The 72,089-nt window shown below is 39.3% G+C and overlaps 1 protein-coding gene, 2 long non-coding RNA genes and 1 pseudogene across 4 annotated transcripts in view; 1 reads left to right on the top strand and 3 right to left on the bottom strand.

Annotated features, from left to right (window-relative positions):
- Positions 1–29,934, top strand: part of LOC116543614 — a 40,380-nt gene extending 10,446 nt beyond the window's left edge. Inside the window, exons 2-4 of the long non-coding RNA XR_004265634.1 lie at positions 2,178–2,356; positions 19,699–19,893; positions 29,359–29,934. This is a non-coding gene — a long non-coding RNA (uncharacterized LOC116543614). The remainder of the gene's footprint in view (positions 1–2,177; positions 2,357–19,698; positions 19,894–29,358) is intronic.
- Positions 29,935–31,748: 1,814 nt separating this feature from the next.
- On the bottom strand, positions 31,749–69,310 carry LOC116543604 (ras-related protein Rab-40A-like). 2 transcript variants are annotated; one of them, XM_032269274.1, is made up of 6 exons: positions 69,210–69,310; positions 60,149–60,240; positions 59,620–59,722; positions 50,029–50,179; positions 44,669–44,757; positions 31,749–32,825 (listed from the first exon to the last, which is right to left on the bottom strand). In XM_032269274.1, the coding sequence occupies exons 4-6, from the start codon at positions 50,105–50,107 to the stop codon at positions 31,920–31,922; spliced, it is 1,074 nt and encodes a 357-aa protein (XP_032125165.1). In that variant the 5' UTR covers positions 50,108–50,179; positions 59,620–59,722; positions 60,149–60,240; positions 69,210–69,310; the 3' UTR covers positions 31,749–31,919. The 2 variants fall into 2 exon arrangements, 1 of the variants encoding a protein (XP_032125165.1); XR_004265631.1 differs by lacking the exons at positions 31,749–32,825; positions 44,669–44,757; positions 50,029–50,179 and adding an exon at positions 38,946–38,982.
- Positions 51,808–52,370, bottom strand: LOC116543607 (annotated as a pseudogene).
- A 4-nt stretch (positions 69,311–69,314) lies between the features above and the next one.
- LOC116543616 lies at positions 69,315–71,693 on the bottom strand. Its single transcript, XR_004265637.1, has 3 exons — positions 71,642–71,693; positions 69,742–69,844; positions 69,315–69,352 (listed from the first exon to the last, which is right to left on the bottom strand). It is a non-coding gene; the product is annotated as an uncharacterized LOC116543616 (long non-coding RNA).
- Positions 71,694–72,089: the final 396 nt, after the last annotated feature.

Below are 72,089 nucleotides of genomic sequence, written 5' to 3'. Positions count from 1 at the left end.
ACAGCTACAGTTTTATATACATTCATGGGTATAGAAAACATGGCATCAGGGCTTTTGTATGAAAAAGTTTGGTCATTACTGAGGTATAACAGAAGCCCAGGCTTTCTTGCAATATAATTATAGACAATAAAATTTACACATTTAAGGATACAACTTGATGATTTTCAGTAAACAAAAGTTATGCAACCATCACCATCGCTGAGTTTTAGATGTTTCCATCACTCTAAAATGTCCCATCATACTTGAACGCAATTAATCCCTGCTTTCACCCCCAGTCCCAGGAACCACAGATATGCTTTGTGTTTCTGTTGATTTACCTATTCTTGACATCTCATAAAAATAGAATCATGCATCTGGCTTCTTTCCCTTCACATAATGTTTTTAAGGCTTATCTATTTTGTAGCATGTATCAATACTTTATTCCTTTGCATTGATATACCAAATTTTGTTTATCCACTCATCAACTGGTAAACACTTAAGTTGTTTCAGTTTTTGGCCATTATGAATTATGACACCACATATATTTGTGTGCAAGTTTTTATGTAGACATAGGTTTCCATTTCTCTTGAGTATGTACCTGGGAGTAAAGTTGCTGGGTTATATGGTAGTTCTCTGCTTGACAATATGAGGAACTCTCAGAATATTTTATTGACCCTGACAGTCTTGAGGAGTACAGCCTTAATCTGTTTTGTTTTTCTCATGGTTAGACCAGCAGTATGGAATTTGAGAAAGAACACCACGGAGTTGATGTGCCCTTCTTATCACACCATATTTGGGTTTACATGATGGCAACATGACCTTACTGGTGATGTTAACCTTGATCACATAGTTAAAGTGTTTGCCAAGTTTTCCACTGTATGATAACTTTTTCAATTCACGTACTCTGTTCCTGAGAAGTGAGTCACTAAGTGTGACCTGCATTCAGGGGTTGGAGCAGAATTAAGCTTCACCTCTTGGAGAGTTAGTAGCTACAAATACTATTTGGAATCATTCCATAAAGACAGTTTGTCTTCTTGCATGCTTTTCTTTATTAATTCGCCAAACGTTTACTTGTATCAGTATGGATTTGTGCATACTTATTTAAAACTTGAAATATTTTACTTAATGGGCATATCCCAAAAGAATTCCAGCATCATTATTTCAGTGGTACAGTAAAAGAATTTTGACTTAACTATCAGGAAACTGCAAAAGCATTCCCTATCACCCCAATTATATTTCACTACCACTGTATTTTCTAATGGTGGTATATTTGACAGTGATTTTAGACAATATATTTAACCATGGCAAAGTTTGAAACAGCATTGTAATTTCACATTATTCCATTGCCTACTTGGTACCCCTTGAGAAAGAAATAACAAAAATATAAGGCAATATTATTGAAGTAGCCATAAAAATTATTGCTGACATAAAGTAAATCTATTTATGAACTCCCTGTCAATGAAGCAAAAGTATAAGATATGTCAGGTAAAATGTGTGCTTCATTTGAAAACATATTGTCTACAATTCAGCCTTCTGGTTATCTGACTGTGCTGTTCTACAATTCTACCTTTTAGGAAACTGACAGCATTGCATACAATCTTGTCTATAGACACAAGAAATGAATTCTGTCTTGGGGGAGGGAAACCTTTTCCTCCTGGGAAAATACCTATTTATCTCCATTTGAACATTTATTTCAACACTCTTGATCTATAAATGTGAAAAAGAGGTGGCTGTAGACTTGGCAGAGTTCATTTCAGTGGATGAGTGAGGGAACTAAGCCCCATTAGATGAAAAATGAAGACTGAGTTGTAGGGAAGTGCAGAGGAATGCAAGTTGAGTATTGAGAATAATTCATAGAATACTGATTGTAAATGGGAGAATATATGTAAAGAGGACATTAAAGATGTAGAAATGGGTCCATGGCACTGAATTATGTTTTACAGGCATCAGTGATAAGAGTCTCTATAATTAATCTGTTAGTGGGAAGGAGCCATCTCTTCGATCTGCCATCTGAATTTACCACACCCTCCTTTCCACAGTTCACTTATTTCTATTCTGGGGAAGCTTAAAACTTAATGAAAGGGATTGTGTAGAGTTTGGCCTTAATGCCTATTAACTGTTAACTAAGGAATGACTGAATGGGTGAATACACAATGTGCCAAACATGTGCTGATAATTCACAAATTTTTATCTCCCAGCACAGTGTTTTTATGCAGATGACTGAACCCATAGAGTTAGGTGGCTGAGAGGATGCAGCCTCCCAGATCTCTACAACTGATGTCAGCAAGATGGGAGCACCCAGCTTCAGTGTTCAGAAGTAGATTTATGCAGACTTCCACATCTTACATGCAGGAGGGATCCTCCCTGACCTGAGCAGGTAAGGTTACAGACAGGCTGGTTTTCCAACATGGGGACAGGATTATAGCCTGCTCAGAAGTAAGTTGTGGTCCAGCTCTTGTGTCATTCAAAAAGACTCCAGAACATTTATATCCAGCTCCACTCTAAACCTGAACTCAACCAATATCCCAGAGAGACATTCTTAATCTTCTAGGCAAATGTACTGTCATTAGCAACCACCAGAGACCACACAAACACATACAAATACACACACACATACACACACACACACACATACATACATACACACACACACACACACACACACACGCCTGCGTGTGTGCGCCCTAGAGCCTTAATGCCAGCAGTAGCCCCAGGAGAACCTGCAGGCTCTACTTGTTGCTTATTGTGTGTGTTAGGCTGCATATGTAACTGGACCCTTTTTGCATTTAAAAAAATGGTGATAATGATGATTAACAGAGTATTTGTTTAATAGGGAATTATTTAAAAATTACCTTAGGATCCAGTTAAGTGTGATGACAATGAGACAATTTCCAGCTGTCGTGTTATCAAAGTATTTAAAAAAACCATTGAGGATTTCAGTGAGGTGTACATGTGGGGACATCTACTCTGCCTCATATTGGCAGAGAGGATTTCACTTAGTACAACCTCTTTCCAGACTGATTTGGCAGTATCTTTTAAATAGTCTATGCATCCCCAATCTGTATGTATCTGGAGCCTGTCCCTTCAAGTATTCATCCTTGGTGTGACACCCGCCCCTCTATTAGAGAGTGCATATTCCTCATGATGTAGGTTGTCTTGGGAACTCTTCCTTTTTCTTTTTTTTTAGACAGAGTTTCACTTTTGTTACCCAGGCTGGAGTGCAATGGCACAATCTTGGCTCACTGCAACCTCTGCCTTCTGGGTTCAAGCGATTCTCCTGCCTCAGCCTCCCAAGTATCTGGGATTACAGGTATGCACTACCACACCCAGCTAATTTTGTATTTTTAGTAGAGATGGGGTTTCTCCATGTTGATCAGGCTGGTCTGGAACTCCTGACCTCAGGTGATCTGCCTGCCTCTGCCTCCCAAAGAGCTAGTATTACAAGATATGAGCCACCATACCTGGCCCGGGAACTCTACTTTCTAAAGCACTGACCTAGAAACATTCCTTTGTCTTTACAGAGCAGGAAATTGATGTACAACAAGATTCTCTGATCAGAAAGAGAGGCAGAACTAGCAGCCTGGCTTCAGAGGTGAAGATACAGATTTCAGTAGTGACCCAGATCAGCAGGAAAGCAAGATTTACTTGGTTATGGTGTGATATGCAGCTCAGCGTCAGACAGTGTGCATGGGGACTTATAGGGTGCTGGTCTTTACCTTTCTACTTATTGCGGAATACTCCCCAGCCAGACTACTTAACCTACAAACATCATTGCTTATCCAGCTATAAAATCACATGGAGGTCATTACCTCTACCTCCTGGTAATGCTGTGGAAATACATGAAATAAAAATACACCAGCATTCAGGAATGGTGAGTCCCAATGACTCTCTTAGGTCAGGCATCCTGCCCTTCTATGGGATTTTTAAGTTCCCATCACCCATATGGCTCTGCAGCTTGCCTTTTTTCAGCAAAACAGTATCTATCCAAGATTTTGTTTTCATTAGCGAATGTGTTTTCAAACGTTTCTTGGGCATGTATATTGCTCTTTACATGAATTCTCTGTTTATATCTGTATTAGCTATCTTGCATAACAAATTACCTCCAAATTTTGCTGCTTAAAGCAATAAACGTATTAATACACATCATTTCTATGGGTCAGGAATTATGGCACAGTTTAGGTTCTGGCTCTGAGTCTCTCACAAGGCTGCAATCAAGGTTTAGGTAGGGACTATAGCCATCTCAAGGCTCAACAAAGGGAAGTTCCAATTCCAAACTCATTTATATGGCTGTTGGCAGGCCTCAGGGCCTCAATGGTTCTTGGGTAGGGACATCAGTTGTCACATGGATAGCTCACAACATGGCAGCTGGCTGTCCTTAGAGCATCGATAATAATGTGCCTAGCAAGCACAACACAGCTTTTTTGTCACTTGATCTCAGAAGTAACATCCCATCCTTTCTCACGTATTTTAATTTTTAGTAGCAAGTCACTAACTCTAGCCCACACAATGGGACAGATTACACAGGGAGTGAATACACAAGAAAAATGAGGATCATTGGGGATGATCTTAGAGGGTGCCTACCACCACATCATCAGACCCTCTCTCCATATTGGCTACTGGGAATGCTTCATATATCATGAGAATTAGCTCCATATAATTTGTACATATTTACCCTAGCCTACTCAGATAAGCTTTAATGATTTATTTTATCATACACAGTGTTTAAAAATTTTCAATATTATAATTTAATATACAGATCAGTATATAAATAAAATAAGCAAAGACCAGAGCAGCATTGATTGTTATTGTCTAGGGAGGTTAGACCATTGAGATTCTTGGAGGCTTCAGAACACTTGAAAAGCTTTAGTAAAATTCTAGACTCCACTCCTGAGGAGACAATAATCAAAGTAGTTTCTCTGGTTTACACAACCTTTCTTAATTTCCTATAACCTGATCTAAACTATGTATTTAATAATAGGTTACTTGAATAAATGTTAAGATTAAAGGAGATACAACTTAGAGTACATCGCCTTTATAATTAGTTTTGTTAACATTAGTTTCTTACCCTCCAGATCATTGTTCCAGAGGAAACACCTGTTATTCTGAATAAGCCTGTCTGCCACCTTAAAAGCCAGTCAATTCACATACCAAGGTCTCTTGGCCCCAGGCAGAGGATTTCAATTCCACCATCATCATCCTCATCATCATCACCAAGAGGGGTTGTTGAGTGAACAGGCATGGAGATTATACGATGACCAGTCCCTAACCCTTGGTGGGGCATCACATACAGAAGAGGTTGCTGGGTGCTATGCTTTGAATGTCCCCTCCAATTGAAATGTAACAGCCGTTGTAACAGTAGGAGGTGCCTTTAAGCAGTGATTAGCTCATGAGGGCTCCACCTTTATGAGTGAATTAATGCTGTTATTGTGGGAGTGGGTGAGTTATCATGAGAGTGGGCTCCTGATGAAAATAATGAGTTCAACCCTATTTCCTCTTTCTGTCTCATGTGCTTACTTGCTCTTCTACCAAGCTATGGTGCAGCATGAAGGCCCTTGCCAGATGCTGAAGCCATGCTTTTGGACCCAGAACTGTGAGAAATAAATTTTATTTCTTTATAAATTACCCAATCTGTTAGAGCAAAAATGGACTAACACAGAAAATTGGTTCAGATACATGGACTGTAGCTATAATAAATACCTGAAAATGTGGAAGTGGCTTTGGAACTGAGTAATGATGGGTAGAGGCTGGAAGAATTTAAGACAGCAGGCTAGAAAAAGCCTAGACTGCCATAAATGGAGCTAAATGGCAATTCCAGTGAGGTATTAGAAGAGGAGAGCTGTAGGAAAAGTCTGAATCTTCTTAGATACTAAAGCCTTAAAGTAGTTCAAGGGGTTGTGACCACAACGTTGGTAGAAATATGGACAGTAAAGGCCATTCTGATAAAATCTCAGACAGAAATGAGGAACAGGCTGGGAATGGTGGCTCACGCTTGTAATCCCAACACTTTGGGAGGCTGAGGCAGGTGGGTGACCTGAGGTCAGGAGTTCGAGACCAGCCTGGCCAACATGGTGAAATCCTGTCTCTACTAAAAATACACACAAAAAAATTAGCCAGGCATGGTGGCGGGTGCTTGTAATCCCAGCTACTTGGGAGGCTGAGGCAGGAGAATCGCTTGAACCCCAGAGGTAGAGGTTGCAGTCAGCTGAGATCATGCCGTTGCTCTCCATCCTGGGCAACAAGAGTGAAACTCCGTTAAAAAAAAAAAAAAAAAAGAAAGAAATGAGGAACAATGTAGGAAACTGGTGTAAAGGCCATCCTTGTTATAAAGTAGCAAAGACCTTGGCTGAATTTTGTCCATGTTCTTGGGCTTTATGAAATCCAGCACTTAAGAGTGATGAAGTAGGGTATCTGATGGAAGAACTCTCTAAGCAGCAAAGCATTCAGGCTGCTGCATGGCTACTTTTAACCACACACAGTGAGATGTGAGAAGAAATAAGTGACTTAAAGTATGAATTTATAATTAAAAGAGAAGCAGAACAAAAAAAAAGTTGGAAAAATTTACAGCCTGACCATGTAGAATACAAAGTATGTTCAGGAGAGAATACTAGGGTGTGGCCAAGCAACTATTTGCTAAAGAGGTTACCATAGATGGAAGGGAGCCAGATGCTATTTATCAAGATAATGAGAAAAAGGCCCCAAAAGTATTTCAGAGATCTTTGAGGCTGCCCCTCCCATCACAGACGCAAAGCTATAGGGGGACAAGCCCAGGATGCCCTCCATGGGCTTGCTGCAAAGAGAGACTTGGGTCTCTGCTTCCCACATTTCAGTACAGTGCTCCTCAGCCACCCCAGTTGCTGTGGCTCAAGTGGCCCCAAGTGTAGCTCAATCTACAGCTTCAGAAGATACAAGCTGTAAACCCTAGTTGTATCCATATGGTGCCTGAAGGCACACAGAGCTCAAGCGCTGTGAGGGCGTGGCTTCCTCCTCCTAGCTTTGAAAAGATGTCTCAGAGTCTGGAGATCCAGGCAGAGACTTGCACAGGGATGGAGCTACCACAAAGAGCCCCTACTAGGGCAATGCCTAGTGAGCTGTGGGAGCATGGCCATCTCAGAGACCCCAGATCTGTAGTTACCAGCATGCAACTCCAGCCTCAGAAAGCTGCAGGCATGAAACTCCAATTTGTGAGAGCTGCTTAGTAGACTGAGTTTAGCAAATCCATAGAAGTAAGAGTGCCTGAGGCTTTGAGGGCCCAGTTCCCATGCCAGCGAGCCCTGTATTCAGGACAGGGAGTCAAAAGAGAATGATTCTCTAGCTTTAAGACTTAATGGGCCTTCCACAGTGGCTCACGTTTGTAATCCCAGCACTTTGGGGGGCCAAGGCGCGTGGACCACTTGAGCTCAGGAGTTCAAGACCAGCCTGGGCAATATGGTGAAACCCTGTCTCTACAAAACATACAAAAATTAGCTAGGCATGGTGATGCATGTCTGTAGTCTCAGTTACTTGGGAGGCTGAGGCAGGAGGATCACTTGAGCCCTAGAGGCAGAGGTTATAGTGAGCCAAGATCATGCTATTGCATTCCAGCCTAAGTGACAGAGGGAAACTCTGTCTTAAAAAAAAAAAATACTATGTAATGTTGGCCCTGTTGGGTTTTGGACTTGCTTGAGGCCTGTTACTCCTTTCTTTTTGCCTGTGTCTCCCTTTTGGAATGGAAATGTTTACCGTACGCCTGTGTCACCATTGTATTTTGGGAGTAGACAGCTTGTTTTGATTCACAAGCTCACAGCAGGAAGGAATTTGCCCTAGGATGAATTGGGTTTTGAGTCTCACCCATAACTGATTTAGACGAGACTCTGGACTTTGGACTTTTGAGTTGATGCTAGAATGAATTAAGACGTTGGGGGCTACTGAGCTGGAATGAATGTATTTTGTATATCAGGAGGAAATAGCCATCAGTAGCTAGAACCTACCATATTAGGCAGCAGCAGCTGAACATATTTTTTTCTTTGCTTTGTTCACTTAACAGTATATATTTTGGAGATCACTACATAATAGAGTGGGAGTTCTCATTGCTTGTTATATCTGCATTGTACTCTAGGAGGTAGATGTATCTTAGGTTATTCAATCAGTCCCTTATTGGACATCTGTCACTTTTTGGGTCTTCTGCTGTTATAATTTGTTCTGCCAAGAATGAACCTTGTGCTTCTGCCTTTTTGTCTTTTTGAATTGAATCTTCGGGATACATTCTTAGAAGACAGTTTGTTGGTTCCAAGAGAAAATACCTATACCCTATTAAATAGAAGATTTTAAACAGAGACCATCTGGAAATATAGCAGCAAGAAGTGTTTGTTGGTCCTATCTCATCATTTATTTTATTTCACGTACTTCCTGCTCTCGTATTTTCTTTCTAGTGTGACATGGGTAAAGTAATTTCTTAATGAGCCCCAGGAACAAAAAATACTACATAAGAGCAAATAATAAAATCACTCATATAGACAGAAGATGGAAATGTCAAACCTGTATCCCTGTTGCCAGACTTACCAACTGACCATAGGACATTCAGTGAGTCCTTTCCCTTTGTTGGTCTCATTCCTAACACAGAAAGACACATAGAAACAGTGGATAAGGAACCCTATGATCACCTGAAACTTCATGTTTACTAACTTTAAACTAGTTGCCCTCCAGAGCAAAGGATTATAGCTTGTGATGCTGTGTTTTTCCCATACATGGCACACTCCTACTGACACACCCAGTGTTGTCCACAATTCTCAGCTGTATAGCTATAAATAACTCCACCCCTTTCTCTCCCACTCAGAAAATTATTTCATAATTCAAGAGAGTGAGAGAATTTTTATAGGTACAACACTGATTCAGCTATAACATAAACAATTCTCAAGCTTCAGTAAAGTATTATAAGTAAAAAGTTACTTACAATACACAGTCTTGTGACACATTAGCTTGTCATGGCACCATGAATAAGAGTCTCTCATGTAGAACAGCACCCACTGAAAGAATGTCTTGACAACAGCTCTCACTGGAAGCCAGAAATACTGTACATCCAACCATCTTGAGGTATTGTTACTATTAGAAATAAAAATAATAGATGGCATTAATTAAATGCTTACTCTGTGTCAGGCCCTGTGTTACATTACATGTTTTATCTTAATTATTACTTTCTCTGTATGTGTCCAGTATTTTACTCTTTTTTGTAGAAAGAAAACTGAGTCTTAGAGCATTTAAGTAATTGCTTAAGATGTAGTAAGTGACAAAACCAAACACAGATACAGGGCTGTCTAATGTCAAAGGATGTTCTCTTAACTAATGCTTTCCTTTACCAGAGGAAATTTCTCCAAATATTTGAGAATATTTACCTACAAAATCTTCTATATGCAAAGTAATCTCCATCTCTTTCCAGGCTCCAAACTGCCCTTCCTAGTGGCACTGCTATATTGTGTATCTGTCTAGAGAAAGACTTTTCATGTAAAACCTGTACGTGTATAAGTGTGTTTATGTACTTATGAAATATTAATAATAATATTTTTAAAAAGAAACAGTGGACTAGGGTGTGGGCTTTGGGATTACAAAAACCTGGATTTGACTCTGGGAAACACTAACTGCTGTTTGTGTGATTTAGAGCAAGTAATTTATCTGCTATATGTCCTATCATTGTTATCCTATATTATTGTTTATTATTATTACTATTTGTACCACGCACCCAAAGGCTGGATGATAGGAGTGGAGATTACACTGCCTGGTATTACAATGTCCTCAAACCTATAATTTTATAACTATTGGATAGAATGCAAATTAAAGGAAGCATATAGAAAGCTCTTGAGTAAACCCAGGCATATAACATTATTTAATATGCTGCAGGTATGGCATTTCCATTCTAATGTATTGTTCAAGAATTGGGGCTGGGTCAACTGAAAAGAGTAAAATGTTAGATCTTATACCTTGTTATTTAATATGAACATTTCACCAATGTGTTAGTATTTAAGATAAAAACAAAAAATAAGAAATAAACAGAAGACACTAAACTACACATATGGTTGTAGTAGTTACATGAATTGTATATATAATGTACAGTACATGTGTATATATGCGTGAAAAAATAACCGCTGGAATGACATAGCACAATATTAATTTCAATCATGGTAAAGTTACTGGGTATTGATATTTTTAATCTCTCTACTTGGCTCAATAGTAAACATTTGCTAAGATGAGTATGGATTATATTTATGACCAAAAACTATAATCCCTTAAACTTCTGCTACTTATGAAATATTTTAGATGAAATATATAGAGATCTATAAAATTAGTCCAAGTCAGGAAAAAAGTTTACTCCTCCCTGATTGTGTCCCTTTCTTTCTTCCCTAGAGATAATCACTATCTACAGTGAGATAATTATAATTCCTCCATACTACTTTATTCTTTTACTCCATATGAGAACTCCCTAAAAAAATGTAGTATTGTTTTGCATGTTTTCACTGCCTACATACACACACACACATACATACACACACACACACACACACACACACACACACACCTGATCCTTACATTCAAGGGAGCATTGTGAGGTGTTTCTGGGGAGAGCTTCCTCAAGATCCAAGCACAGTTTGGTGCATCATCTACAATGTCAATGTTTGCTTTTTCCCATCCCAACACTTTGATCTGTAACAAGGATGTTATTTATTAGCCCATTCATTTCTACTTTTACCCTTAATTATTTTTTCCCATCTGCATTCTTTTATTTACTTTGTGAGTTTTTAAATCAGGATTTTAAAATTTAATATTTAGTTTTCTTTTTTATTCATGTAGATATTTAATGCTTTATAATATCTTCTGACAGCTACTCTACCTAGATTTTGGTATGTTGCTTTCATCATTATTCTCATCAAATTCTGCAATTTTAATCTATTCTCATTGGGCCCAAGATTTGGTTAACAGCCTCAGATAGAGTCAATTTTCATGAATGTTCCATGCTCATTTGAAAAGTATGTGTATTGCCTAATATCATGTTTCACAGTTCACTGTGTCGATCTATAAGATCTACTCTTGGGACTTGGTTGTTTAGGTCTTCTCTATAATTACTGTTTTTTTCTCCACTTAAACATTTTTGAATTCATGGAAGTATTGTGTGATTTGGTATATAAGTATTAATACCTCCCATTTTCCTTGTGAATTGTAGCATTATCAACTGTGCCTTTTTATCTCTTTAAATCCATTTTGGTCTCAATTCTACTCTCTCAAATATCAAGATTATAACTCCTGTTTTCTTGTTATGGGCAATTGCTTGGTATATACTTACTTATTTTTAAATTGCTAACCTACCTGAATTCATTTGTTTAAGGTATATCTCCTGAAAAAGCTTAATTTTGGATTTTGCTTCAATAGGAAATTTGCAAATACTTTTCCTTTAATAGGTGAGTTAAGTCCATTTACTGTTATTGTTGTTGTTCCTGGAATCAGGCCAGGTCCTGCTGCATTTTCTCGAGGCCCAATAACAAGAAGCGGACAAACTAGGAAAGAAGGGAATTTATTACTATAACTGGATACAGGGAGAAGGCTGGAGATAATTCCACCAGCCCAACTCAAAGTGTTACAATTTTCTTAGTGCTTATTAGAGTTGGGGTTATGTGCCTTTGTGCAGTACAGCATTCACCTAAGTCTATTGGTAACCATTTTGTTTCAATTAGAAGGCCAGAGGCAAAAAAAAATGCTTGCTAAGTCCAATTAAAAGGGCCCCTTCAAGGACTGTCTACTATGGTAATGGAGTGATTGTTTCTATCTTACCTCCTTTACAGCTTGGTCTGGAGAGCTGCCTTAGACTCTCCAATGAATCTATTCAAACAGCTGCCTCTGTTACCTTGACTTGTCTCTGATTTTGCAACCCGAGATGGGTCCTATTGTAAAATTGTTTCTATTATTTTGTCTTGCTCCAGCAAGGGAGAAGCCCATGCAAGGCTCTGCTGACCTTATGTTTCATTTCTAGCTTTGATGTCCCTAGGTTTTATTTGTTCAATGTTAAGGCAGCACCATGGAAATTTGTCTGTGTAACTGGGGTGCTATGCAGGCCTATCTGTGTGACTGTCATGCAGACCTGCCTGTGTGATTGTCAGGGAGAATTGGCCTGCCACAATATGATCAAAGTTTTGGTCATTTAAGTTCAGTTCTGTAGTATTGTTTATAAATACAAGGAAATTATATAGTCTTTCACTAGGTCATGTGTTTTATTTCCTCTTCCTATTTATTATTTAGCATGGTTATTGTTTTGTTCCAGTGGTTACTTTTATATTAAATCCTTAACTACACTACATCCTTGATATGCAATGAAGTATTACTAATGAATAGAGAAATGGTTAAATGATATAAACAGATAATTCACATTAAAAAAATTATGTATACCCATTAAACTTTTAAAAATATGCCAAATTACAATAACTAAAGGACTGAAAACTAATATTCTAGGTTACCATGCTGAGTGATAAAGGAAAATTGTTGAAAAATACATATAATCTGAAAACTTTGGGAAAGAATAGATATAAACAAATGTTCTGTGTAATACCCCATTGCTGTCTCTTGATAAATGAATATGACCCTCTAGCAGTGAGTTACTGTTAATGACCCTGACCTTGCTAACCTATAAAATGGGCCTAATGACATTTACTTCAGAGAGCCATGAGGAGAAATGAGCAAACCTAAATAAAGCACATGGTACCTAATACTTCAACAAATATATGCATTATCTCCCTTATGTTCTTCCTCTCACAAGAGGTAACTTAAACATCAACATTTCAAAGAGATCAGTGGATTCGAACCATCAGAAAAATAAATGCATACATATTTATATGACATACAAGCTTTGGTGCTATTTCTTTCTAGAATGAGAGACTCAGGATGGTGAAAATAAGGAAGCAAATTATAGCCTCATTACTTTTTATTTGTTGGGTTCTTCTCTACTTTTTAAAATTCTATTTGGATGCTGAAATAGCAGCTTCCCTTTGAGGCCCAGAAAGGAGACAGCACAGAATGACAGAACGTGAAGATAGGTCTGCTGTACAATGAACTGAAATCAGGAGACCTTAGCTCCTAATACCAGATCTGTCCTTGTGTACAGGACCATGGGGAGTCACTTCCTCTGTGTTGGTCTCTGTCCTTACACAGAAAAATATTGTATACCTAATGGTTAAGGACATGGGCTTTGGCATCAGTATGGTGACGAGAAAACTGCGGCACATTTAATTACTGGTTTCATGATGTTCGGGAAATGCTGAGTCTCCCGTTAAATGAAACTCATACATGAAGTATGACTGCATAGAGAATAAAACAGGAGGAACTGCACAAAAAATGATACATTCTTCAAAATTATTGAGTGGTGGGGTTGGTACTTAATTCTTTATCTCTTGACTTAACTATGTTTTCCACAATTTCTAAATTAGTATGGTTCTTTTTAAAACTCAGAAGGTTCATTGAAGCAGTTGTTATGAAATATTTCAGAAATGCAAAAATTATAGAATGTAAGAGACTTCCCTGTACTCATGTTGACATATGTAATATTACATATGCAGTTGAAACTCACTTTGAAGACTTCTCTGATTGCAAGCCTCCTTCTTTCTCAGAAGTAACCACTATGCAGAATTTGGGTTTTGAATTTTAACGACATTGCCCTATAGTTTTACTACATATGCATATATCTATAAGTGAGAATGATATTGTTTTGTAGCATGTTTTTTTCTATAGATGCCTGGCTACCTCACGAAAAAAAAGGAAGAAATGTGAGGAGAACAAACACACAATTACATCTCAACACTGGGACCTGCCATATATGCCTCCTTGTCATGTGTACTCTTGCATACTTACTAAAACAGACACACCCATTTTCTCAGTTTATATGCTTATAGGGAGCACAAACAACCTGCAGATACTATTTTCAAATGCTTTTTCCCAGCGTGTTCAAAGTCTTAGAGTTTCTCTGGAGCTAACTGGCCTAAAACAATGTCTCAGTAAGGCCGGGCGCGGTGGCTCACGCCTATAATCCCAGCACTTTGGGAGGCCGAGGCGGGTGGATCACGAGGTCAAGAGCTCGAGACCGTCCTGGTCAACATGGTGAAACCCCGTCTCTACCAATAATACAAAAATTAGCTGGGCATGGTGGTGCATGCCTGTAGTCCCAGCTACTCGGGAGGCTGAGGCAGGAGAATTGCTTGAACCCAGGAGGCGGAGGTTGCAGTGAGCCGAGATCGCGCCATTGCACTCCAGCCTGGGTAACAAGAGCGAAACTCCATCTCAAAAAAAAAAAAAAAAAAAAAAAAAACAAAAAAAAAAACAATGTCTCAGTGTATTCTGATATTAAACAACTTCCCATTTGTCTAGGCCAAATTATCTGTCATTCATTCTCACTGTAACCCTTCAAGGCCTAATCCAGAACCTAATCTGGGCTACGCTGGTAAAAGAAGATAGCCCTACCCAATAGTATGATAGTCTACCACCCAAATCCCTTATTGGCTTAGGGATGAGTCCCATTTAGAACTTGATCTGATTTTGTGTTACAATGGTTGGGCCTGTGTATATTTTCCCTCCTTTTCTTCTAATTTTTTTTTCTTTTTTTTTTTCCCCATCAAGTTACCTGTTTTCTTCTCTAATTCTTCTAATATTTTTAATTGGACAGGGAAGTTACTTCAAAAGTGTTTTAATTCACATTTGCTGATTGCTCCTGCAGCTCTTTGCTGAGTGAGACTGAGACTCAACTTTTACCCCAAACCCAGCTGTCAGGATCCTTACTCTCTGAAAGCTGTGGTGCTGAACCCTGGGTGGTTTCATGCAGTCCCTTCCTCTTTCCTGCCCCTGTGTGACAGTCACTGCTTGGCTAACTAGGTGGGTAAATAGAGGAGCCTACTATCAATTCAAGGGGCTTTCTTTGGGAGAGTGCAGAGAGAAGCATGCTGTGAAACCACTTTCATCTTGTGACCTTCACTGAAATCCTGGGCAGTGCAGATGTTATCTGACTGCTAAATATAAGCCTCATTTGAGAGACATATTCACCCTTCTCCTAGGCATCTGTAATTTTCCTGAAGCTGCCCAACTGGGGCTATCATGTGGATAGATTCATAGATTAGTTCTGGGACCACCTACTACTTAATTCTCTTGGCTTAGAGGTATTCCCTGTTCCAATGCTGAGCCATCTTGTGGGGTAGGGCTAGTGATATTTATTTTTTTTCTGATTATTATTTTCACTTCCAAAACCAAAACACTTTTGTCGTAGATAAAAATGGAAAATTGAGGAAAGCAAAAAAAAAAAAATGTTAAAAACTGTTAAAAGTCTACTATTTATGGAGAAGCACTGTTAGCAGTTGAATATATATACAGTCATGTGTCACTTAATGATGGGGATACATTTTGAGAAATGTGTTGTTAAATTGTTTCCATGTGCTAATATCATACAGTATAGTTACACAATCCTAGATGGCATAGCCTACTATATACCTACGCTAGATGGTACAGCTTCTTGCTCCTAGGCTACAAACCTGTACAGCATGTTACTGTACTGAATACTGTAGACAGTTATAGCAAAATGGTCAGTATTCGTGTATCTAAACATATCTAAGCAATAAAAATGAACAGTAAAATTATGATAGATACAAAATGAGGCTGGGTGCAGTGGCTCACACCTGTAATCCCAGCACTTTTGGAGGCCGAGGTGGGCAGATCACATGAGGCCAGGAGTTTGAGACCAGCCTGGCCAACATGGTGAAATGCTGTCTCTACTAAAAATACAAAAACTAGCTGGGCATGGTGGCGGGAGCCTGTAATCCCAGCTACTTGGGAGTCTGAGGCACGAGAATCACTTGAGCCTGGGAGGCAGAAGTTGCAATGAGCCGAGATCTTGCCATTGCACTCCAGCGTGGGCAACAGAGTGAGACCCTGTCTCAAAAAAAGAAAAGAAAAAAAGAAAGAAAAGGAAAGATACAACATGACATACCTATATAGGGCACTTACCTTGAATGGAACTTGCTTTGGGTGAGTGAGTAGCAAATGAAAGGGAAAGTCTAGGACATTACTGTATGCTCCTATAGACTCTATAAACACTGCATACTTAGGCTATAATAAATTCAATAATAAATTAGTTTACTGCAACCCTTTTACTTTATAATTTTTTATTTTTATTTTTTTACCTTTTCGACTCTGATAATAACAATTTGCTTAAAATACAAACACATTTTAGAGCTATAAAAAATATTTTCTTTCTTCTTTTTTTTGAGACAGTGCCTTGCTCTGTCACCCAGGCTGGAGTGCAGTGGCCTGATCTTGGCTCACAGCAGCCTCCACCCCCCAGGCTCAAGCTATCCTCCTGCCTCAGCCTCATGAGTATCTGGGACTCCAGGTGTGCACCACCACACTCAACTAGGTTTTTTTTTTTTTTTTAGACTAGGTCTCATTATATTGCCCAAGCTGGTCTCAAATTCCTGGGCTCAATGGATCCTCCCACCTCAGCCTCTCAAATTTCTGGGATTACAGGCATGAGCCACCATGCCTGGCTGTTTTCTTTCTTTATGTCTTTATTCTATATGCTTTTTGCTGTTAATTTTTTTTTTTTTTTTTTTTTTTTACTTTTTAAACTTTTTTTTAGAAACTAAGACACAAACACACACATGAGCCTAGGCCTACACAGAGTCAGGATCATCAATATCACCATCTTCGGCCCCCACATCTTGTCTCACTGAAAGGTCTTTGAGGGCAAAGTAACACATATGGGGCTCTCATCTCCTATGATAGCAATGCCTTCTTCTGGAATACCTCCTGAAAGACCTGCCTGAGGCTGTTTACCTTTTTTTTAATATGTAGAAAAGTATGTTCTAAAGTAGTGATAAAATATAGTATAATAAACACATAAACCAGCAACATAGTCATTTATTATCATCAATTATTATGTACTGTACACAGTTGTATGTGCTATACTTTTATACAACTGGTAGCACAGTAGATTTGTTTACATAGGTATCACCACAAACACATGAGGAATGCGCTGAGCTATGACAGCTACAACATCCATGTCACTAGGCAACAACATTTTTTCAGCTCCATTATAATCTTGTTGGACTGCTGTTGAATATGTGGGCCTTCATCAACTGAAATGTTTTGTGGTGCGTGACTATATATTGTTTTCATCAATTCTATTATGCAAATATAACCATGCATATTTAGGAATGCTGTGAAATGATATCCTACTTAGAGCTGTGCAAATTGCTTTCTTTTTAACAGACATCATAATATGAATGGCAATCTATGCCAATCAATAAAAATTCACATAATAATAAAAATGGCAATATATTAACACTGATTTTTTAAAAGGTTAATATTTATTACTGGCATCCTCAGTTCCTGACACTGTTCTAAGAGCTAAATCTATACCTATTTAATCCTCAGCATCATCTATAAAAAGGAGCTATTGTCTGTCTTTAAACATAAGGGAACTGAGGCACATTGAAGGCAGGGCTAGCAAGTGTCAAGACTTAGATCTGAACATAGGCTGTGTGGCTCTCAAGCCCCTACATCTAACCAATATGAGCAGCTGCCTTTCATCCAATAAGACTAGAGTGCAGCAGCACAATAAAACAAATTAACGTTTCCCATTTTTTCTGTTATGTAGGCAGACTTTTTATTTTATTTATTATTTGAGATGGAGTTTTGCTCTTGTTGCCCATGCTGGAGTGCAATGGTGCAATCTCGGCTCACTGCAACCTCCACCTCCTGGGTTCAAGCGATTCTCCTTCCTCAGCCTCCTGAGTAGCTGAAATTGCAGGTGCCTGCCACCATACCCAGATAATTTTTCGTATTTTTATTAGAGACGGGGTTTCACCATGTTGGTCAGGCTGGTCTTAAACTCCTGACCTCAGGTAATCCACCTGCCTTGGCTTCCGAAACTGCTGGGACTACAGGCATGACCTGAGGTCAGGAGTTCAAGATCAGCCTGGCCAACATGATGAAACCTGTCTCTACTAAAAATACAAAAAATTAGCTAGGTATGGTGGTGTGCACCTCTAATCTCAGTTACTCGGGAGGCTGAGGCAGGAGATTTGCTTGAACCCAGGACGGGGAGATTGCAGTGAGCCAATATCATGCCATTGCACTCCAGCCTGGGCAACAAGAGCGAAACTTCATCTCAAAAAAAAAAAAAAGGAAAAATTATCATACTCCAAATCCTAGCACCCAAAGATAAGTCCTTGTAATGATTTCACCTACATTATATTCTTCCAGAAGTTTTCTTTTGCAGGTACATATACATGTAAGTATGCATGCATTTATGTATTTACATACAAAAGATAATTCATCTTACATTTAGTTTTGTAACTTTCCTGTCTCACTGTAATGGGTTGAATTGTGCCTCCTCAAAAATATGTCCTAATTCTAACACCCACAATACCTTGTTTGGAAATAGAATCTGTGCAAATATAATCAAGCTAAAGATCTAAAGATGTGATCATCCAGTTCCCAGTATGATCATAAAAGAAAGGAGAGGAAAATTTGACACAGACAGGGAGAAAGGTCATGTGAAGATGGAGGAAGAGATTAGAATTACAAAGCAGGATCTCACCAGAAGATGAAAGAGGACAGGAAGGAATTTCCCCTGAGTCTTCAGAGAGAGTTGGCCCCGTCTAGACCTTGGTTTTGTACTTTTGGCTTTGGTTTTGTGCTTTTGAACTCTGAAATAATAAATTTATGTAATTTGTTATGGCAGCCCTAGGAAATTTATACACTCACTAACAACATACCACAAATGGCATTCCTTGTGAATAAACTTTAGACTACGTGCTATTTTTTATGACTACAGTTATACTAATGCCAATAAAACATATAAAGAGAAATGACTAAAATTTCATATATACGATATGCATTTATGTATCGGGTCATTAAATTTTCACAGCACCTTTACAAGGTAGAAACTGTGGCTAATGAAAAACTGATGACGGAGAGAATAAGGACTCTGCCTGAGACTGTACAGTTAGGGAGTGAGACAGCTTATATTTGTGTCCAGAGCCTGCGAAACTGTGAAAGTTCTGTTGGGTGGAAGAAGCAGTCTGTGCAAGCATGCGTGTTTTAGGAGATAACTTTTAAAAAGCAATACTCATTATGATAATATATTTACACACACACACACACACACACACACACACACTGGACCTAGTGACCAAAAGGTGGATTTTAACCTTGGTGAGATCATGTTTGTTGCAATCCTGGAAATAGACATCACTGTGCAATGGTATAAGGAGTCCATGGGAAATGAAGAATGTTAACAAGGAATGCAGAAAATCCTTTTGGTACTTTGAATTTGAAAGGAAAGAGAGAGACCTAGAAATACAGATATATTTGTAGAGAGAAGGATTCTGTGGCTGAATAGGAATGAAGGGTTTAATGAAAGATTTTTTAAAATCTTCAATTCCATGAAACTCGAGCAAGTTTTCAAATTAATGTAAAGAAGCTGTCGTATCTTAGGTTTAACCCTTGAAGTTGCCTATATATTTATTTCCCTTCTTACATTCTTATTTCCACTTTGAAGAACATGTGACCCTTCTTACATTCTTATTTCCACTTTGGAGAACATGTGACCCTTCCAATGAACTAATAGGGGTTTTGAGCTTAATATATATTTACTTGTTAGTAAATGAAAGAGTGGACATTGAATGAAAGAAATGCTAGTCCTCTTGGATTTTTTTTCTTCAGGGAGGCAGCAGGTGGCTGAAATCCTGGTGTGATGTGGCTGGATTATGCATGATCTGAGGACTACTGCACAGGTAACTGCAGGATGAGTTCAGAATTTTTCTATAAATATATTAAAATACAAAGTAATCCAGGAGCAGCCACTAGGCAAACACCAAACCTTGCATTCCTGACCAGATCTATCACAGAGCTCATCAGGTAAGTTCAAAGACACACCTGTCTTCCCAGCACTGGGAACTGGATTGGGGTCTGCTCAGAGGCATGATGCTGACCAGGTTTTATGAGATTAGGAAACACCCAAGAATGTAGAGAACATACTTTCTCTAAAACTTTGAATTCAAAACATATCAGAGAGAGATTTGCTTTCCTTATATGGATGTCTGTGTTCTCATTAGGAGAGAAACAGTGAAAAATGACTTTGCATGATGCCTGCCTTTGCCCTGAGGCTCAGCCAGCCTCCACTTCTGTGTCTCAATATTTAAAGGGCAATTGAGATCTTACTCCATGCTATGTATTCTCCACAGGTTTTCTCATTAACCCCTCAGGACAGCTCCATAAGGATGGTATGGTCAGTCCCATTTCACAGATGACTAAGCTCAGGCTCGCAGAGCCTAAGTCACTTCTTCAGATAAGTGGTAGTTTTGGAATGAGGTTCCATCCCTCACTCTCCCTAGAGAACTCTGAGCAGCTTCCCTTTTAGAAGATGGGCTTCCAAGGTTTAAGAAATGGTCAGATCCCACTCCCCTGCTATTGTGGCCCCAGAGTTCCTCACTCCACAACCCCCCTGGGTGATGAGGAAGACAGATGAGATAAAATCCTGAGCTTTGTGTCAAGAGACATGGGTGTAGGGCCACATGAGTTGGCTAATCCCTGAAGTGGTGAGTGGGCTCAGGCAGAAGCTTAGGTGTTGGCCTTGGGACAGGTGAGCTGGAGAGAAGGAAAGTAACATGCAACGAACTACTGTAAGCCAATGCAATTTACATCTCATCTCCTTTAATCCTAACAACCATTCAAGATACCCATCGTTCTGACCATTATTCAGATCAGTGTGCTGTCTTTAGGGGAGTTTATGTAAGTCAGGGAAACAACCTGGTTGTCTTGTGATCATCAGCTAACTCTGGAATACTCCAAAGTTGTATCATTTTCTCTTGATATCTCCAGGGTTCTGAATGTTCGAATCTCCCTGCAGGCTGAGAGCACCTGCTCCTCATGGTGGTGTTCAACACTTTTTCTTTTTAAATTCTGACCTGTATATTTTTGTCACATTATTGAAATTTAAAACACTTTCTCAATAAAAATAAGGCTAAACATTTTTTAACACAAGGGAGAAAACATTTGCAAACTACATCTCAGATACTGGGTTAGTATCCATGATTTGTGAACCACATTCTGTAACAACATGACTGGCAACTAATTTCAACAGAACAGTCTCATTAAAATATACACGAACAATAAACATGTTAAAATATGGCAAAACTGAAAGTACTAATAAGATGCAAATATAAATCTTCAAAAAATATTATGTGGAAGAAACAAGTTGCAAAGAAAAATTAGTACTGTGATTCCACTTTTGGAACAGATTGTGTGTGGGTGAACATGTTTGTGTGCACCTCACCTACAGAGACACATCTGGAGAGTATGCACCATTCTGTTGATAACAGACCATTTTGGGTCAGAGGATAGGCTTTGGGCCGGTGAGAGATGAAGATTCATTTCAATTTAGAAATATACTTTTATATATTGTTTGAAATTTTGTATTTAGAGAAAAAAGCATTGCAATAAATACTTTTGAGTAGATTGGCAAAAGTAATTGTAATGTATTTCATTAACTTGAAAGTACATTCGTTGTATTCAAGTTTATATTGAGACAAAGTAGATAAAAATGGAACTGATAATGTGTGTGTGTGTGTGTGTGTGTGTGTGTGTGTGTGTGTGTGTGTATCTTCTCTTGCCCTATCACCTAAATAAACATAGATGTAGCTTTATCTTCAATTGAGACAGGGGATGGAACCAATATCAGTTTTAGATATCCCAGAAAATGGTGGATACAGAGAGGTAGCTACCATGAGCTGAATAATTCTGAAAAAATTCCAGCTGATACCTTCTTGGAGCCACGTTCTCAAACTTCGTCCCTCTTTGCCCTCTTACCCAGGCCCCTGGCTGACAGAGATTCAATACTGGCTCTGGCCACCAGATGGCATCCATCTCTCTCTTTTTTTTTTTTTTTTTTTTTTTTTTTTTAATAAAAAGGAGTACATTTTGTGAAGAGTAACGAAGGACTTAAAATGTTTTGTTTACCATAATCACAATTCTTTGTGCAAAAATTCATATATATGTATATATAGGCAGTTGTATTATGGTGACCCAAAAATCTACATCGCATTCACTGATTTATCTTTTCCCTCCTCGGGGTAGGTAGAGGTGTCCACACTTTAGAGGGGTCCCTCCCTCCCAGAGAGCAGGGAGTTCGCTCTCCATTACCCCGCTCCTGTACAGGCTTCCCAGACCCTCTCCTACCCACTCTCAGTCATCCACTCTCTGGGACACTGTGGACAAAGCTGCCCAGACTCAGTTCCACCTTTCTCATCATCTCTCAGTCACCTTACGCCTGCCCCTGTGCTGTCCTGTGCCGGCCAGTGACTAGCAATGTGTGCTAGAGCTGCTTGGTGTTTCATCGTATAGATGCCCCAGAGTATATGTATTTAGTCTTCTTTTGCATCTTTCAGTTTTTTTCAGACAGAATAATTCTGTACATAGGTTCGCAAGCTGTGTTTTAAGGGAGGTATCGTATTTCTTTTTGCTCAATGTATATATTGCTTTGCAGTCTGATATTGATGATACGTTGGTGCCCCCTCGCGACAGAAGCCTAAACTGCAGCTTGAACATCCGGGAGCAGGAAAGTGGGAGGAAGGGGCTGTGGCCCAAGCCCACCCCACAGAGCTTTCTATGAGTCTGCGTGGAAAGAGAGATATATGTAGTGTTCAGGGATACTGATGGCCAAACACAAAGGCTAGCCTTTTACTATGCTAAAGAGAGAGGTGTACTTGAGAGGAATAAAAAAATGATTTTTATTTTTATGCTTTCAGACCTATGGATATGTAGCAATAGACCTAATACTAGCAAAAATAGATACAGAACTATTATGACTTTTGTGGGGTTTTTCTCTTGTTGCCCAGGCTGGAGTGTGTGGTGCAATCACAGGTCACTGCAACCTCTGCCTCCCGGGCTCCAGCGATCCTCCAGCCACAGCCTCCCAAGTAGCTGGAAATACAGGTGTTAGCTACCACCCCTGACGAATTTGTATATTTTTTTGTAGAGATGGGATTTCACCATGTTACCCAAGCTGGTCTCAAACTCCTGAGCTCAAGGGACCCGCCTACCTCGGTCTTCCAAAGTCTGGGATTACAAACATAAGCCACTGCACCCGGCCATACTACTTATGACTTTTGTAACTGTGTTTGTCCTTACTACAACCATCTTTCAAATTCAATTTCAACTTTTTGTATGGAGTTGGTGTTTCATCATATTATGCTCTAAACTTTATTTTCCCATTACTCTAGTGGTGAAAATTTAATTCCTTTTAATATAGTTTCTATTACAGACAATAGTATACTTAACACCCAGCTTTTATATATGCAAATATCTTATAAAGCATTTCTTTATAAGTTCCTGAAGAGTCCTTTCACAGCCCCGGAAATTAGAACATTTTATGTTAACATGATGGTTCAAAATACTACTACTAATTTCTATTCCTAATGTAACCATAGAACTAGTTCAATATGCTTCGACTTTGTAACAAAATGATGAGATGTTTTTTAGTTGCAATGGATCCCTAGGTTGCAAGTCATGTAACCTGAGCATGCCCAAATGAACCAAGTATGCCTGACTGATGAACCTGGAGCTGGCCAGAACAGAAAATGTCAACCACATGTGGAACCTAAGTAGTCAGACTAAGGAATGAAGACCAAAATAAGAAGTGAGAGGTGCCCTGTCTTTTTTCTAGTACAAACTAAAAAGCCAAGGACTCAGCACTTCTTTGCATGACCCAATCAGATCATGCCTCATTGCATTTCCCTATCTCCCTCATTGTTACTCTCTGCCTCCAGACCCCAGCTTGAGGAAACAGATTTGAGTGTTGCTGGTCCTATCTCCTGCTGGTTGACCTTGCAATAAAGCTTTTTCTTTCCTCAAAAGCTAGTGCCATAGTATTGGCTTCCGTGTGCATTGGTGAGCAAGCCCATTGTTCAGTAACACTAACATCACAGTATGATAGTGCCTGTTTCTACACACATTGGAAAAATGGGCATGGTAGCTAATCTGATAGGCAAAAAATTCTCTCTCGTCATTGTCTTCATTATAACTCATTTTATTGCCTACCTAGAATTTCTTCCTGTGGGTTTAACATAATTTTCAGAACTCCATGTTATTCAGAGTGTTCTGATATTCCCTATTGTCAACATTGTGTTGATGGCGTCTTTTCAAAGTCTGTCCCCTGCTGAAGGGCACAGTTCCTGTGGCTGTTTGCACTGGTGAGCTGAATATGTCCTCTTGGAACCCACCAAACTGTCATAGAAGAATACTAGTATTGTGATAAAAAAAAGAACCTGGTCTACGTACAAATGTGTGTGCGTGTGATTGTGTGTGTGATTGCGTGTGTGCTGACAACCACATTTTCCTCTGCTTCCTTCTTTTCCTTCATGGCTTTGCGTCTCATTTGGTCTCCCTTCCTAAATTCAGGTTGAGAACAAAAGTTCTCTGAAAAGGAATTTAGAGGAAAGAGACTTTATTCCAGTGAATAGTTTGCAAATCAGGGAGACGTAGCCTTCAGTATAAAATGAGGGTGTGTTCCAGAGGACAAAGGGAAGGTTTGTCTTTTATGAATAAAGTTCCCACCCAGGTTTCCACTCAGGTCAACTTATGCAAATGAAGGATTCCAACTTGCTTAGTTCCGAATGGTTGACATAGGTGAAAGCTTATTGTTTGGTTCAAGCAGCATAAACAGGAATAGGCAGCTATGAAAATCCCAAAGTTAGGCAGACTTGCAGGTTTTCTGGGTACTCCAAGTCATGTATGACCTCTAGTCAGCAAATAGCCACTTGGCTCTAATTTGAATTTAGGCCCAGTTAAACACCCAGGATTCATCCTGAGGGACTGGTTCTTTCAGGGTTCACAAAGCTCAGAAGTAAAGGAAGGGAATTATCAGAATGGCAGTTCTTATTACCATATCCTTATCCACATCCTTCTCTACATTCTGAAGATAAACTTGTGCAAGGGAAATTGCTGGTGCAAACGGTGTGTGCCTATGTAGCTTTTTGATAAATATTGCCACTCCGACAACCCATAAAGGTAGGCTATGTAGACTCCGTAAGTGAAGTCATGCAAGAAAACACACAGGGGACCAAAGAAAGTAGTAGTACTTAATGCCCTATACTTTGTTGTGGACCCCCTCTCCAGCCGCTGCCACAGTTAGAACATGTGGAAATGATCAGATAAAAATCAAATTTTACACAAAAGTAAAACCCAAAGTAACATATGGGCTGGTGTTAGGAGGGGAAAATGCTTGGAGGAACACATGACAAAGAGTCAGCAGGACTGCGATACAGCTAGCTACCATTTTACATATATTCATGTTTATATAAAACATGTACATAACGGCCTGTGTATGATAAAGTTTGGTCACTACTATGGTACAACAGAAGAACAGGGCAATATCATTTTTTTAACAGCTTTTTTGTAGTATATGGGAAATAAAATGCACACATTTGAAGATAGAATTTTTTGATTTTTAGTAAATGTATAGAGTTGGGCAATGATCTTCATAATTGAGGGTTTTAAAATTTTTTTATTTTTAATTTTCGTGGGTACATAATAGGCATATGTATTTTGGGGGATACATGAGATATTTTGATACAGGTAGGCAATGTGTAATAATCACTGTTGGGAGCATTTGAGAGCAGGCCCTAAGCTCTGGCATAAACAGGCCTTAAAGAAACTGGCCATAAACAGAATATCTATAGCACTGTGACATCCTCCTGACCTAACCAGCAAGGGCGGAAGAACCATAAACAATAGCATGAGTGACACTTGCCTTAACAACATGTTCCAGCTGCAGTAGATAAGCCTGCCAGAGCCTGTTCTTGCCACTAGTAAAGAATGCTTTGATCCCTGCGAAGAATGCTTTTGGTTAAATGATGATTATTACTTGCTTGCTGTCAATAAACATGTGGATCAGTCTGTTTGAGGCTCTCAGCTGGGAATGCTGAGGCCCCCTGTCTGTCCCATACCTTTTTGCTCTCTATCTCTGTCTGTTTCTTAATTCCTTCAGCACTTCCTGGTTTGGAGTCTCCACAACCAAGCTGGTCTCAGCAAATCACATCATTAAAAATTAGGTATCCATCCCCTCAAGCATTTATCCTTTGTGTTACAAACAATTCAATTATACTCTTAGTTATTTTGAAATGCACACTTAAACTTTTATTGACTATTGTCCCCCTGTTGTGCTACCAAGTACTAGGTCTTATTCATTCTTTCTAATTGTTTTGTACTCATTAACCATCCCCATCTTCCCTCCAGCCCGCCACAACCCTTCCCAGCTTCTAGCAACCATCCTTCTATTCTCTATCTCCATGAGTTCAATTGTGATTTTTAAATCCCACAAATAAGTGAGAACATGCAATGTTTGTCTTTCTGTGCCTGGCTTATTTTACTTAACATAATGCCTTCCAGTACCATCCATGTTTATGCAAATGACTGAATCACATTCTTCTTGATGGCTCTAAAAATCTTTGTCCAGACCAGTCTCCTGGAGAGTTTCCTCAAAGTCTTGTAGTTTCATAGTTTGAGGTCTTAGATTTAAGCCTTTAATTAATATTGATTTAATTTTTGTAATATGGCAAGAAATAGGGGGTCTATTTTCATTCTTCTGCATGTGGATTTCCAGCTTTCCCAGCACCACTTATTGAAGAGACTATCTTTTCCCCAATGTAGGTTCTTGGCACCTTTGTTGAAAGTCAGTTCACTGTAGGTGTGTGGATTTGTTTTTGGGTTCAATATTCTGTTCCATTGGTCTATGTGTCTATTTTTATGCCAGTACCATGCTGTTTTGGTGATATAGCTCTGTAGTATAATTTGAAATCAGTATTGATTTTTCCAGTTTTGTTCTTTTTGCTTAGGATAGCTTTGGCTATTCTGGGTCTTTTGTGATTCTACATGAATTTTAGGATTGCCTTTTCTGTTTCTGTGATGAATGTCATTGGTATTTTAACAGGGATAACATCAAATCTGTAATTGCTTTGAGTAGAATGGACATTTTAACAATATTGATTCTTCCAATCAATGAACATGAAATACTTTTCCATTTTCTGGTGTCATCTTCAATTTCTGTCATCAGTGTTTTATAGTTTTCATTATAGAGGTCTTTCCCTTCTTTGGTTAATTCCTGTGTATTTAATTTTATTTATGGCTATTGTAAATGGGATTAGGTTTTAATTTATTTTTTAGATTATTAACTTTGGCTGCCATATAGAAATGATACTGATTTTTGTAGGTTGATTTTGTATCCTGCAACTGTACTGAATTTGTTTATGAGTTCTAATCATTTTTTGATGGAGTCTAGGTTTTTCCAAATATAAGATCATGTCATCTGCAAACAAGGATAATTTGACTTCCTGTTTTCCAATTTGGATGCCCTTTATTTCATTCTCTTGTCTGATTGCTGTAGGTAGAACTTCATAACTGAGTTTTAGATGTTTTCATCACCCTAAGATTACCCATCTTGCTTGAATGCAGTTAATCCCTGTGCCCACCCCCAGCCCTAGGCAATCACAGATATGCTTTGTTTCTCTGTGGAGTTGCCTGTTTTTGACATTGTATATAAATGAAATGAAACAATATTTGGTGTTTTGCATATGGCTTCTTTCACTTTACATAATGTTTTCAAAATCTGTGTTGCAGCATATATCAGTACTTTATTCATATTTATTGCTGAATATACCACATTTTATGCATGTGTCAATTGATGGGCAATTGGGTGGTTTCCACTCTTTGGCTATTTTGAATGATGATCCTGTGTACATTCAGGTACAAGTTTTTATGTGGCATATTTCTTTTGGCTATGTACCTCGGGATGGAATTGCTGTGTCATATGGTAACTCCCTGTTAACCATTTGAGAAATGGCCAGACTATTTTCATAAGCCTGATGTCGTGAGGAGTAGAGGCTTAACTTGGTGTTTTTTTCTTTATTAGAATGGGGTTATGGGTTTTCAGAAGGAATACTACAGAGATGAATTGCCCTTTTTATCACATCATATATGGGTTTACATGATACCCATATGATATCAATGGTGATGTTAACTTTCATCACTTGGTTAAGGTACTGTTTGCCAAATTTTTCCAGTGTGTGGCAACTATTTTATATTCCTATACTCTTTTCTTTAGCAGTAAGTCACTAAGTCAGCCCTGTTCTTAGGAGGTAGAGGACAGAATTAAACTTCACCTCATAAACTGCAGGTAGCCACATATATTGTTTAGAATTATTTGATTGTGACAATTTGTCTTCTCTGACCCATTTCTTTTTCAATTTAAACACTTATTTATATCAGTATGGAGTCATGTATGCTTATCATATAGTTGAGATAGTTTACTGAATGGAAACATTCCAAAAGGAATTCCAGCATTATGATTTGTATGGTACAGTAAAATAATTTTGACCTAATCAGGAGACTGTAAGAGTTTGCTCTCTCTCTCCTGTTATATTTCATCACCATTATATTACCTAATTATGGCATATTAGAGAATAAGACAATGCTTTTAGGCAATATATTTAACCATGACGAATTTTGAAACAACATTTTAGTTTCAGGTGATTACATTGCATACTTAGTAATTACTTAAGAAATAAAACAATAAACAATTTCTTGAAATGATCATAAAAATATTGCCAACATGCAGTGAATCTATTTGCAAAATTCCTTTTATTTGAAGCAATAGTATGGGATATGTTGGGGAAATTTTGTACTTCAGTTGATGGCACGGTTCCTGTAGCACAGCCTTCACATTATCTGACTGACTCTATGGAAGCTATTTTACAGTTCTAGCTTTTAGGTAAATATAGCATTGCAATGTAATCTTTGCTATACAAAAACAATTGAAATTTGTTGTTGAGGGGAATCTTTGTCTCCGTTTAGATGTTCATTTTAACACTCTTGATCTATATATGGATCAAAGAGGTGGCTTATGGTTTTCATTTCAGTGGAGGGGTGCAGGAACAAAGCACCATTAGATGAGGAATGAGGACTGAGGTGAAGGGAGGTGCAGAGGCATGTGAGTTGCATATTGAGAATTCTTCACAGAATTTTGGTTGCAATAGGAGAATATATGTACAGAGAATAGTAACTATGGATGTAGACAGGGGTCCAGTGTTTTAAATTATGTTTTAAAATTATTAATCATAAGAGGCTCTGTTAGGATGGAAATATTAAGGAGGAGTGATCTCTTCTTAGTCTATAAACAGAGTTCACCACAACTCCCTTACTTCCTTGTTCCTAATTCTGAGGAAGCCTAAAACTTACCAGAGGGATGGTATAGACTTTGGCCTTAATGCCTCTTAGCTATGGGAATGGATGGATGGATGGATGGATGGACAGATGTATTTTATCTTCTAGCACAGAGCTCCTCACACAGGTGACTGAACCCGTGGTTTTGGTGTCTGAGAAGATGCAGCTTCTCCAGTCTCTGCAACTGATATCAGCAAGATGGGAGCACTCAGCTTCAGTGTTCAGAAGCAGATTTAGGCTGACTACCACACCTTATGTCCTGGAGGGATCCACCCTGACTTGTGCAGGTAAGGTCACAGAAAGACTTGCTTTCCATCACGGGGACAGGATTACAGCCTGCTCAGAAGCATCTTTTGGTCCAGCTCTTGCGTCATTTAAAAGATTCCAGCTCCTCTCTAATACTGAATTCAACTAGTATTACAGAGAGATGTTCCTAATCTTCTAAGCAAACACACTGCCATCAGGATCTCCCAGAAGCCACACACACACACCTTGGAACCATAATGCCAGCAGTAGCTATAGTAGAACCTGCAGGCTCATGTACCTGTTGATCATTGTTTTTAGGCTACATATCAAACTGGACCATTCTGCAATAAAAATATAATGTAATGATGATTATCAGAGCATTTTGTACACTAGGGAATGTTTTAAGTTATCTGAACATCAAATTAAATATAATGACAAGGAAAGAATTTCCACCTGTCGTATCATCAAAGTATAAAAAGAAACCATTCAGGATTCCAGTGAGGTGGGCATGTGGGGAAGTCTACCCTGTTTTGTATTGGTGGTGGGGATGCCATTTAGTACAACCTCTTTCCAGGTGATTTGGTAATTTCTATTAAAGACTCTATGCGTCCCTGATCTACATGTGTTTGGGGCCTGCTCCTTCAAGCACTCATCCTCAGCATGACCCCTGTCCCTCTGAGAGTGCATATTCTTCCTGATACAAGAACTGTCTGGGGACTCCAGTTTCTAAAGCACTGGCCCAGACACTCCCTTGTCTACAGAGGTGGATATTTAGGTCTGACAAGACTGTCTTTCAGAAGAGAGACAGAACTGCCAGCCTGGCTTCAGAGCTGAAGATACAGAATTCAGTAGTGACCCCGGTCAGCAGGAAAGCAAGATTTTCTTGGTTATGGTGTGATGTGGAGCTCAGCGTCAGTCTGTGTGGGGGCACATAGGGTGCTGGTCTTTGCCTTTTCATTTAGTGGCAGGACGCTCCCCAGCCAGGTTACTTAACCTGCAAACATCACTGTTTCTTCAGCTACAGGATGGTATAGAGATTATACCCCCTACCTCCCAGGAATGTTGTGGGAAATTCATAAGATAGAAAAGTACCAGCGTTCAGGCAGGGTGAGTCCCCATGGCTCCCTGAGACCAGAGATCCTGCCATTCTGTGGGATATTATGTTACAACCACCCTATGACAATGCACAAATAGATGGTCACTGAATTACAGAAGAGTACAAGGACTTATATTTACTAGTTCATCCAATATCGATTATTATAGTAATCCACAGTGTAAATTGAAAAGTAATTACATGGAAAACACTTCTTCCTTCCTTCCCATCTAAGGTCTCAAAAGTGCTTTCCCAGATGAGATCTCATTAACCTCTATATCAATCTGAGAGGTATTAACCAAAACTGACCAGCACAGGGGAAATGACTCACCTAACGCCTTATAATGGGCCTGCCCCACACCTTCTCCCCCCATCCCCTGCCACCATGTTGTATTGCATTGTTTTTCTGCAAAGTGTCATCTTGTGGGGTTACATGATGCATATTTTTCATTCTTTTTCTCTTCATTTTACCAGAAGAGAAAAATATGTACTTTTTTATTGTTAAGAAACATTTTCTTAAATAAGTACTTATTTCATTCCTTACTGAAATAGCTTTTTTCTTACTGATCCACTGAAACCACGTTGCCTACATTCAACATAACTAGAGATATCTTTGGTGTATTCTTTCCTCAGCTTCATATCTTGTAGCACATCTCGTACCAAAAAAATAGATTTACAGAAAAACGTACATATAAATCACTTATTAATCCCTAAATGTAGTAAAATAACATAGCAAAAACTTTATGAAATCTATTTCATGCACAAACTGGACAAATCTGTTATATATAATCTCTATGTGCATCTGCAGTATTTTATAAGTTCGTGCTTTGACGTTAAAAAGCAGGTTTACAAAAAGGCCCCTCTTGTAATATTGATGACTCTGAATTATCTCACTATGATTGCTTCTCAAATTCCCTTGAATTTATACTCATCATTGCCATATCACCATTCTTACAAAAGCGGTTTTTTTTTAAATCATACTGAGATTGTATTTATAACTTCAAAAAGCGGTTATTTTAAGGAAAAAGTTGCAGCGTGATTATAAGTAACATTCAGAATTTCATGTTATCAAGAGTTGAGCAGAGTACTAATTTTCCCTTTATAAACACATGTCTAAAACAAGAGCTTCATGCACATCCACATAGAAATTCAAACTGCCTAAGGTGCTGTTATTGACAGAAGGCATCACACACATTGCCAAGCAGCATGGTTCCCATGAGAAACTGAAAACATATTTCTCAAATCTAGAATGTGTCTTCCCATCTTCCAGATGTAACCATTCAGAGTTTTTCCTGGAGAGATTCCAGCTTGTTTCTTTTTGGTGCCTTCCTTAAGAAATTTTGCAGCTATTTCTGGTGCAGTTTTTGGGTGGGTTCTGGGGTGGGCAGACGATCTCCACTTTGCAGAGGCTGCTCCTATTGTGAGCGGAGCTGGCGGTAAGGGAGTAGGAGAGGCCTTGCATCATCCTGGCATTCAGGCCCTTGGCCATGGAGAAGGACTTGAGGTGGCTTCTTAAGGCAATGGGGAGCGGGAGCTTGTCGACCAGGTGTACAGGTGTGTAGGACACAATGGCGCGGCAGCAGAGGTCTTGCAAGCTCAGTACCTTGCTCGGCCTCCCGAGCCAATTCATCCTGTGCCGCAGCAGCACGATCCTGGCCAGCTCCGTGAAAGACTCTATGATGTTGAAATTGCACAGGGGGCTGACCTCAAAGAAGGTCACGCCCAGGCGCTCGGCGTAGGCCTGGGCCTGCTCCCTGGGCACCTGCCTCTTGAATGCCAGATGTAGGCGATTCCCCACCAGGATTTTAGGGACACCCGGGGCATGCTCATCAATCTTCTTAATCCATCGATCCATACCCTCGAACGACCAGCGGTTTGCAATGTCGTACACCAGGATCACTCCTTGGGCACCACGAGAATACGAGCGGAATATGGTACAAAATCTTCCCTGCCCCGATGTATCCCAGAGCTTCAGCTTCACCCGCTGGCCGTCCAGCAGGATGGTGGTCGTCTTGTAGTCAATCCCCCCTAGGTAGCTGTATGGGGACTCGGCTGCACCGTCCTGCAGGCTCTCCAGGATCTCGCCCTTGCCCACGTCGCTGTCACCCACCAGCAGGAACTTGAGCAGGAAGTCATAGGCTTGGTCGGGGCTGCTTGGGGTACTCATCGTGCTGGCCCCGGCCCCCTCCTGAGCCAGGCCCACGGGGTTGCGCAGAGGCAGTGCCGAGTCTGTTTTCTTGAGAAATTAACATAGAACATAAAAAATGAGATGGAGAAGTCTACAAAATAAAGTAAATGAGGTGGTGGCTTTGATGGTTTTCTTTTACAAACCCTAGGAAACTGGTTCAGCGATGGTTTTACTTTTTCTTACCCAGCAGAGTACATTTCCCTTAACATTTCCATGTGATCGTTATCATGGAACCTTGCCTTTTGGATTATGTCAAAGGAATTTCCTTTAAAGGAAAGACCAGTATGGAACAGTAAGGGGACTAAGATTGGTTGAGTACCGTATGTACCCTACACTGTGTATGACACTTAAAATATTTTGTTCTTTTGCTTTTCAGAACAATTGACTTTGGTAGCTATGATTGTTTCCATTTTACCAATGAGAAAAGGCAAACTCAGGAGTGTTAAGTGATTTTTAAAAATCTTGCTGTTAGTATAGAGATCACAGAAATCACAGTCCTGAGCCGGCGCTCTCCTCATATAATGCAGCACACATCCTTTTTACTCTGCGGCCATGCAGGGTTTAGGAATAAGCCTAACTGTCTGTGCATGTGATCCTTGACAAGCCACACGTGTTTGGGTGGGCACTGATACTTTTCTTGCTGGAGGTGGACATTTCCCATAAATATAAGAGCTGAGATCTCAGAAGAGACTAGGACATGGATTTTCCTAGAGTATCTCATAAATAATATTCACCCCACAGAGATATGTTGAAATAACACATGCATTGATCAGTGAAGGGTTTTAGGTTTAACATATGCACAGCTCCTATAGCAAAACTGACAAAATATGTATATTGTTCACAGATGAAGAAACGCAAATGGCCAATAATCACAAGAAAATACATTGTAGCTCACTAACACATTAAGGAATGCGAATGAAACCATCTAAATATCCTCTTATCACCTATCATCTGACAAAATTTAAATGTAGAAAACACTGAATAAGAATTTTTTTTAATTTGCAAAGGAAAAAGGTGAAAACTGGCTCTGTGCATGTGTGTATGTATGAGGGTAGGAGGAGGGACCAAATACATTAAGGAAACGGAAACACACTTATCATTATAAATACATTTAAATATTTTAACTACAACAGGTATAAAGATGGTTAAAGAAATGAGAATGTTCAGACACATGTAAGGGAGTTTAAATTATTGAAATCAAGCCCCAAGGGATAGATGTTTATGCATATAACGGAGGGAAAAATGTTCACCCGTACAAAATAGCCAGGTAAGAGGTTATTTGAAATAGCATTGCTGAGATCTTTTTAAAAAGGAAAAAATGAGAAACATTCCAAATACTCATCAATACAGAACAAACGTGAATAAAGAGTAAGAAAAACATTTCTAATTCTCCGTGGGCTTCAGGGCAAATGGAGAAAAAAAAACACCTTTAGATTAATTCCAGAGTTAGCTGCCGATAAGGAGGTAACAAAGTTGTCTCCCTGATTTACACAAACTCCCCTTAAGAAAGCACCCTGATTGGAATAATGATCATAATCATTGGTACCTTGAATATCACTAGGATAAAGGAGATGAAACATAGAGTGCATTTGCTTAAAGTAGTTCAGTGCAGGTTACTTTCCTACTCTCCAGCTCACCTGTCCCAAGGCCAACACCTAAGCTTCTGCCTGAGCCCACTCACTGCTTAAGGGATCAGCCAACTCATGCAGCCCAACACCCAGTCTCTTGCCATAAAGTGCAGGATTTCACCTCCTTTGTCTTCCTCATCACCCAGGGGGGTTGTGGAGTAAGGACCTGTGGGGCCACAATAACAGGAGAATGGAATCTGACCATTTCTCAAGCCATGGAAGCCCAGCTTCTAAAAAGGGGTAACTCGGGGTCCTATAGGGAGGGTGAGGGATGAAACCTCATTCCAATCCTGCCACTTACCTGGAGAGGTGACTTAGGCTCTGAAAGCCTGAGCTTGATTATCTGTGAAATAGAACGGACTGTATCATCCTTACAGCGCTGTCCCAAGGAGCAAATGAGAAAACCTGTTGAGAGTATATGGCATGAAGTGGGATTTCAATGGCCCTTTAAATGCTGAGACACAGAAGTGGGGGCTGGCTGAGCCTCTGGGCTAAGGGAGGCATTGTGAAAAGTCATTTTTCATTGTTTCCCCTAATGAGAACACAGACATCCATATAAAGAAAGCAAATCTCTCTCTGATATGCCTTGAGTTCAAAGTTTTAGAGACAGAATGTTCTCTACATTCTTGGATGTTTCATAATCTAATAAAAGCTGTTCAACATCATGCCTCTGAGCAGACCCAAATCCACTTCCCTTGCTAGAAAGAAAAAAATTGATAGGTGTAAAACAAGACTGTAAAAATATATGCTCCAGGGCATGAAACACCAGGTAGCACTGACAGGGCTGTAGAAAGGTGACAGAGAGGATAGGGGTCACAAGAGCAGTGTCTGGGCAGCTGCGTCCACAGTATCCTAAAGAACAGATGACTGAAAGGAAGGAGGTCTAGGAAGCCTGTATAGGGGCAATGGAGTCTAAATGCCCTGCTCTCTGTGAGGGACCTCTCTACAGCATGCATGGGATAGCCTATACTGAGGAGGGAAGAGATAAATCAGTGAATGTGATGTAGATTTGGAGTCCACAGGCAATGGACCAGCTTTAATACAAATATATTTTTCAAACAGAACTAGTATCATAGTTTGTGTCTCTTTGCAAAATGTCCTCCTTTTTTTTTAAGAAAAAAGAAAGAAAGAAGAACGACAAAAATGGAGATAGCTGTGATGCCTCCTGATGGCCACAACCCAGATCATAGCTTTGAGAGCCTCAGACAAGGGGCTCAAGGAAAGGGATAGGGATGTTGGAGGTGAGCTACAAATATATCAGCCAGAGTTTTCCGGAATTATTCAGCAGTCTCCCTGTACCAATTGTGTTCTGGCATATATGGAACTAAGATTGGTTCCAGCCCTTGTCTGAATTAAAGATAAAGTGGCATCTGTGAGTGTGTATTTGGAGTGATACAGCTAGACACACACACACACACACACGCGCACACACACACACACAAATACCCTGTCAATTCTTTTATTTCCTGTTTTCACTATAAAATAGAATACAATGAATGCTTTTATGCTTTTTTAGACGGTGTTTCACTCTTGTTGCTCAGGCTGGAATGCAATGGCGCGGTTCGGCTCATTGCAACCTCTGCCTCCTGGGTTCAAGCGATTCTCTTGCCTCAGCCTCCCGAGTAGCTGGGATTACAGGCATGTTCCACCACACCTGGCTAATTTTGTATTTTTTTTTTTTAGTAGAGATGGGGTTTCTCCATGTTAGTTGAAATCCTGACCTCAGGTGATCCAACTGCCTTGGCCTCCCAAAGTACTGGGATTATAGGCGTGAGCCACCTCCCCTGGCTGAATGCTTTTTCAAATCAGTAAACGTGTGCACATTACATTTGACAAACTGTTAAAAAGTATTTTGTCACAGCCATAAAAAAGAACAATATCATGTGCCTTGCAGCAACATAGATGCAGCTGGAGGCCATTATCCTAACTGAATTAACACAGGAACAGAAAACCAAATACCACGTTCTCACTTATAAGTGGAAGCTAAACATTGGGGACTCATGGACATAAAGATAGCAACAACAAACCCTGGGAACTACTGGAGGAGGGGGAAGAGGTGGGGGAAGGGTTGAAAAACTAACTGTTGTGTACTATGCTCACTACCTGGGTGATGGGATCATTCATATCCCAAACCTCAACATTCCACAACATACCCATGTAACAAACCTGCACATGTACCCCCTGGATCTAAAATAAAAGTTGACATTTAAAAGAAAAGAACATTCTGCCTCCTATAATGAAGAAACATCCCAGCTAACTTATTTTTTGGAAGATAACATTTTTTTAAAGGGTACATCGTTTTTTAAAATTCACTATGCCTCTTTCAGGTCCATTACATTGACTACAGAAAGGCATTAGAAATTTTTTTTTTTTTTGAGACAGAGTCTCACTCTGACGCCCAGGCTGGAGTACAGTGGTGCAATCTCAGCTCACTACATCCTCCACCTCTCAGGTTCAAGCAATTCTCGTGCCTCAGCGTACCAAGTACCTGGGATTACCGGCGTGCACCATCACACCTGGCTAATTGCAATATTTTTAGTAGAGATGAGTTTTCACCATGTTGGCCAGGCTGGTCTTGAACTCCTGGCCTCAGCCAGGCAGGTCATCCACCTGCCTCAGCCTCCCAAAGTGCTGGGATTTCAGGCATGAGACACTGCACCAACCAGGCATTAGAATTTAACTTTATTGCCTTGAAATTTTTAATTAAAGCGGTTTTTGTTTTGTTTGAAACAGAGTCTCGCTCTGTCACCAGGCTGGAGTGCAGTGGCACGATCTCAGCTCACTGCAACCTCTGCCTCCTGGGTTCAAGTGATTTTCCTGTCTCATCCTCCCAAGTAGCTGGGACTACAGCTGCATACCACCATGCCCAGATAATTTTTTTTTGTAGTTTTAGTAGAAACAGTGTTTCACCATGTGGGCCAGGATGGTCTCAATATCTTGACCTCTTGATTGGCCACCTGGGCCTCCCAAAGTGCTGGGATTATAAGTACCCAGCCCAAAGTTTTATACTTAATCAAGAAGAAGAAATTTTATACCATTGAAGAGACAATTCTACTTATAAGAACTCCTTTTAATAATAAAAGCAGAATTTATTAGTAAAAAAGGGAAAGAAATAGAACATATCTTCACTTCAGGAGCTTCCTTTATGCCCTTACAAGTCATTATTCTCCCAAAAGTGAACTCTACATTAACTTCTAACACTAGAGATTTGCCGGTTTATGAACTTTTCATATTTTATATGCCTGAAATTATATTTTTTTGTTTCTGCTTTCTTTTGCTTAATATTAACCTTGTGAGATATATCCATGATTTTGCATATGGAAACATTAAAATGAGCATTTCAATTATGGTAGAGTATTTTGTTTTATGAATACTACAAGTTATCTGTTGGATGATATTTGGGTTATGCCCACTGTTTGACTAATATTATAGTACTACTACATACAGATCTGTGCCTATCTTTAGTGGGTATATGTACACGATTCTGTTGAGTATATCAAAGACTGGAATTGCTGGCTCATAGGTATATATATATCTTTAGCTTTAGTAGATATTGCCAAAGGATTTCCCAAAGTGTTTTCAGCAATTTAATTTCCCTTGTAGTATATAATAGTTATACTTGCCCCTTATTCTTGTTTTTCAGTCTGTGGAGTTTTGTATCTCATGACACTTTTAATTTGCATTGTCCTAAAAACTAAAAAAGTTAAGCAGCTTTTTACACATGCAGTTGTCGTATGGAATTCTTTTTTTTTTTTTTTTTTTTTTTTTTTTTGAGACAGTCTCACTCTGTTGCCAGGCGACAGAACTGGAGTGCAGTAGCACGATCTCGGCTCACTGCAACCTCCGCCTCCTGGGTTCAAGCAATTGTCCTGCCTCAGCCTCCCAAGTAGCTAGGACTACAGGCGCACACCACCACGCCCAGCTAATTTTTGTATGTTTAGTAGAGACAGGGTTTCACCATGTTGGCCAGGATGGTCTCCATCCCTTGACCTTGTGGTCCACCTGCCTCAGCCTCCCAAAGTGCTGGGATTACAGGCATGAGCCACCGCAACTGGCCTGTCGTATGGAATTCTTATCTTGTAAAGTGCCTGTTTACTTCTTTTGCTTATTTGCTACTTTTCTCCTTGTTTTCAAAAAATTGAATCACTGTATATATAAAATCTTTCACTCTGTATTTCAGTGTTTTCTTTCTTAAGGGTATATTTTGAAAGGCAGAGTCTTTATTTATAATGCATCTCAAGTTATTATTTTTTTTCCTTTTGGATTAACAGTTTTTGTCTAGTGATTAAGAAATATTTGGCTGGGCGCAGTGGCTCATGCCTGTAATCCCAGCATTTTGGGAGGCTGAGGCAGGTGGAACACTTGAGGTTGAGAGTTCAAGACCAGCCTGATCAACATGGAGAAACCCCATCTCTGCTAAAAATACAAAATTAGCCAGGTGTGGTGGTGCATGCCTGTAATTCCAGCTACTTGGGAGGCTGAGACAGGAGAATGGCTTGAACCTGGGAGGCGGAGGTTGTGGTGAGCTGAGATGGCGCCATTGCACTCCAGCCTGGGCAACAAAAGTGAAACTCTGTCTGAAAAAAAAAAAGAGAGAGAGAAAGAAATATTTGCCACCCCAACTACATAAAAGTATTTTCCTGATTATAGGTTATTCTTTTATGTTTGCATTTAGATTGACAATCTACCTGATATCAATTTTTGTACATATCTAATTCAGCTAGCATACTTAAAATATCATCCTCCTCCCTTCACTGCACTGTCACCTGTGTCATAAGTGAAAATGACAGCATATGGATTAGGTCTATTTCTTGACTCTAAGTTCATTGGCCTGTTTTTTCTGTCCTTATACCAATTCTACATTCTCTTAATTACAATAGCTTGTTTTTTTAGATCTCAAAAAAAAATTCCTTTGAATAGCTTCAGGAGTACAAGTGGTTTTGGTTATATGGATCAACTGTATGGTAGTAAAGTCTGGACTTTCAGTGTACCCTTCACCCAAATAGTTTACATTGTACCCAGTAGGTGATTTTTCATCCCTTACTCCCCTTCCACCTCCCGCTTCTGAGTTCCCAGTGTTCATTATTAATTACAATAGCTTTATATTTTAATCTTAGTTTGTAATAAAATGTTTGAACTTTGTCATTTTCCACAAAGGTTTTAAAAAACTGACATGCCTTTTTTTAAAAAAGTAAATATGTTTTAAGTCCTTGGGGAATAAAATTTAAATCTAAATAGATCTGTTTAAAACATAATCCAACATATTTTATGATGAATGAATAGATCATTGCCAATTCTTTATTTACCAGTTAAAATTTTAAAAACCCTGAACTCTTTATTTTGTGTGTTCAGATATTCACTAAAATATTTCCATTTTCAAATATGAAACTTCAAAAACCATACAAGAATATATTCACAAATTAAATTTAGACTCTACCTCTCACTGGCCCAACTCCCGCCCCTTGACCTCAAGGGGTCTGGTGTCCCTAGGATAGTGCATACTCTCCAGATGTGTCCCTGTAGGTGAGGTGCACATCAACACATTCACATTCACACACAGTCTTCTCCAAAAGCGCAATCACAGTCTTGTCATTATAAATTCTCAGGATTTAAAAATATTTGCATCTCATTTGTTCTTGTGGTTTCTGTATTTTTAAAATTTTATTTCTTCTTAAAAACAAAACAAAACAGGATACATGTGCAGAACATGCAGGTTTGTTACATTGGTATATGTGCGCCAGGGTGGTTTGCTGCACCTATTGACCCATCCTCTAAGTTCCCTCCCCTCACCCCTTACCCCCCACGCCCCACCCCTCACCACCTCCTGGTGAGTATTGTTCCCCTCTTTGTATCAATGTGTTCTCAGTGTTCAACTCCCACTTATGAGTGAGAACATGTGGTGTTTGGTTTTCTGTTCCTGTGTTAGTTTGCTGAGGATGATGGCTTCCAGCTTTATCCATGTCCCTGCAAAGGACATAATCTGATTCCTTTTTATGGCTGCAGGTTTTTATATTTGTAATGTTTATTGTTCATGTATGTACTTATTTGAATTTTCTGTTGAAATCATTGCCAACTGTTTTGTTACCAAGTATGTTTCACAAATCATGGGTACTAACCCAATATCTGAGATGTAGTTTACAAATGTTTTCTCCCTTGTTTTAATACAGTCTTTAGTGTTTCTTTTTCCCTTTGGAAAGTGTTTTGAATTTCACTAAAAACTATGCAGGTCATAATTTATAAAGACAAAAACATTAAAAAACACCTGCAGAGCAGATACTGCCAGCATTGAAGGAGATTACAGCACTCAGAGTTCTGGAGGCATCGAGACAAAATGAAAATAACAACCAAAATAAAACCTTAAGTAATTCCAAAGTTAGCTGCTGATCAGGAGATTAAAAAGTTGTCTTTCTGAATTACATAAACTCTCCTTAAACTTAGTTTCCTGATTTGAATAATTATCAGAATGACGGGTATCTTTTTTTTTTTTTTAAGACAGAGTTTTGTTCTTCTTGCCCAGGCTGGTGTGCAGTGGTACAATCTCGGCTCACCGCAACCTCTGCCTCCCAGATTCAAGGGATTCTCCAGGTTCAAGGGATTCTCCTGCCTCAGCCTCCTGAGTAGCTGGGATCAGACACGTGTGCCACCATGCCCAGCTAATTTTGTATTTTTAGTAGTGACAGGGTTTCACCATGTTGCCTAGGCTGGTCTCAAACTCCTGACCTCAGGTGATCCACCCGCCTTGGCCTCCCAAAGTGCTGGGATTACAAGTGTGAGCCACCATGCTTGGCCATGATGACGGGGATCTTAAATGGTTGTTAGGGTAAAAGCAGATGAAATATAGAGTGCATTTGCTTACAGTCGTTCAGTACATGTTACTTTCCTTCTCTCCAGCTCACCTGTCCCAAGGCCAACACCTGAGCTTCTGTCTGAGCCCACTCACTCCAAATCAAATTTAAACTGCACCTCTCACTGGCCCAACTCCCACTCCTTGACCCCAAGGGGTCTGTTGTCCCCAGGATAGTGCACGCTCAGACCTACAGGTTTTTGTAATTTTTAATGTTTATTGTTCATGTATATACTTATTTGAATTTTCTGTTGAAATCATTGCCAATTGTTTTGTTACCAAGTATGTTTCACAAATCATGGATGCTTATATCTGTGATGTAATGTACAACTGTTTCCTCCCTTGATTTAATACAGTCCTTAGTGGGGTTTTTACACACTAGGTCTACACCCACGTCTCTTGGCACAAAGCACAGGATTTCACCTCCTCTGTCTTCCTCATCACCCAGAGGGGTTGTAGAATAAGGACCTGTGGGGCCACAATAGCAGGCGAGTGGAATCTGACCATTTCTCAAGCCCCGGAAGCCCATCTGCTAAAAGGGAGGTGCTCAGAGTCCTCTAGGGAGGGTGAGAGATGGAACCTCATTCCAATCCTGCCACTTACCTGGGAAGGTAACTTAGGTTCTGAAAGCCTGAGCTTGGTCATCTGTGAAATGGGACTGACCATGCCACACTTACAGAGCTGTGTGAGGGGTTAATGAGAAAACCTTCCCAGAGAATATGACATGAGATGGGACTTTAATGGTCCTTTAAATGTTGGAGCACAGCAGCAGTGGTTGGCTGAGCCTCAGGGCTTAGGTAGTCATTACAAAAAATCATTTTTCATTGTTTCTCCAGATGGGAACACAGACATCCAGACAAAAGAAGCAAATCTCTCTGATATGCCTTCAGTTTAAAGTTTGAGAAACAGAATGTTCTCTACATTCTTTAGTGTTTCATAGTCTCATAAATACTCTTCAGCATCATGCCTATCAGCAGACCCAAATCCACTTCCCCATGGTGGTAAGACTGGCGTGTTTGTGAACTCACCTGGTGAGATCCACGACAGATTGCATCAGGGACACAAGGGGCATTGATTGTCTAATGAGTGTTCCAGCACTGCTTAGTATGTGTGTGTGCATATATACACACACACATATAGATATGAATATTCTGGACATATCCTGCAGTCACCTGTGCAGGGTCCTCAGATCATACATAATTCAGCCACATCACATCAAAATTTCAATGACCTGCTGCCTATCTGAGAGACAAAAATCCAGGAATTACTAGCATTTCTGTAACACACAATTGTTCATTCTGTTATTAGGTAATAACTAAATATGTATTGAGCTCAGAAAGCATACTAGTTCATTGGAGGTGTCTCATTAACTCTAAAGTGGAAACAAGAGAGCAAGAAGGGAAGTGAATATATGGGCAACTTCATAGGTTAAGTCTGAGATGAGATGGCTTCTTCACATTAACTTTTAAACTTGCTCAAATTTCAAGGAACTGAAGTTTTTAAAAAACCTCTTTGGATCCCTCATCACCAAAGTGATGAGAGAGAGAGAGACTGACTCTCTCTCTCTGTCTCTCTCTCTCTCTCTCTCTGCCCCCCTCTTTTTCTGTCTCTTCTTTCCCCTCTCTGTCCATCCCCCATTCCCCTCCTTCCCTCCTTCCCTTCCTCTTTCTCTCTCTTTTTCCCTTCAAAGTCAAGAAAAAGAGTTTTCTGCATTTCCTGTTGACATTCTTCACTTCCCACTGACTCCTTATCCCACTGCACTATGGTTTCTGTCCCCAGAATTATGATGTAGATGCTCTCCAAGGTCGCACTCCACCTGTTTTTCATCATGACCAGTTTTTTGTATAAATGTATTAACATATGAAATATTCCTGTCACTCAGGCTGGAGTGCAGTGGTGCAATCTCAGCTCACTGCAACCTCCATATCCAGGGTTCAAGAGATTCTCCTGCCTCAGCCTCCTGAGTAGCTGGGATTACAGGCGCTTGCCACCATACCTGGTTAATTTTTGTATTTTTAATAGAGATGGGGTTTCACCATGTTGGTCAGGCTGGTCTTGAACTCCTGACCTCGTGATCCTCCCACCTTGGCCTCCCAAAGTGCTAAGATTACAGGTTTGAGCCACTGTGCCAGCTGAAATATTCCTTTTAATGAGCTCCTAAAATATCCATGTTTGCACAGTTGCATCTTTCTCCTAACAACAGAGATTTCACAATTTCTTAGACTCCGGAGCAAGATGTACTGGACATAAATCCAACTTGTCGCACTCCCTAACTGTGTGGTCTCAGGCAAAGTACTGGACATAAATCCAAGTTGTCACACTCCCTAACTGTGTGGTCTCAGGCAAAGTACTTATTATTTCTGTCCCTCAATTTTTCATCTATGAAATGGAGATTAGCCACAGTATCTACCTTGTGCGGGAACTACGAGCACCAAATGACTCAATACCTAAAAATCACAACCTATTTTAGCCATTTTTATTTCATTTTCTCCATCTTTATTGGCCATTAGTATCTCTACTATCCCTACAGTGCAGCTTGATATTTACTCACATCAATGACTTTTGATGTATGTTGTTTATGAGACAAGCAGGTTACAAAAGAGTAAATAAGATGCAATTAAGTAAGTAGGATGAAACTTTGTTTTTCACAAATAAATATATAAATGCATGCAGTTCTGCTTAAATATATAAATACCTGAATAAAGAAACTTAGAAAAGAATTTATACAGATAAACACATTAGTAGGGCTTGTCTTTGAGTGCTCTGTTTCGGAGTAGTGCTATTTATTTCCTCTTCTATGCTATCTATTTTTAACTATAATAAACAGCTATTGCTTTTGCAATTATATAAAAATAATAAAATGGCAGTGAAACTTAAGCATTGTCAGCCCAAAGCACAGGAAAGACACTGATATTTAGAATGAAGAATGTTCCTGAGACTCAGAAAGGGGGAAAATATATTGTGGGAACCTCATCTACATTATAACAGGTATATTTTCCCCAAATTCCAACTCATGCTGATAATTATCAATACTTTACTTTTTTCCTAGTTAATTGGGAAAAATCAAGGTACTATCATGTAGTTGTATTTCATTCCCCTAAAAGATACATTGAGGTACTAACCCCAGATACCTGTGAATGTGACCTTATTTTAAAAATAGAGTCTTTGCAGATGTGATCAAGATGAGATTATTACAGAGGACTCTAATCCAATATGACTTGTGGTCCTATAAGATAATGAAAATGCCATTAAAGACAGACACACAGGGAGAGCAACATGTGGTGACAGAGGAAGAGATTGGAGTGATTTCTCTGCAAGGAAGCAACATCAAGGATCTATGGCCATCACCAGAGACTCTATGGAACAGGAAAGGAAAGATTCTTGCCTTAAACCAAAAAGGAGCAAAGCCACTCTGACACCTGGATTTCAGACTGATATTCCTTGAGTTTGATGTTTTGTAGACAGATTATTGACATTCTTGGGTGTTTCAAATGTGTTGCATCCAGAACTGTGAGAGACTGAATTTCTGTTGTGTTAAGCCAGAAGTTTGTGGTACTTTATACAGTAGCCATAGGAAACTAATACAGAGCCTTAGTTTTGGTTAGATTTTGGTTTTTTTGTTTTTGTTTTTGTTTTTTTGCTGCACCCTGCTCAACAGTAAGGCTGGAGGTCTAACAAGTAGGAGTAGCACATGCTGGTTAAATTTACTCAGGAGCCACACAGCCTGCGTTCAAATCTCAGCCTCACAACCTGCTTGCTAACCCTGCCCTTGTATGTACCCCAGTTCTCTTATGTTTAAAGTTGGCAGCAACCACTCCTCTTCATAGATGGTGGTGAGGATTAAAGTATACATTTAGAATTATAGCAGTGTCAGGAACTGAGAAATATCACAATAAATATTAACCATTTCTATCATTATTTTATATACAAATTGACCAGTACTGTTTCTATTGCCATTTTTATGATAATGTGGATTTTAATTTATTAGCATGGGTTGAACTTCTATATATATTTGTCATAAAAAAGCAGTTTACAAAGCTAAAAGTAGGATACTATTTTATTTCTGTTCATAAGTATATAGTTATAGTTGCATAATATAATTCCTGAAAAAAATTTAAATGTTGACAGTGCTTATCCATGCATAATAAAATTTTAAGGATTTTTTTTTAAATTGTACTTGAGGTTCTGTGGTACATTTGCAGATAATGCAGGATTGTTGCATAATTTTAAGAAAATTTTTAAAGATTTTATTCCCTTCAGGTCTTTTCCATTTTTATCTACAAGAAAAGTGTCTTGGTTTTGGAAGTGAAAAAAAAATAAAAACAAAATACTCCTGCCATTTTCATAGGAAAGTTACTCAATGTTAGGAATGATAACATGTATTAACCAAGACAATTAGGTACTAGGGTGGTCCTAGAATTAAAGTATGAATCTATCAACATGACAGCCCCAGTTGGGCCGCTTTAGGGAAATTACAGACACCCAGGGGAAGGGCAAGCATGTCTCTCAGATGAATCTTACATTCAACAGTCAGATGACATTTCTACTTTTCAAGATTTTAGTGAAGGTCATGAGATGAAAGTGGTTTCACAACATGCTTCTTTCTGTACTCACACAAATAAAGTCCCTTGAATTGATAGCAGGCACCTCTGTTTACCCATCTAGTTGGCCAAACAGTGACTGCCACAGGGGAAGGAAAGGGGAGGGACTGCATGAACCCACTAGGGCTCAGTACCACAGCTTCCAGAGGAGAGAATCCTAACAGCGCAGGATTCAGGGTAAAACTAGAGTCACAGTCTCACTAGGCTCAGGGCCCCAGGAGTAATCAACACACATATGAAGTACCTTGCTTATACAAATATAAAAATATATTTTATATTTTTATAAAAATATTAAATGGAAAGGAAAATATACACATGCCTATCACCTGTAATACCAAATCAGTTCAAGTTCTAAATGGGATGCATACCTAAACTAACCCAGGGATTTGGACAGTAGATTGGACACCTAAAAACCAACTCCTGGCAATCACTGACTTTTTTCATCAAGATTACCCAGATTAGTTCCAGATTTACAGGCATAGATGACTAATAGTGTGAATAAACGTTGGGAAATTGTGCCTGGACAATGGGAATATATTTCATGTTCAAGATACACTGCAAATCCCAGCTAATTGGGAGGCTGAAGTGAGAGGATCACTTGAGCCCAGGAGTTCTAGGCTGTAGTGTGCTGTGATTGTGCCCGTTAACAGCCAGTGCACTCCAGCCTGAGCAACGTAAAGAGACTAAGGAGACCCTGTCTCTAAAAAAACAAAACAAAACAACCCACAGAGATACGCTATAACATTGTTTTGGGGTGACTGGCACCTGGGAAATTCTTAAGACTTTGAACACATGTTTTAAAAACATCACTGAAAATGATACGCACCAATTCTGTTGGTGCTCGCTATAGCATGTAAACTAGAAAAGTGGGTGTGTCTGGTTTAGTAGCTCTGAAAGACAGTACACATGTAGAGAGGCATATATGGCAGGTCACAGTGTTGAGATATGAATTAGTATTTGTTCTTCTCATCTTTCTTCTTTTCTCCTGTTATATAGCCAGACAACTACAGATAAAACATCTGATAAAATAACACCATATTTCATGCAGAAATATATACATATGTAACGAAGGATAAATAATGAAAAGTCTAAATGCTTGTTAACGATTACTCCTTTGTAAGAAGGAGGCTAATGCAAGCAGAAGAAACTTTGAATTTCTTTCTTTTTTTTAGACAGGGTCTTACTCTGTCACGCAGGGTGGAGTGCAGTGGTACAATCATGGCTCAGCGCAGACTTGACCTCCCTGGCTCAGGTCATCCTCCCACCTCAGCCTCCCAAGTAGCTGGGACTACAGTTCTCTGCCACCATTCTCAACTAATTTTTGTATTTTTTTTTGTAGAGATGGAGTTTCACGATGTTGCCCAGGCTGGTCTCAAACTCCTGGTCTCAAGTGATCAGCCCATCTCGACCTCTCAGAGTGCAAGGATTACAGGTGTGAGTCACTGCGCCCCACCCAGACTTTGAGTGAATTTCAATTGTACATGTAATGTTTTATTTCTCAATATGAGTATATACAAGTATATTCTTTTTGTAAGCTTTTTAATGTCTAAAATATTTCAGAAAAAGAAAACTTTCTTTAGTTCTGATTATAAAAATGATCTGTATGAATTTAGAAGTTGTGGAAAATATAGTTATGTCCAGAAATAAATATATAATTAATCAGTAATTCTACTACTCATTAACTTAAAAAAGAGTATTATGTTTGTATGTTACCCCCACTTATACTCTGTATGCATGCATCATAATGTACATTCATTGCATGTGAGTCTAATATATTGAGACATTCAAGATTTGCAACCAAACTCTGACTCTCAAGTCATCATCCCTAACGATTGGGGTACACAATCTTTTTCTAAATAAGGGCTGTGTTCAGCTCAGGGGAAGTATCTTCTACACAAGGACAGATCTGGCATTCAGTCCTCAAGTCTCCGGATTTCAGTCTGTTGTACACAATAGTAATCTTTATGCTCTTTTATTCTGTACTGTCTCCTTTCTGGGGTTTGAACAAAGGTTCCTATTCCAGTGTCAAAATGGAAGTAAAAAGGAAGAAAAGAACACATCAAATAAAAAGTAACAAAGTGATTATTTGATTCCAAACTTCCACCATTCTCACATATCTCACCCACAAAGAAATGTCACCAAAGTTCTGTGTCATATAAGTATGCATGTTTCCTTTCCTAATGTTTCAAATTTAGATGACCTCTGTGAGATGTTCATGTTTAAGTCTTTTGTGGAAGGGAAAACAGAGGGAAGACAAAATGTATATTTATTGAAATATTATGTATCAGATGGTTTCTATAGTTTTGCTCATTTCTCCTTATAACAGTTTTATGAGGTAAATATCAATATGCTAATTTTATTGATGAGCAAGGTGAGGTTCACTAAGGGTAACTCACTACCACAGCATCATACAATAGAAAAGAGTGAGTATTCTTCCCTCATCCCAACTTCATCACATTGCATAGCACAGAGATGGCACTAAGTTTCCTATGTAATATAGATGAGTGTGTGTGGTTCCCTTCTTACATTCCCAAATACTCACTAAAATATAGTGATGCTATCCAGATTATGAAAAAACATCCCTGTTAAAGATCATAAGAGTTAAGATGGGAAGGAAGCAAACACTGGCACTGTGAATGACACACCAAATACTGTGCTGGCATCTTGACAAAGATCTCCCCTTGAACAGGCCATAATACTCACTTGAGTGTAAGGATCAGGTGTATGTGTGTTTGTGGTGAAACATGCAAAACAATACTATGTGTTTGTTATTTATGGAAGCTCTCGTATGGAATAAAAGGATAAAGCAACAAATGGGAATGATGAGCATTGCCTTCTGGATGCTGATTATCTATAGCAGAGAAGGAAGGGGATGCAATTAGGGAAAAGTAAAGTTTTTTCCTAAGCTGGACTAATTTCATAGCTCTCTCTATTTTTTAACTGAAACATTTCACAAGTCACAGAGGTTTTAGGGGATATAGTTTTTTAAATCATAAATACAGACATTCCCCAACTTTTGATTTTTTGACTTACAATTTTTCAGTTTTACGACAGTGTGAAAGTGGTACACATTCAATAGAAACTATACTTCAAGTTTTAGATTTTGGTCTTTTCTCCAGCTAGCAGTATGCAGTATTATACTCTCTTGTGATTCTGTTAGGGAGCAGCAATGAGCCACAGCTCCCAGTCAGCCATGTAATCACAAGGATAAACAACTGATACTCTACAGTGTACAGTGTTGCCAGCATTTTTTGGATATTGTTTTGTGTTTTCACATCCCATCTTGTCTACAAATGTCCATTTTTGACCTACAATTGTTTTCAACTTACAATGAGCTTATTAGGATGTAACTCCCATAGTAAGTTGAGTATGGAGTATTGAGTATGTAGTATGTATAATCCATATTCTCACCTTAGCAAATGTTTAATATTGAGCCAAATGCAGAGGTTAAAAATATCAATAGCCAGCAATGCCCATCATAATTAAAATTAACATGGTACTAGATCTTTCCAATGATTTTTTATACATGGATATATGCACATGTACTGTACATGCATTACAAATGCAATTCATAAAGCTCTTATAATCCAACGTACAGTATAGTATTCTGAGTTTTTTGTTGTTATTTTCAGTTTTCTTTTACCTTAAGTATTTACATGTGGATGAAACATTCTGAGTACATGACAAGGTATAAGATATAATCTAACTTTGCTTTTTAATGAACCCTTTATAGCTAGCCAGACCTAATTCCTGAACAATATGTTTGACTGGAAATGCCATACTTGTAGCATCTTAAATGATGTTATATGCCTGGGTCTACTCAAAAGCTTTCTTTAGACTTCTTTAATCTGCATGTCAACCACTCTGTCCAAAATTTATGGAATTATACGCTCAGAGAACATTGTAATACCTGGCAAAGTAATCCCCACTTTTTTCTTTCAGTCTTTGTATGCATGGTAGGAATAATAATAAAAGACATAAATAGTTACAGGGCACACAGTAGATAAGTTGGTTGATATAGATCATGCAAGCAGCAAGTAATGATTACCAGGGTCAACTCCAAGTCCTTCTCACCCAAAAGCCCCCTCCTCACCCAAAAGCCCCCTCCTCTAACCACTGTTTCTATATTGAGTGTTCTTCTGTGTTAGACCAGAGGCCAACAGAGGGAAGGAACTTACCCCAAAAACCAGTCTGTTGATGGGTCAAGTAACTGGGGTATAAATCTGATGACTCCCATCTTCTGTCCAGCTGATACATTATTATTCTTTGTTCTTCTGTACTATTTCTTCTTCCCAAGGCTCAATCAGAAACTCCTTTACCCATATCACACTAGAAAGAAAATAAGAGAGCAGTACATGGAATCAAAGGAACGATCAAATAAGACCAACATTCATTTATTGTTACCGTATTTCTAGATGTTCTCTGTTTCAAACCTTCTACTTCATAAGGCACAAGTATTTTTCTCTTGGAACCAATAATATCTTTTAAAAGAGTGCTTCCCAAAGATACAATTCAAAAAGACAAAAAGGCAGAAGCACAGGGTCATTTTTGGTAGAACAAATTGTAACAGCAGAAGACCCAAAATGTGACAGATGTCCACCAATAAAGGATTGATTGAATAATCTAAGGTACATCTACATCCTAGATTTCAATGCCAGTATAACAAGCAAGGAAGACTCCCTCTCTCTACTGCTATGTAGTGATCTCCAGGATATTCTGTTAAGTGAATAAATCAAAGTGCAGAAAAATGCGCAGAGCTGCTGTTATCCCATACCATAGCCACTGGCCACTCATGGCTATTTAAGTTAACTAAATTTAAATGCAATTTTAAATTCACTTCCTCAGTCACACCACATATTAGGTGTTCAAAGTCGCAGGTGGCTAGTGGCTACTATGCAGGACAGTTTAGACATAGAATATTTTCACCTTTGTAGAAATTCTATTTGTTTCCACCAATGTGGAGTATGTCACCTTATATGTATGGAAAACTAATAGAAACATTCTATTTGCTTTTATTTTAAAATTGGAAAGTTTTAACGAAAATTGATTTTTTAAAATTGTTACCTATAATGAGAAGGAGAAACAACTCAGGATGGAAGCCAATGATGTCTTTTCTCTTAAAAATATAATACATATATACTGGCTCCATGCACTGGAAAGGTGAAGAAACATGGTAGACCCAGTAGCAATGAGCAACTCTAGTGCCCATACTGAATCCACTTAAAACATATCACACTGAAATGAACTAGGTTACCTTGGAGAAATGGCTGAGTCTAGGTCTGTGTAACCATTCTACTAGATGAATGTGGACCAAACTATCATACCAGAGAGTACATCAAAAGACAGAAGCCAAGCTTAAGGGGCTCTCGCTGGACACAGATGAGGCAATTTGAACACTAAATAAAATAATGACTACTATGGATTAAAACACAGTAAATATAAAAACTTCTAGAACTCATGATAACATTCTAAAAGAAAAGTAAAGCAAACAAAATCAACTCATTGCTTACCTTTAGAGAACCCTAGGGAAACTTACTATTTTTAAAAGTGGAAATACTGCAAAAGAGTTAGGCATTCATTCAGCCCTTCCTATACATACTACCCCTCAGTGTAATCTAATACTTTATGAAAGGAAGTTTCTTTAATAGAGTAATTCCAGCTAATAAAGCAGAGAAAATTATAGAATTATAATATCATCCTTTTATGACCTTTAATGAATACAGATCTAAGCAACAATCCTTAGAGGCTGCAGAAAAATCGAGGTGAAAAAGGGATGGGAAATTTTATAATGGATAGATAAGCTCAACAATATTTGAACATAGTAATTAATCTTAACATCACAAGAGGAGAAACAATTAGACATAATGAGCCTCCTGCGTAACACTATAGGAATAAACAACACCACATATGAATTACTTCTGACCAAAAAAAAAAAAAAATGTTTTTTTTTTTTTTACAGTCCAGAGGTCTTTTATTTTTTTAACACCTATTATACCATGAATTCATAGGGAATAGGTTCCAGCAGCTCAGGCTCCTTCCCACTGGTTCTTGCAAAGTGTGCTTCTCTGGGTATAGCAGGCTGGCGCTTCAGTTGGACCCAGGTACCTTTCTCTTTGGCTTCTTTCTTTTTCTGATCATTTTCCTTCACATGTTTTAGGAAGCTATCTTGGGTCTTAGAGTGCTTGATGTGCTCAATACACACATTAATTCTCTTGGCAAGAATCTTACCCTTAACTTGTTTGTTTACAACAATGCCAACAGCATGCTGGGTAACATTGTAGACTCTTCCAGTTTTGTCATGATAACATTTGTGGGGCATTCCTTTTTGAACAGTACCCATTCCCTTGATGTCTACAATATCACCTTTCTTATAGATTCGCATATACGTGGCCAAAGGAACAACTCCATGTTTTCTAAAAGGCCTAGAGAACATGTATCGAGTGCCTCTCCTCTCTCCCTTTGTGTTTGTCATTTTGGCGAATTACTGGAAGATGGTGGTCCCGGCCGAAAGGCAAAAAAAGAAAACAAAAAATCTTAATTGAATCAAGCCTCTGAATCTAACACCAATTTTAAAACAAAAGGAAGAAACACAAGAACATAATAAACAACAATTTAAGAATATAACCAATAAAATCCACAATGCAAAATGCACAGGACAAAATATCCATTCTTGTAAGCAAATAAATTGGAAAGTGTGATGGTTAATTTCATATATCAACTTGACTGGGCCACAGAGTACCCAGACATTTGGTAAACACTGTTCTGGGTGTGTGTGTGAGGGTGTTTCTAGATAAGATGAACACTGAATGAGTAGACCGAATAGAGCTGACTGCCCTCTCTAATGCAATTGGGCCTCATCTACTCAACTGAAGTTTTGAATAGAACAAAAAGGCTAAATAAGCATGACTTGCTACACCTGATTTCCTGAGCTAGCATATCAGTCTTTTCCTGCTTTTTGGGACTCAAACTAAAAATTCACCTCTCTTGGGGTCTAGAGACTGCCAGCTTTTGGAATAGAACTTAGATCATCAGCTCTCCTGGTACTCAAGTCTTCAGATTTGGACTTGTACCACCCATCAGATCTCCTGGGTTTCTGGCTTGCCAACTGCAGATCTTCAGATTTTTCGGACTCCATAGTCACATGAGCCAACTCCTTATAACAAATCAATCTCAATCTCTCCCTCTCAATCTGTGAGATATATATATATAATGCTTTATGAATATATATGTATAACATATATTTATATATTACATTTATCCTGTTTTATATATAAATAGGATATATATATATGTATGTGTGTGTGTGTGAGTGTGTGTGTGTATATATATATATATATTTTTTTTTTCTATTGGTTCTGTTTTTCTGGAGAACCCTGACTAATACAGAAGGAAAATCTTTAAATTAAAAGAAACTTAACACTTCCAAGAACTTATAATTAAACTACAGTGAGATGCTACCACAAGACCACCAGAACAACAAAATGAAAAACGGAAAATACCAAGTATTCACGAGGATATAGAGCAAGTAACACTCTCACAAGCTGCTGATGGGACTATAGAATGGAACAGCCACTTTTATCAACTGCCTGTTGGTATCCATTGAGCTGAACATACACATACCTTATAACTCAGAAGTGCCATAGCACATTGGTACATACTCAAGAGAAATGAAAATATACATCCATCCAAAAGAATGAACATGAACATTCATAATACCGTTATTCATAAGAAGTCAAAAACTGGAAAATACACAAATCTCTATAACAGATAAATGTAGTGTGAAATATCCAAATAATACAATAGTTTACACCAATGAGAATAACCAATCTACTATATAGACCATAATAAATATTAATTTCACATACATTATGTTGATTGAAAGAAGCGAGATACAAAAGGGCACATGCCGTATGATTCTAAGAATTTTATTCTAACCTCCCAATAGAGTTTGGGGCAGGAGAGGAATATCAACAATTCATTTTCTTTTATTTTAAAGTACTTAGTGTCTTTTTATGTTATCTGTAGCTTAACCTCAGATAAGTGAAGCAAATTTTTTCTGAGCCCTTGTAAAGTGATTAACTACATGTAAGACGAAAAGCTAACACTATATCTGATGGACAGGCAATGGGTTGTGAAAGATTCAGGCAAGAATCCTAAATGGATGTTCATTCTGCACTAAATCCCACAGCAGTCACTGAGTCACCATGGTAACCATTCTGGCCAAGGAAAGCTGACAAAAAACGAACACCACTACCCCGAGCTTGTTCCTAATATGTACTAGGAACTAAATAGGATTGACATGATGCACAGTAATTAATCTCAAATAGTCCTGACAATAAATATTCCTGACAGCTTCAGTGACATACAAATGTATACATACTAACATACATACATGCTTGCTCACCCTCTCACCGCCCCAAATCCCAGGAATTTATTGAGGTAGATTTACTGGTGGGTAAAGAAGTAAAACTAGCTGGGCATGGTGACTCATGCCTATAATACCAGCTACTCAGAAGGCTGAGGTAGGATTGCTTGAGGTCAGGAGTGTGAGACCAGTCTGAACAACATAGCAAAACTCTGTCTCTGAAAAATGTTTTTAAGTTTAGCTGAGCATGTGGCACACACCTGTAGTCTGTTATTCAAGAGGCTGAGGTGGGAAGATTACTTGAACTCGGGAGTTCAAGGCTGCAGTGAGCTATGACTGCCCCGTTGCACTCCAGCCTGAGCCACACATGACAACAAAATCATTTCTGACCACACATATAAAGTTGAAAGCTACTAAACTATGTTCTTGTGGTGTGATTTCTAAAGATGACCTGTAGAATTGTCTCTGCAACATTTTCCTCCATAGTTTCAACATATGGCCAATGACTTCTAAAAGCAGATATGGAAATACAGGTAAACACAGGTTAAGGATCAAATATCCTTTCCATCGTAGAGTAGGCTGTGCTTTCAACCAAAAAGATCCCTCACTAATATTGTTAAACATTTGGTTGCTGATAGTACCATGAAAATATAATAATTAGCAATTGTGTTTAACAAATAAAGCCATATATAGCATCATCGAAAGTATAAAATATTTATGAATATTCTGTCCACAGATGTGCAATACCTTACATTGAACACCACACAACATTGCTGAGAGAATTAAAGAAGACCTAAATAAGCAGAGGACATACCATGCTCATGGCTCACAGACAATACTGAGATGATTCAGTATTGTTAAGATGTCAAGTATTCCAAAACTGATTTATAGATTTAGAACAATTCAAATAGAAATCCTCAAAAATTTTTAAAGAAACTAACAGGCTGATTCTAACATTCATATGGAAATGTAAAAGACCTAGACTATTGTATTAGTCTGTTCTCAGATTGCTACAAACAAAAACCTGAAACTGGCTAATTTATTTATTTGTTTTTTAAAAAGGGGGTTTCATGGCTCACAGTTTTGCAGGCTGTGCAGGAACCATAGTGGCATCTGCTTCTGGAGAGGTCTCAGGGAGCTTTTACTCATGGCGAAAGGCAAAGCAGGAGCAGGGGTCTTACATGACAGTAGCAGGCAGGGGGAGGTGCTACACATTTTTAAACAACCAGATCTTATGAGCACTCTATCATGAGAACAGCACCAAAGGGGAAAATCCGCCCCCAAGATCCAATCACCTCCCACCAGGCCTTGTCTCCAACATTAAGGATTACAATTTGACATGAGATTTGGGTGGGGACACAGTTCCAAACCATATCAACTATGAAACACAACTTTGACAAAGAATAAAGTTAGAAGACAAACACTACCTGATTTCAAGACTCCTTACAAACATACAGTAATCCAGACAGTATGCTACTGGCATCAAGATGGATTAGTAGATCAAAGGAACAGAATAAAGAGTCCAGATATAGACCCACAAGTATATGGACAACTAGGTTTTGACAAAGATGCAATGGTGATTCAGTGGAGAAAGAATTGTCATTTCAACAAATGATGTTGGGACAAGTGAATACTGACATGCACAAATGTAAACTGTGACTCAGCTATCACACTATATACAAAAGTCTATTCAAAATGGATTTGAGATCTAAATATAAAATTTGAAGCTATTAAACTTCTAGCAGAAAAAAAAAAAAAACAGGAGAAAATCTTTGTGACAATGGGTCAGGTGAAGATTTCATTCATGAAACACCAAAACCACAATCTATAAGCAAAGAAATTGAAAAATTGGACTTCCTCAAAGTTAAAAACTTTAGTTTTCCAACTACATGGTTGAAAAAATGACAAGTAAGCCACAGACTGGGTTAAAATGTTTGAAAATCATATCTAATAAAGGACTTGTATCCAGAATTAACAATCTTAATCAGTAAGAAGAAAACAGATACACCAGTAAAGAAACAGGTAAAAGGTATGAATAGACATTCCACTAAAGAAGACATACAAATATCATAAAAGCACATGAAATGATGCTCAACATAATTAGTTGTAAGGGAAATGTAAATGAAAACTACAATGACATACTACTAAACTCTTGTGAGAATGACAAAAATTAAAAAGACTGATTACACTAAGCTCTGTCAAGGTTGTGGAGGATGAAACTCTGAAACATTACTGGTGGTAATGAAAAATGGTACAAACTTGGAAATAGCAGTTTCTTACAATGTTAATCTTACATCTACCATATGATCCAGCCATTGCACTCCTAAGTATTTATTAGATAAAGAAAGCCTATTTCCATGGAAAGACTTATTCACAAATATTCATAGCAGCTTTGTTTACAAGAGCTCTTAATTGGAAACAATTCAAATACCCAACAACAGGTGAATGGAAAAAAAATTATGATACAGCCATATACTGGAATACTATTCAACAATACAAAGAATGAACTATTAATATGTGCAACAAAATAGATACATCTAAAAATAAATTGGGCGAATGAAAGAAGCCAAACCAAAAATCAAAAACAAACACACAAAAACATTTCTATTATTCCATTTAAATAAATGTCTAGGATATAAAACTTGATCTATAGTGACAAAGTATTGTGTTTGTCTGGACACAGGGCAATAGGAGGGATAGAGAGTACTAGTAGTACAGAACTGAAAATCTTATGTAGTGGGAAACAATGACAATAATATTTTAGGCCTAGTTGGTTATCTTATGGGACATGGCTGGTTATCATTATAATAAAGCAAATTATGTGGAAATTATTTTTCAAAATATTGAAGTTTTGTATCTGACATTTTGACAGTTTTAACTAATACTTTGTATATTTCTGCCTTCTTAAAAAAATCATTATAGAATGGATAAATACATGATTACCATTGAAAAATGCATATTACAATCTCCAGTTGCTTGGAAGACCTTCTGATCAACTGTGTATTTCAATGCCCATCTGAGAGATACATGGGAATCACTGATTATACTGGCAGAAAACATGTAAATTTATTGAAAATACATGTTAAACACCAAGTTGCTTCCCCAAATGAACTATTCATTGCTTTGTGACAATGAAAGGTATTTTTAACATGGGCCTCAAGGGCCACTACAAAACACATAGCTGCTGATGAAAGGAAATTCCACCTGCTAAACCTCTTCTCCAAAGATGGGATCAAAGGACTTTCTCTACTGTTAGACTATTTTATAAACCTCAAAGAGCTACTCCACAACATGTTTTTGTTAGGATCTATTAACTCACTTGTGCCAGGCATCATATCCCACCAGGGATGGAAGTCTTGGGAGTCTCCTTAGGACTGCTGCCCTTCAAATCTGATGTAGAAGTTTCAGCAGCCATCAAGACCCAGATTCTCAAAGCCCATCTTCTTCAGACACCTGATATGAGCTCAATCACCTGATGAAGAGCTTCACAGGGACAGAGAGAATCCAGCAATCACTGTGCTTTCTTAGAGTAACACTGTGCCAGGAATCATGCTAGGCACTGTGTAGTGACCAGTGACACTGATACAATTGTGTAGTGATCATTACAACCAGAAGATACAATGGGTTTCTCATCGGGGCCTTTTTCTTCTCCTTTCCTCATCTATCTCCTAACAACAAATCTGTAAAGGACTAAGAAGAGGCTTGAATTCACACACGTATTCCTGATTGTGCAATAAACACAGGGCTATGGGCTTGCACCTGCGTTATCACTGCAGGTTGCAGCAATCTTGTGGGTGAGCATAATTATCCCATTTTACAGAGGGGAACACTGGGCTCAGAGAGTCCTTACCTGTCTCATCCTCCCATGTCTCACCTTTACATAGAAAGTAGCTCCAGGACACCCAGAGCAGGACACCACACTCACTGGAGCCAGGAGGGTCCCAGCTCTCTCCCTCATAAAACAGTGAGAGCAACTTATTTCAAAGTGGCAGTGAGAAGACTTAGATCTGGGATCCCTTCATCTCCCTACAGCCCAGGACAGTTCAGCCCCCACTGTGGGGCACCCACACCCTCAACGGAGTCCCAAACACCAGAAGATGGGACCCTGCTATTCTCACCAGCCCACATGGGTCTCTATTAAAAAGTCATCAAGGTCACAGTAATGACTTCTGGTTTCTATGGCAACCATGATGCTCAGGCTTGTCCTCCACATCAGAAATGCTTCTGCACAGCCCTCTGTCCCCGTGCCTTCCTCCAAATTAAAAAAAAACACCTTTACTCTTCAGGCCACCTCCTGAGAAAGCTTACTAATTAGAGGAACTAGCCTCAGACAAGGGTAATTTGTGGAACTCTGCCCAGCTTGGTGAAACAAAGCATAATCCCATTGGCAGGAATACTGCCTGCTTTAAAAGTGACAGTAGTTGAGTACCATCACGACACAGAGATGCAAGGAGATATCCTAGGGCTCCTGGTGATGAGCTAACTCTCTGAGGATGATGTGTAAACCTTACACAACACACTAAGCAGTTAGCTATCTGTGGCAGAAAACTAAGAGATTGTCTATGTGTCTAAATGATGTAGGAACACCAAGAGATGTCATTTAAGATATCTCAGTTATTTCAGGGAGGCAGGCCTATAATAATGCAATCATTTAGTGGGCAGAGATCTAGTCAATTGAAACATACATTGGCTCATTTTGGGGAATTCTTATCTACCAGTCTTAATATTTTGTTCCATGTGGAGAGACATCGATACCCAAAACACTCCTGACCTCTGGATACACTCACTCCTTCTCCATCACAGGAATGCCTCATCTAGTTGGTGAGTTTGGATGGAGAAATAGGTTGCACAGCCCAGGTTCTTTCCCTTCAAAACTCTTGGTTATTATCTTCACTTAACCAAGCATATGTTCTTCTCTGCCCTCAGGGGTGGGTCTTACAATAGGTCCACAGCTTTACTCTCCTGTGTCTCCTTGGCTCCCCAACTATTCCTATAGTCTTAACAATGCTTAGATATTTAAGGGGCCCCCCAAATACCCTCCAGCTCCAAATCTGAGATGTATACTAACTGAGAAATATGACGAAAGACTAAGAACAATAAATTGACTTTATAAAAGTGATACTGGAGAATGTGACATAGATTTGCTGACGCATGGGTTTTCTGTGAACAAACCCCAGAATTGGACAGACTTATCCAGTGCTACATTGGGACCATCACAAAAAACCAAGGCCTGCATTGCGTATCTATCTGCTTTCTGCTGAAGGAGCCCTGTCTATGTATGTCCAAGGAAAGTGACTTCCTTGTTGAGGGCTATCCCTGTAGCAGGAGAAAGTCTTTCAGGACACCTTCTTAGAGAAACACTTCTCAAAGTGAATAAACACACCTGTACTCCTTGCATACTCACCAAGCAACCTGCAGAAGATACAGGTTTCCATATGGCTCAGGAAGCAGTTTATATCAACAGTCTCTCAATTTCTTAACGTAAGTGATTGCACTGGAGGCTTATCCTATAGAGAGAGATTGGAATTATGTTCTAAATTCCAAGAGTGGATTGAAAAGCATATTTTATGAAAACCTCCCTTGAAAATTCCATCAAGAAGGAATTAACAGGATATTCTGAAACATATACCCACACATAAACTAACACATAGACTAAAGTCAAAATTATAACAAAGCCTCCCCAAGCCTTCATGATCTGTGATCTGAGAATAGAGCACAAAAAATGAAGAAAAGGTCACCAAAACCATAAAGTTTTAGATAACCACTTGTACTTTACAAAATGTTCCCAAACAATAGCAATTTATTATCTCTCAGGATTCTATGAATTGACTGAGGTTTGTTGGGTGCTTTCTGTTCTATGTGGTGTCTGTCACCTGGGGCTGCAGTCATCAGTATGCTACACTTGCCTGGGACATCCAAGAGAGCTCACTCACATGGATGACGAATGGTGCTAGCATCTGCTGGGAGCTCAGTGGGGCTGTTGCATGAAGCATCTTGGTTCAACACGAGTCCTCTGTGAGTAGAGCTGTCAGATAAAATAGAAAACACTCAGACAAATTTGATTTTCATATAAACAATGAATAATTTTTTAGTGTAAATGTGACGGTGACTTTATGCTTCAACTTGGATGGGCCACATTGTTCAAGTATCTCAGCATTGTTCTGCATGTTCCTGCAAGGGTGTTTTCGGATGAGATCAGCATTTAAATTGGTGGACTTTGAGAAAAGCAGATTGCCCTCTATAATGTGGGTAGGCCTCATCCAATCTGATGAAGGCCCGAATAGAGTGAAAATCTTACCTCTTTTAAGCAAGAAAAAATTCTACTAACAGACAGCCTTCATACCTGAACTGCAACATTGGATATTTTCTAGTCTCCTGTCTGCCAGCTCGCTCTGCAGATTTTGGACTTTCAGCCTCCCTAGTCATGTGAGCCAATTCTTGAAAATTAATCTCTCTCTCTCACCATATACACATGTGCGTGTATATGTGTACACACATCATATTGGTTCTCTTTCTCTGGATGTGACATGCAATTTTTTATTTTAATTCAGCTGCGCATTCTGTATTTTTATTTGCTAAATCTGGAAACCTTAGGAGAAGAACCTCTCAATATGTAAGTTTAATGACCACCTGAGATGACCTTCCCAATAAGTCAGGGCGGGTCTGGGGACAATGAGCAGATCATATTGAAAAAAAAAAAATGGCAAGAGCTGGTAATACCTAGCGTTGCTTAAATAAAGGAGAAACAGATTTTCATATACACTTGGTGCCACATCGAAGTATCCATTTTCTGAGACCCATATTATTACAGCTGAATGACTTAAATGGCCTTTGTACAGAAGTCCTATTTCAACCAACAAGGGAGTTTCACTTGAGGGTTTAGAAAAGGCTCATCAAGGTGACTCTGATGTGCATCCTGATTAAGGGGCCCTGGTCGCTGGGGCAGGTCAAAGTGACATACAAATTCCCTGCTCCAGCGGGGAAAGATAGCTTATGGAGCAGAATGTTTATGGATCCCAGCTCTATTTATGGAGCAGAGTGTTTACAGGAGCCCAGCTCCAGGTTGTTTACGTTACTGTCTGGATTTTATCTCATGACAGCCCTGCTAGTGAGGTACCAGTATCCTCTCTTCTTCACAGATGTCTGTGACTACAAAGCACGTGTTCCTAACCACAGAGCTGGATGGCAAAGAGGTTTCTCAGCAGGCCTACTGCCAGAACTTGCCAGCCAAGGCACCTTGAGTTGCTGGTGGCAGATCTTTAGCACAGGACATACATTGTTAAGGAGGTTAGTATCTGTTCTCCTTGTGTTTACCCTCTGTATTAGCCCATTTTCACACTGCTGTGAAGAACTTCCCTGAGACTAGGTAATTTATAGAGGAAAGAGGTTTAATTAACTCACAGTTACACATGGCTGGGTGGGTGCAGAGGATGGGGGAGCACTCAGGAAACTTACAATCATGGAGACAGGTGAAGGAGAAGCAAGTACCTTCTTCACAAGGCGGCAGGAAAAGAGAGAGCATGAAGGGGAAACTGCCAAACACTTATAAAAGCATCAGATTTCAAGAGAACTCACTGTCATGAGAACAGCATGGGGGAAACCACCCCCATGATCCAATCACCTCCCATCACGTTTCTCCCTCAACACCTGGGGATTACAATTCAAGATGAGATTTGGGTGGGGACACAAAGCCAAACCATATCAGCCTCCCTGAATTTCCAACAAAAAAACAGGTTTGGGCCTCTTTCCCCCATCTCAGGGAAAGTTTGTAGCAGGGTTGGAAGCAGAAGCTGTCTGAAGCCAGTGTTTGCTTCATCCTGTATGAAAACTTAAACTTAAGGAAAGGATTGGACTGCTTGTACTTGGCAGGGAGGGGAAGGGTTCTGAGGACACAGAGAGGGGAGAAAAAGAGCAGTTTCTCCCAGACAGGAATGAGGTCAGAGGTCTACAGTTCCCTCTGGGAGTAGGAACCTGAGCATTGCTCCATGTCAGTGTTTGGAGAAGCTCTGTATATGGTTCATCAAGGTTGGACATTCAGCCATGAGACAGATTCTCTTGTTTGGTTGGAAGGATGGATAACTCAGGGTTGGGAACAGGGGTGGGGCTGAAGGTAGCAAACCAGCTAGGGAAATGGTCAGCTCAGCCCTCAGCAGTGGGGACACATGAGTAATAATGACAGGGACCTCCCAGGCTATATGTGGAGGATGCGTTTTCACAAGTGATTATTCTTTGTCAAAGAGCATGACTATTGTTTATACTGTCTAGTTGAAAGTTAAAATCTGTTTACTAACGAATATCCCAACCAACTACAAGATGAGAGCACCTGTTTCTCTAGATTTGTGCAATAATGGGCTTCCCAACTTTATTAATATTTGCTACTTTTTTATACTGTCACTATAATGTCAAAATACTTTTATTTTTCTCCATCGATAGCCATATAAATGGCATATTTCACATGTGTATTTCTAAACACAAACATAACAGTCCCACTTTATGCCTCAGAATATGTCCTTGAATAGTCCTAGAGTTTGATAAGAAAACCTGATAAGTGAGTTTGTGTTTATGCTGTGTCCTATTTAAATTGAAATTGTGGAGTCATAAAAATCCCATACACTGCTTCAGGAGGACAAAATGGTACACGGTATCTGCAGAGACACTGGGAAATGTTTATGAGAGAAGCAAGCACGGCCCCATCAGCTGCTGCTCTCTCAAATCTGCACTGCAGAGAGTCTCTGGCACATGTGCAAGAATGGTCATGGCAGCGTGGCTAAAATATCAAAACAGCCCCAAAGTCACCTTATTAGAGACATCTCAGAAACAACATTTTTAGGAGAAAACATTTCAATAAGTGTTTGCTACGATTTGGATGTTTGACTCCTCCAAACATCATGCTGAAATCTGATCCCCAGTGTTGGAGATGGGACCTAACAGGAGGTGTTTGGGTCATGGGGGTGGATCCTTCATGAACGTCTTGGTGCCATCCTTGCTGTGATGAGTAAGTCCTTGCTCTATTAGTTCCCATAAAAGCTGGTTGTTGAAAAGAGCCTAGCACCTGCCATATCGTCCTCCTCTCCCGCCATGTGGTCTCTGCACAAGCCAGCTCCCCTTGGCCTTCCATCATGAGTGGAAGTTTCCTGAGGCCCTCATCAGAAGCAGATGCCCAATCTTGAACTTTCCAACCATCAAAATTGTTAGCCACATAAATTTGTTTTCTTTATAAGTTATGCAGCCTCAGATAGTCCTTTATAACGATATTAAATGAACTAAGATAGTAGTATCAAAATATATGGTTTATTCCATTTACTCATCAGGACAGCAGTGTAAAGAAAGTATGGTGAGTCCCATCACACAGATTACCAAGATTTGGCTCACAGAGACTAAGATCCTCTCCAGATAAGTGGTAGAATGGCAATGAGGTTCTATCTCTTGCCCTCCACCCCCAACAATGGAACTAGCAGCTTCCCATTTGGAAGATAATTTTACGCTTCCCCAGTATTGTGCCCTAAGGGTACTCACTCAATAGCCCTTCACATTGAGGAAGAGGACAGTGGAGATGAAATCCTGCCCTTTGGGCCATGAGGCATAGCTGTGGGGTCATATGGATTACCAGGTTTCTAAGGTTAGCTGTGGGGTAAAATAAAGAAACGTGGAAAAAGAAAGAACAGGGAAAGAACAGAAAACAGCAGGTCCTCCAGGGATCACCTCTACCTCTCTCTGTCTTTGCTCCCTTCCCCACCCCATTTGTCCCCTGCTCTTTGTGACAGTGTGGGATGTAACAGGAATCCAAGGTACCCTGAGAGAGGATAGAAAGATGGGAAGACCCAGACCATGAGAAGGGTGGATCAGGCAGCACAAGTCCTGGAGCCTGTGCCCTGGTGTTGGCTCACCCACCAGGCGCTCCATCTCTACCTGCTTCTGTGTGCCTCACCATCACTCTAGCACACAGCAATGAAGCTCCCACATAACAGAAATATGCACTCTCCAAGGGAGGCTAGCAGGGGAAGTGACTTACCCTGAGTCAAGAATGTTCCAGATTTTTTGGTTTGGGTTTGGCACTAGGATGCAGAGAGAGCTCCAGTCTCTCTTGCTCCAGTGTCCTGCCCAGCAGACGTAGTATGAGGTTTTCATCAAGCCCCTCAGGAGTGCAAAGGAAACACACTTCTCTCATATACAACAAGGTGGGGGAAATGGGGGTAGGAAAACTATGAAACAGGAAGAAATGGGATGAGTGAAGACTTCATCCCTGTACCCCAAACTTAATTAATGGGGTCCATGACTCAGTTGGATGGAGATGGTAAAACCACCTTCTTCCCTTCCCCAAGGCCCATCAGGGTACTCATTCCACCACATAGAAATGGCACTGACTCACAGTGAAATTAGAAATGTGTGTTTTCCTTCTTCTCTCTATATGCTCTCTAGGTACATGGAAAATAGTTACTGTACACTGGAGAAACTTGACAAACACCATCCTTAACCAAATGATGAAGGTTAACATCACCAGTGACTTCATGCAGGCATCATATACTCCCAGATATGATGTGACAAGAAGGGTACCCGAACTAGTGGTATTCTTTCTCAAAATCTGTAACCGCAGTCAAGTCACAAAAGAAACAATACACTGAGCTTGTACTCCTCAAGATTGTCAGGGTTATGAAAGTCAGCTGGCAGTTCCTCAGATGCCAACAGACAGTTACCATATGACCCAGAAATCCCACTCCTAGGTATATACCCAAGAAAAATGAAAACCTGTGTCTACACAAAAACTCATACATAAATGTATATAACATCATCATTCATAACAGGCAAAAAGCAGAAATCATCTAAATAACCACCAATAGAGACATGGATAAACAAAATGTGGTATATCTTTAGAATAGAATATTATTCAGCCTTAAAAAATGAATGGATTTTGCTACATGCTACAATATGCATGAACCCTAAAAACATCATGCTAAATGAAAGAAGCCAGACACAAAAGACCAAATACTGCATGATTCCATTTACATGAACTGTTCAGGATAGACAAATCCACAGAGACACAAAGCATAACTGTGGTTCCAAGAGCTGAGGATAGGTGCAGGTTTAACTGCATTGAAGCACAATGGGAGTTTTGGGGACAAATGAAATTTCTAAAACTCAATTATGGTGATGGTTGTACAACTCTATACATTTAACGAAAATCACCAGTCTTAAAATGAATGGATTCTATTGTCTATAAATAATATTGTAAGAAATTTGTTTAAAAAATGTTGGCCAAGTCTGGCCGGGCGCGGTGGCTCATGCCTGTAATCCCAGCACTTCGGGAGTCCAAAGTGGGCGGATCATGAAGTCAGGAGTTCAAGACCAGCCTGACCAACATGGTGAAACCCCTTCTTTACTAAAAATACAAAAAATTAGTTGGGCACGGTGGCACATTCCTGGAGTCCCAGCTACTCAGGAGGCTGAGACAAGAGAATTGCTTGAACCTGGAACCCAGGAGGCTGAGGTTTCTATGAGCCAAGATAACACCACTGCACTCCAGCCTGGGCGACAGAGCAAGACTCCATCTCAAAAAAAAAAAAAAAAGAATGTTGGCCAAGTCTTCTATTGTACCACAGGAATGACCAAAAGTTTTTATACAAAGGCTTTGGTGTACATGTTTTATATAAACACGAATGTACATAAAGCTGAAGCTGTATCCCAGCCCTGACTCTATGTCCTGTGTTCCTCCCATGACCTTTCCCCCACCCCAATACTACCTGAAGTCTAAATCACATCTGATCATTTTCATGTCTTCCAAATGTTGTGATGGCTTGAGATTGGGACCACAACAGGGTCCCGGGCCTTCCCTCTATGAGAGGATGCCAGCATTATTACTTTCCTTACCCCTCTCCAAACTTTTTCAGGCTGCTCTACTTTAGGGAGCCTAAACGGCACCGACTCTCTGGATGTCAGCATCTAAGCACCAGCAATTTCCTTTTTAGATGTTTAACTTCAGGATGTAGTGAAGGATGTTGATAAGGGTCTGGTTATAAGGACTGCCATCCTAACAATACCCTCTCTTTATTGCTAGGCCTGAATTTAGAAAGGGAGAACTAAACAGGATGCAAAGCCATGAAGAGGCAGAAGGAAGCAGAGGAAAGTGTGGTTGTCAGCATGCACACACTTGCACACATTCACACACACTCACACACTCATGCACTAATCAGGGTTCTATTATCACAATACTAGAATTTTTCTAAGACAGTTTGCTGGGTTCCAAGAGGACACATTCAGTTCAGCAGCACAAACAGCCATAGGAACTGTGCCCTGTAGCAGAGCACAGACTTTGAAAAGTTGCCAATGTAGATAAAAGGAAATATCAGAACACTCTGAATAACACAGGGTTGAGTAAACTGATTATGTCACATCCATAGGATGGAATTCTAGGAGGCAGTAAAAATAAGTTATAATGAAAACAATAAGGGATAATTTCTTGCCTAACCAATTAGCAATAATCAACATTATTTCCAGTGTGTGAGCAGACACGTACATACCATATTGGTAGGAATATATATGAGTAATAATGTTATCAATGTATTGTGTTAATATAAAATTTTATTGATTTCATAATGAAAGAGTATTTTGAGAATCTTATAAAGAAACTCTTACAAATATATTTGCATATATGTGAGCAAGGATGTTATGTTTGCTACTGTTTATAATAAAACATGGTAAAGTAACTACATTTTTATCTCAAAATGAAATAAATGTAGTACTATCCATATGATGAAACATCCAGTTGATGGAAAAAATAAAAACTAAAAATATGTTGTAAAGTAATTTAAAATGTTGTGATAGAAGTGTATTTTCATGGAAAAATGGTCATAATAAAGTCAAAAGCAGGTTACAAAGATCATCCGTAGCCAGGATCCATTTTTGCTCATATCCATCTACAGCTATTTTTCCAGAGGACTCAAAGCATACAAACAAAAATCTTTTTCTTGATCCCACATAAAGCCTTCTCCTCAGCATTGTGAGAGGCTGCGCTCTGTTTGGAGGCCATCAATATTCCTTTAGCCTGGAATTGCTCGATTTTCCATCCAGACTTCCAGAAAACTCCATAGAGTGAGCTTGGGCCAAACTGCTCCTTCCCACCTTCCTGCTCTGATGTAAAAGCTGCAGTTCAGGCTTCTGTCACGAGGGGGCATCAACCTACCTTCATCGTTAAACCTCTACAAAGACGTTTACGCCATGAGCAAAAAAATAAGAATAAAACACCCTCCACTAAAACCAGCCCATGAACCTATGGACAGAATGATTCTAATTCTTCCAGAAAAAAAATTGATAGGTGTAAAAGAACACTACAAAAGCATATACTCCATGGCATGTATACGATGAAACATCGTTTATCACGAGCGTGCCTTGGCAGTCCTTAGCAGGCTGGTGTCGTGCAAACCGGGGCAGCAGAAGGTGACTGGGAGAGGATGGGGCACGGGAATGGGGTCTGGGCGGCTGTGTCCATACCGTCCCGGGGAGGGGACGCCTGAGAGGAGGTCTAGGAAGCCTGTACAGGGGCGGGGTAATGGAGAATGAACACCCTGCACTCTGGGAGGGACCCCTTTACAGTATGGACACCTCAGCCTGCACTAACAAAGGAAGAAATAAATCAATGAATAAGATGTGGATTTAGAGTCAACAGCAAATGGACCTGCTTTAATATACATGCAAATTTTCCAAAGAAAACTTACAGTAAACGAACCATTCCAAGACATTTGCTACTCTTTGAAAAAATGTACTCTTTTTCATTAGAAAAAGGAAAAGAATAATGGAGTTAGACATCACTTCAGGCCAGAGTCAGGACTGCAGCTCTCAGTTTCAGACTAGGAGGATCATCAACTGGGAGGGACAGATGGAGGTTGGGAGCTTGGCTGAAAACTTCAGTATCAGCCAAAGTTTTCTGGAATTATTCACCTAATGGTAGCAATCTCTTTTATCTTTCATTTTTCCTGTATATCTAAAAGCAAGATTAGTTCTAGACCACCAACTTCTAAATTGAAGGTAAAACTGTACCTGTGTGTGTGTATTTGGAGTAATTTAGCTAGAGGAGACACAGACACAGACACAAAAACACACATAGGTAGAAACACAGTCAATTCAATTTTTATCTACTTTGTTTTACCATAAAATTGAATACATTGAATGTTTTCACAAATTAGTGAATATATGTATACAATTCTTTTGTCAATCTCTTCATAAGGATTTTTTGTGTTCAAATTTTTATCAAAATACTCTTCTCAATATAAAGTTTCAAAAAATATGCAAAAGTATACTCAAAAATAGGAATTTTAACCCTCATCTCTCACAAACCTGACTCCTGCCCCCTGACCCCAAAGAGTCTGCTGTCCCTAGGATGGCACATACTCTCCAGATGTGTCCCTGTGAGATGCACATAAACACGTCCCCCCCACCACCACACACACACATTGCCTTCTCCAAAAGTGCAATCACAGTCCTCATCTTGACATTTCCACTTATTATAATTTCTCAGGATTTTTAAATATTTGCATCTTATTAGTTCTTGTGGGTTTTGCATATTTAATATGTTTATTATCCATGTATATACTTATTTGAATTTTCTGTTGAAATCATTGCCAATTGTTTTATTAATGAGTATGTTTCACAAATCACAGATACCAACCCAACATCTGAGATGTAGTTTGAAAATGTTTTCTCCCTTGTTGTTACTGGGTTGTTTTTCTCTTGGAAAATGTTTTAAATTGCCATAATGGGACTTAATTATTATACATGTCACAATTTAAAAAGAAAAAACATTGCAAAACACCTGGGGAGCACGTACTGTCAGCCTGGAGGGAGATTAGAGCATTCAGAAACCTGGAGGCATCAAGAGAAAATGACAAAACTTTAGAGTATTCCAGAGTTAGCTGCTGGTCAGAAGATAAAGTTCTCCTCTGTTCACAAAAACTCCCATAAAGGTAGCACCCTGATCTGAATAATGATCATAATAATGGGTACCTTGGATAGAAGTTAAGATTAAAGGAGGCCAGGTGAGGTGGTTCATGCCTGTAATCCCACTGCTTTGGGATACCGCGGAGGGGGAGGATCTCTTGAGGCCAGGAATTCAAGACAAGCCTGGGCAACATAGCAGGACCTTGTCTCTACCAAAAAAAAAAAGAAAAAAAATTAAAAGAGATAAAATATAAAGTGCATTGGCTTACAGTAGTTCAGTGCATGTTACTTTCCTTCCCTCTAGCTCTCCTGTCTCAAGGGCAACGTCTGAGCTTCTGCCTGAGCCCACTCACCACCTCAGCCAACTCGGTGTGACCCTACACCCAGGTCTCTTAGTACAAAGGACAAGATTTCATCTCCTCTGTCTTCTTCATCACCCAGAAGGGTTGTGGAATGGGGGACCCGTGGGGCCACAATGGCAGGGGAGTGAAATCTGGCCATTTTTCAAGCCCTGGAAGCCCATCTTCTAGAAGGGAAGCTGCCCAGGATCCTCTAGGGAGGGTAAAGGATGGAACCTCATTCCAATCCTGCCACTTACCTGGGGTGGTGACTTAGATTCTGTGAGCCTGAGTTAGTCATCTGTGAAATGGGACTGACCATATCATCCTTACAGAGCTGTCCTGAGGGGTTAATGAGAAAACCTGTGGAGAATATATAGCATGGAGTAAGACTTCAAGGGCCCTTTAAATGCTGAGACACAGAAGTGGGGGCTGGCTGAGCCTCTGGGCTAAGGCAGGCATTGTGAAAAGTCATTTTTCATTGTTTCTCTCCTAATGAGAATGCAGACATCCATATAAGGAAAGCAAATCTCTCTTCTGATATGCCTTGAGTTCAAAGTTTTAGAGACAGAATGTTCTCTACATTCTTGGATGTTTTCTAATCTCATAAAAGCTGTTCAACATCATGCCTCTGAGCAGACCCAAATCCACTTCCCCATACTGGGAAGAAAAAAGAATGATAGGGGCAAAAAACAAAACTGTGAATACATATGCTCCAGGATATCCATGCCATGAAATGGTAACTCTAGTGCATCTTGGCAGTCACTAGTCATCATTGGTCAGTGCAGGGCAGGCAGGAGGTGGCTGACAGTGGATGGGTCACTGATGTAGGACCTGGGCAGCTGTGTTCATAGTGTCCAGGAGAGGGACTGACTTAAAGGTGGGGGAGAAGGTCTGGGAAGCCTGTAATAGAGGTGCAGTAATGGAGAGTAAATGCCCTGCCCTCTGGGAGGGACCTATCCACCTTATGCACACCTCAACCTATACTGACAAGGGAAGAGATAAATCAATGAATATGATATAAATTTGGGGTCAACAGCAAATGGACCTGCTTTAATATACATGTGAATTTTCCAAATAGAACTGGTGTCATAGTAAACAAATCACTTCATAACATTTGTTACTCTTAGCAAAATGTACTCCTTTTCATTAATAAAACAACAAAAGACATGGAGATAGCTGTGATGCCTCCTGGTAGCCAAAGACAGGATCGCAGATTTGAGAGTCAGACCAGAGGCTCAGCACGGGAGGGAGCGGGATTGAGATTGGAGGTTAGCTTCACTATATCAGCCAGAGGTGTTTTTTTTGAATTATCGACCTAATGATAGCAGTCTCCTTGTGTTCATCATGTTCTAGAATATATAAAACTCAGATTGTTTATAACTCCCGTCTGAATTAAAGATAATGCTATATCTGTGAGTGTGTATTTGGGATGATAGAGCTAGAGGACACACACCCCACACACACACACACACACAATTAGATTTTTTATTTCTTTCACCGTATAACACAATGAATTTTTTTTCAAATTAATGAAAATATGTGCATATTATCTTTGACAATCAGTTCAAAAGTATCTTGTGTGTTCAAATTTTCATCAAAATATTTTTATTCCTAAATACCGAATTTCAAACAATATATGAATACATTCATAAATTGAAATTAATCAGTACTCTCACTGGTCCAACTCCCACCCCTTGACTCCAAGTGGTCAGCTGTCCCTAGGATGGTGCATACTCTCCAGTGTCCCTGTGAAGTGACACGTTCACCCCCAACACACTGTCTGTTCCAAATGTGCAATCACAGTCCCCATCTTTTGCATCTTGTTGTTTCCACTTATTGTAAATTCTAAGGATTTTAAAATATTTGCATCTCATTAGTTCTTGTGATTTCAGTGTTTTTTAATATTTATTGTTCACGTATATACTTATTTGAATTATCTGTTGAAATTTTTGCCAATTATTTTGTTACTGACTATGTTTCATATATCACAGATACCAAACCACTATCTGAGATGAAGTTTGGAAATGTTTTCTCCCTTGTTTTAATACAATTGTTACTGGGTTTTAATTTTTCATTTGGAAAGCATTTTAAATTTCCATAATAAGACTTAAAAATTATACATGTCATAATTTAAAAAGGAAAAACTTTGGAAAATACCTGGGGAGCATGTACTGTCAGCCTGGAGGGAGATTAGAGCATTCAGAGACCTGCAGGCATCAAGAGAAAATGATAAAACTTTAGAGTATTCCAGAGTTACCTGCTGGTCAGGAGATAGTTTTCTCCTTGATTCACAAAAACTCCCCTAAAGGCAGTACCCTCATCTGAATAATGGGTACCTTGGATAGCAATTAAGATTAAAGGCCAGGTGAGGTGGTACGTGCCTGTAATCCCAGCACTTTGGAAGGCTGATGTGGGAGGATCACTTGAGGTCAGGAATTCAAGACAAGCCTGAGCAACATAGTGAGACACTGTCTCTACCCAAACAGACAAAAACAAGATTAGAGATGAAATATAGAGTGCATTTGCTTTCAGTAGTTCAGTACATGTTACTTTCCCTCTCTCCAGCTCACCTGCCCCAAGGCCAACACCTGAGCTTCTGCTTGAG

This window comes from Sapajus apella, unplaced genomic scaffold (assembly GCF_009761245.1).
Source record: "Sapajus apella isolate SASKATOON/1434 unplaced genomic scaffold, GSC_monkey_1.0 scaffold191, whole genome shotgun sequence".
Taxonomy (NCBI): domain Eukaryota; kingdom Metazoa; phylum Chordata; class Mammalia; order Primates; family Cebidae; genus Sapajus; species Sapajus apella.
The sequence above is the reverse complement of the archived record's forward strand: the minus strand, read 5'-3'. Positions and strand labels throughout refer to the sequence as shown.

What these genes read in the sequence shown, in the direction of transcription:
- LOC116543604 (XM_032269274.1), bottom strand. Translation starts at nt 50,107, where the DNA reads ATGTATCAGCTGGACAGAAGATGGGAGTCATCAGATTTATACCCCAGT. An exon ending in TCAACAGACTGGTTTTTGGG is followed by an intron (nt 44,758 to 50,028) that starts GTAAGTTCCTTC and finishes AGTCTCTCACAG; the next exon opens with TTCTGGATGCAACACATTTG. An exon ending in AATATCAGTCTGAAATCCAG is followed by an intron (nt 32,826 to 44,668) that starts GTGTCAGAGTGG and finishes TAATTTCTCAAG; the next exon opens with AAAACAGACTCGGCACTGCC.